Source organism: Nerophis ophidion, linkage group LG13 (genome assembly GCF_033978795.1).
Source record: "Nerophis ophidion isolate RoL-2023_Sa linkage group LG13, RoL_Noph_v1.0, whole genome shotgun sequence".
NCBI lineage: Eukaryota > Metazoa > Chordata > Actinopteri > Syngnathiformes > Syngnathidae > Nerophis > Nerophis ophidion.
In genome coordinates, this window is record NC_084623.1 from 60037982 (window position 1) to 60094737 (window position 56756).

Below are 56756 nucleotides of genomic sequence, written 5' to 3' on the forward strand. Positions count from 1 at the left end.
CACGTCTGTGAGTGGTTGGCAATCATTAGGACTGACAGTTTTCACAAATTGAAAATCAAGACACACAGCTGTCCCTTGTTGGCAATCAGGAGACACATCTGTAAGTGGTTGGCAATCAGGAGACACGTCTGTGAGTGGTTGGCAATCATTAGGACTGACAGTTTTCCCAAATTGAAAATCAAGACACATAGCTGTCCCTTGTTGGCAATCAGGAGACACCTGTCCATGGTGTGCATAGGTAGCATTGCAGTCATTTTGTTTTGTGCTGCTCAGTTTCAAGGTGAACGTGTGACTCGCCTCGTTTTGGTCACAGCTGCTGTCCTGGACACCTTTCTACATGTTTTACCTGCACTTTGTCCCTCGTGTCTGCATCCTGGGGACAGGCCGAAAAGCAAGGCTGACCTCTAATGGATATTTGCATCCAGTAAACAAATATTATTATTATTATTACTTGCTGTGGTTGACTATTTTAGGAAGGTTGACAGCAACACTTGTACAATAATCTTTTTTTTTTACAAAAGTGAAAGTGAAAGTCAGACAAGCACAACAAAAAGATCACAAAAATAATGAAGTTAAATAATAAAGTCGTCCAAGAGAGCAGAAAGGGCTATCTAAGTGTACTTAAGATATTTAAGTGTACTTATTGAAGTGTACTTGTTGAAGTGTACTTGTTGAAGTGTACTTGTTGAAGTGTACTTGTTGAAGTGTACTTGCTGGCTGTGTCACCTCCCTCTTTGCTCTCAGGCACCAATCGTGTTGCAGGCAGAAAACAGGAAGTGCCCAAATAAGGAGTTAGTCAGGCTGCAGAGTAGATTAAGTCCTCCTTTGTCCGTGACAGGAAGTGATGTAGTATTATTTACACACCCCTTTTTTTTTTAAATAGTGATGATTAAAAAAAAACTTAAGGTTTTTTTAAGTCAACAAGAAGCATAAAAAAATCCAAGTTTAAAAAGTCATTAAGACAATTAAATTTGATTAAAAAAAAAGAAAAAAAGTCAACAAGACGATTACACGATAAAATAGTAAAATAAGAAAAAAACTAATCCTATGACTTGATTAAATGATTTAATACTATTTTCAAACGAAAAAATGATAATAAAAACTAAGTCGACAGGACCATTAAAAAAGTTAAAGAAGATTAAAAGTAAAAATTCTGATTAAAAAAAGCAAAGTCATAAACATGATTAATATAAAAAGTCAACAATAGCAGTAAATACAAATAATTAAAAAAGCAAAAAGGTAAAAAAGATTAAATACAAACATTTGAAAGTCATTAAAAAAAATCAATTGATTTGACCTTCAGCAGCAGAAAGTCACTCTGGGCCAAGGTCGTGTGCTGAAGCTGAAGGTCGTGCTGCAGTCATGTCAAAATAAGATGAAAACTTCACATTTCCTCAAATAATAATTGCACTGATAAAATAAAAGATGAAAAAGTGGATTTGAAGAAAACTTACAAAGAAATAATTGCACTAATTATCCTTGCAGTTCATTAACTTGACTTGATTAGATTTACAAATGAGCAGCATTTGTAAGATGGACTGAAGTATTTTATTCTGAAAACAACTTTTATTCAAGGAAATATTCTTGGATCAAGGATCTTTAAAGAAGATTTCTGTGTGTGTGTGTGTGTGTGTGTGTGTGTGTGTGTGTGTGCGTGCGTGCGTGTGTGTGTGCGTGTATGCGCGTGCGTGCGCGCGCGCGTGTGTGTGTGTGTGTGTGTGTGTGTGTGTGTGTGTGTGTGTGTGTGTGTGTGTGTGTGCGTGCGTGCGTGCGTGTGTGTGTGTGTGTGTGCGTGTGTGTGTGTGTTGTAGTGACCTATTTGCTTGCAGGCATGTACTTTCAGTTACAGTGTGATGCAGTACACTTGCAGTACTTTGAAGTACACTTGCAGGGTTTGTATGTAGACCTGCTGTACTTTGAAATACACCTGGAATACTTTGAAATACACTCTCAGTATTTAAAGTACACTTGCAGTATTTGCAGTACACTTGCAGTATTTGCAATACATTTGCAGTATTTGAAGAACCCTTGCAGTATTTTAAGTACACATGCAGTACTATGCAGTACACTTGCAGTACTATGTGATACACCTTTAGTATTATGAAGTACACTTGCAGGACTATGAAGTACACTTGCAGTGTTTTGAAGTACACTTGCAGTACTACGCATTACACTTGTAGTAATACAGACTACACTTGCAGTAATATGCACTACACTTGCAATATTTGCAGTACATTCGCAGTATTTGAAGAACCCTTGCAGTATTTTAAGTACAATTGCAGTACTATGCAGTACACTTGCAGTACTATGCACTACACTTGCAATATTTGCAGTACATTCGCAGTATTTGAAGAACCCTTGCAGTATTTTAAGTACAATTGCAGTACTATGCAGTACACTTGCAGTACTATGCAGTACACTTGCAGTACTATACGGTACACCTGTAGTAATATGAAGTACACTTGCAGGACTATGAAGTACACTCACAGTGTTTTGATGTACACTTGCAGTACTACGCATTACACTTGCAGTAATATGCACAACACTTTTAGTACTTTGACATACACTTGCAGTACACTTGCAGTATTTGTAAGTACACTTGCAGTACTTTGAAATAAACCTTCAATATTTCAAAGTACACTCTATGTATTTAAAGTACCCTTGCAGTATTTTAAGTATATTTGCAGTATTTGCAGTACACTAGCAGTATTTGCCGTACATTCGCAGTATTTGAAGAACCCTTCCAGTATTTTAAGTACACTTGCAGTACTATGCAGTACACTTGCAGTACACTTGCAGTACTATGCAGTACACTTGCAGTATTTGCAGTACATGTGCAGTAGTTACAGTACATTCAAAGTAATTGCTGTACACTAGCAATACTTTCAAGTACACTTACCATGTGTATGTGTGCGCGCGCCTGTGTGTGTGTGTGTGTGTGTGTGTGTGTGTGTGTGTGTGTGTGTGTGTGTGTGTGTGTGTGTGTGTGTGTCTGCATGGCCAGTAAATCTGCACACTTCCCCAAGTGACATGCAGCATCTTTGCTTATGCATTAGACATCTATTCCCCCCCTGGTGCCCCTCCAAAATAAAAGCACCTTTGCTTATGCATTAGACATCTATTTCCCCGCCTGACACCCCTCCAATATAAAAGCGTGAGGCGGAGGTAAAATATTTCCCTCCTGACGGAAATAAAGCGGCGCACTGATCTAGTGGACATGAAGATGGCAGCTTTGGCTTCTTAGGCACACTCAGATGGATGGATGGAGATGGATGGATGAAGATGGATGGATGGATGGATGGATGGATGGATGGATGGATGAAGATGGATGGATGGATGGATGGATGGATGGATGGATGAAGATGGATGAAGATGGATGGACGCTGTTTTATCCTGCACTACAACAAAATGTTTGTTCTTATCTGTACTGTATAGTTCAAATTTGAATGACAATAAAAGGAGGTGTAAGTCTAAGATGGATAAAGATGGAGGTGGAGATGCAGATGGATGCAGAACTGGCAGAATTTACAGTAAAAACAACAGTGGTACAGATTGTAAATATACAGTAATTCACTGTAAAAATAAAAAAAAACATGCTATATTTTAAATGCCAGTTTTTAACTGTAATGTTGTTTTGTTTCATCACCAGCATGTTTTGGAAAAAACAAAAGTGGAACATTGTTCTCCACTTACAGTAATGGACTGTAAAACTACTACTGTAGATTTTGCAGTTAAAAAAAAAAAAGCAGCTCAGTCGCCAGAATTTTTGTGTAAAAAAACAACAATGGAACCGATTTTGAATTTATTATCATTTATGTACATAAAAATTTTTTTTACATTTGGTAAAAAAGTTGGTTAAAAACTGACCGAGTCATCAGAATGTTGTGATAAAAACACCAGTAATACAGTTTTTCTATTTACAGTAATTCCCTGTAAAAATAACCACTGTAGATTTTATGTTGAAAAACTGGTCGCCAGAATTTATCGGCAGTAACTTTTTAATTTAAAAATAAAAAAGTTAACAATCTCCAATTTACAGCAACTCACTGTAAAAATATTACGGAAAACTTGTGGTGACTGAGGTGCCTTTTTTTTTTTTTACTTTAAAATCTCCATTTTTTTTTCACAAATTGTACAAAATATAGGTTAAAAAATACCAACAACTGGTAAATCCATATTACTGCTAAAAATACCAATAATAACATTTTTCTATTTACAGCGACTCACCGTAAAATTATTATGGTAAAATTGTGGCGACTGAGCCACCGTTTTATTTTTTTGTTTTTTTTTTAATTTTTTACAAATTGTAAAAATGTAGGTTAAAAACTAAACCAAAAAAACTGTACACTATTACTGGTAAAAACAAAACAACAACAAAAACAGTAATCCCCTTTTTATATTTACAGCAACTCACTGTAAAAAATATTACTGTAATATTGTGGCGACGAAGTTACAATTTCCATCCATCAGCCATCCATTTTCTACTGCTTGTCCGTTTTGGGGTCACTGGAGCCTATCTCAGCTGCATTCAGGCGGAAGGCAGAGTACACCCTGGACAAGTCGCCACCTCATCACAGGGCGGAGTTACAATTTTTAAACGTAAAATCTACATTTTTTTTTTTTTTTTTTTTTTTTTTACAAATTGTAAAAAAAAGTAGGTTAAAAAGACTGGTAACATTGCCAGTAATACCATTTTTCTATTTACAGTAATTCCCTGTATAACAAGCAACTCACCGTAAAAATATTAAGGTAAAATTCCGGCGACTGAACTACCTTTTTATACTGTAAAATATTGATGTATTTTTTTTTTTACAAATGATAAAAAAGGAGGTTAAAAAAAGATTAATAGTAATTCTGTGTTACGGGTAAAAAATACCAGTAATATCGTTTTTTCTATTTATAGTAAATCCCTGTAGAAATAACCACTGTAGATTCTAGGTTGAAAAACTGATCGCCAGAATTTATCCTGAAAATAAAAAAGTTATCAATCTCCAATTTACAGCAACTCACTGTAAAAATATTACAGTAAAATCTCCATATTTTTTTCTTTTACAAATTGTACAAAAGTAGGTTAAAGAAACAACAACTGGTAACTCCATATTAATGGTGAAAAAATAGCAATAATACAGTTTTTATATTTACATCAACTCACTGTAAAATTATTACGGTAAAATTGTGGTGACTGAACTCCCACTTTTTTACTGTAAAATCTACATATAGTAGGTTGAAAATAAAACAACTAGTAACTACTACAGGTAAAAAAATATATAATAAAAAAAAAATACCAGTAATACCGTTTTTATATTTACAGCAACTGCCTGTAAATATATTACTGCAAAATTGTACCGACGGAGTTACAATTTTTTTTTAATGTAAAATCACATTTATTTTAATTTTATTTACACATTGTAAAAAAAAAGTAGCTTAAAAAACTGGTAACATTACCAGTAATGCCATTTTTCTATTTACAGTAATTCCCTGTGTAAATAACAAGCAACTCACTGTAAATATATTAAAGTAAAATTCTGGCGACTGAACTACCTTTTTTTTTGACTGTAAAATCTATATATATTTTTTTACAAATTATAAAAAGTAGGTTAAAAAAGAAATAGTAACTCAGTATTACTAGTAATAAAAATACCAGTAATACTGTTTTTTTATTTACAGTAATTCCCTGTAGAAATCACCACTGTAGATTCTAGGTTGAAATACTGGCATCCCAGTCGCCAGAATGTACCGTAAAATAATAAAAATATTACAAATAAAAGTATTATGTTTTCTTTGCAGTGTGTGTGTGTGTGTGTGTGTGTGTGTGTGTGTGTGTGTGTGTGTGTGTGTGTGTGTGTGTGTGTGTGTGCAGCAGCCAGTCCCACAAGCCCTCATGCTTGATGCTGGCGGGCTTTTATGTCCCAGCACAAAAAAGTGCTATCACAGTCGTGCAGACAGTGCCCCCCCCCCACGCCCCCCCCCCCCCCAGCATCATGATAACATCTCAAAGGGCCGCCTATCATCCTGCATCCTATTCAAATCATTAACCCTCCACAATAAAAGCATTCATTTAACACAGCTGCTCCATCAAGAAATACAATTAGACGAACATTTCACAAAATGTTGATATTACTAACACAATGAATTAAAATTATTACTACTAATAATAATTATTATTATTATTATGTCATTTTGTGTGTGGCCCACTAGGTCATTTGATACATTGATATTTTTCTAAATAAAGGGGAGCACAAAAAATTTCATTTTATTGTTAGTGTAGATGAAAAATATGTTTATTATTGTCATTTAGTCCTTAAATAAAATGTTGAACATACTAGACAACTTGTCTTTTAGTAGTAAACAAACAAAGACTCCTAATTAGTCTGCAGTAACATATTGTGTCATTTATACACCTATTATTGTACACAATGAGGGACAAACTGTTAAAAAAAATTGTATCTACTTGTTCATTTACTGTTAATATCTGCGTATTTTCTGTTTCAACATGTTCTATCTACACTTTTGTTCAAATGTAATAATCACTTTTTCTTCTCTGCTTTGATACTTGACATTAGTTTTGGATGATACCACACATTTAGGTATGGATCCGATACCAAGTAGTTACAGGATCATACATAAAAATATATTACCCAATAAACCAATAATAATATGGTTAAAAAATACTGATGTGAAGGGTAGGTGTCGCCCTGTTTTCTGTTTTAACATGTTCTTTCTACACTTCTGTTCAAATGTAATAATCACTTATTCTTCTCTTCTTTGATACAATGCATTAGTTTTGGATGATACCACACATTTAGGTATGGATCCGATACCAAGTAGTTACAGCATCAAAAATGAGTCATGTTCAAAGTCCTCATGTGTCCAGTGATTTATTTCCTGACTTTATAAACATAATATACATTTTAAAAAAGGAAAAAAGATTTTGTAATGTTAAAAAATATCGATGTAATCATAATAGTGTCGACTAGATACGCTCTTGTACTTGGTATCATTACAGTGGATGTCAGGTGTAGATCACCATGGCGTTTGTTTACATTATAGCACGCTATCTTTTGTTAGCGGTGACGTCGTGAACTATTGCATCCTCCTATGGTGTGTACTGAAGCATATCTAGCTATTCCTGGTCCTCCAGTGATAATACTACATGTAAGAAACTTTACTTTGTCACCACGGAGGCCAGGATTAGTGATTGTGAAAATGTCCTATCATCACTTCCATACAAAGTAATATATTGTGAGCATCAGTCGTGTTGAGTCAAGAATTGGAAACAAATTTAGTCTCAAAAGTATGTAAGATTTAAGTAGAACTACCATTCACAATCATCATGTAAAACAAGAACTCATGTTTTTTTTCTTTTTTTTATGCATTCTAACTGAGAAAATAGGGCAAGTAAGAGGTGGCTAACAATGCAGATAAGGGAAGTATACAATCCCGCACAACAATACTCCATTTACATGTCGTGACCTGAATATTAACAAGTATTACTGATATTTTTACTATAAACCGAGCTAACTAGCTTATGCTGCTATATTGACATATTAAGCTGCTGCATGGCTTCTGAGTTGGTGAAAGTTAATTCTAGATGATACATCATGTCTCTCACCTGGATAGTAGAAGGTTTTGGACATAAACTTGTCATGTCTGTGTGATTATGTTTTGTCTTTTCGACACTCAGTTCCTGTTTTTGCACTTCCTGGTTTGTTTTGTTACCATAGCAACTCATTAGTTTTCACTTGTCTCACATTTTGCACTCGCACACCTGTTTTCATTTATCATGGCACTGCTATTTAAGCCTGTCTGTTTCTGTTGTTCGTCCTGGCAACATCACCTCCTTGTCACTGTCTACCACCTTCTATGCCTTCCATGCCAATGATCCATGCCCCTTGTCTTTGTCCAAGTAAGTTTTTTGTTATTCATGCTATTGTGCAAGTGTTTTGTTTTATGTTCATAGTTTTATTTCATAGCCAAGTTTTTGTATCGCCATTGTGCGCACCTTTTGTTTGTTCCTGTTTTTTTGGTTATAGTGTCAAATAAAAAGATGTCTCTACCTTCACGCCGTTTCCACTCCATTAGCTTTGCACCTCGGTAAAACAATTTTTGCTCAAGTCCCAGTCCTGACAAAACCCACAAGTTGCTCAACTTTGACATCCAACTTAGACCCGGAGATGGCCAGAAAGACAATTTTTTTTAACCCTTTGTGAGGATGATGATTAATTGTTGATGTAAAGGGGAAGATACAATCATCCCATCAGTCGTTATCCCAGTGAGAGCAGACATCGTACAGTAAGTGAGTGTTTTATTATGTTTGTATATCTTGTTCAGCAATACTCCAACATGATGCTTAGTGTTTGACTAAAACTGCATTTGTTTAGCTTCTAAAACTTGTCGATCACCCTCTTTCTATTCAGGCTGAAAAATAGAAGTTTATGTTCATCATTTGTCCCAAAGTAGTCTTTGTTGTCTCTCATCAAGACTGTCAGGATTATAGTCTTGTCGTTGAAGGGAAAGTGGACAATGCGATGCGTCTGGGATATAACTACTTAAAATGATAGACATATGCAAATATTACATGTTATTATGAATGTTAATAGATATTACATATATGCGTAGGTGTGTATATAAAATATAAAATATGACATACTAATAGTACTAGTCCTACTAATGGTCTTAAATCAGTTTTTTTTAAATGGATTCAATAAAAAGTCTGCTGGATTTCCAGCTGCTGGCCTACATCTTGTTTGTTGTTTATGTTTTTGTTTGTGGACATGAATCTACAGACCTCCATCTTGTTTATTATTTATGTTTGTTGTTCATGTTTGTGGACATGAATCTACAGACCTCCATCTTGTTTATTATTTATGTTTGTCGTTCTTGTTTGTGGACATGAATATAGTGACCTCCATCTTGTTTGTTGTTTATGTTTGTTGTTTATATCTGTGGACATGAATATACGATGTCCTCCATCCTACATCTTGTTTGTTGTTTATGTTTGTGGACATGAATCTACTGACTTCCATCTTGTTTTGTTTTTTTATGTTTGTTGTTTATGTTTGTCGTTAATGTTCGTGGACATGAATATACAGACCTCCATCTTGTTTGTTGTTTACATTTGTGGACATGAATCTACTGACCTCCATCTTTTTTCTTTTTTTTATGTTTGTTGTTTATGTTTGTGGACATGAATATACAGACCTCCATCTTGTTTGTTGTTTATGTTTGTGGACATGAATATACAGACCTCCATCTTGTTTGTTGTTTATGTTTGTGGACATAAATCTACTGGCCTCCATCTTGTTTGTTGTTTATTTTTGTTGTTTATGTTTGTGTAATATTAGTACATGTAGTAGTACTAATACATGTGTATGAGTATATAGTACATGTGTATGAGTACTTATGTGTGTATGAGTATATAATATATTATGAATGTTACTACATTACATATATACATATACACTATATATATGTATATATATATATATATGGTGTGTATATTAAATGTGTAAATATTACATGTAATTATGAATGTTACTACATTACATGTATACTTACAGTGTGTATATAAAATATGTAAACAATAAATGTTATTATGAATGTTAAAAGATACTACATATATACTTACAGTGTGTGTATATAAAACTTTAATGGAGGTTTCTAAGATATATATTTTTAGAGCCCTTTATAGGTGGACTAGAGTGAGGCCCATTACCTCCATTGTTAGCTGACTCTTGTTGATGTTTATTTGCGATTTAGAATACATACAAAAATTAAAACAAATGTGTTCTTGTCTCACATATTGATAGTGAATGACAGACACAATTAAAACAAAAAAGAGCATTTCTTCTTTAACATCCCAACAATCAGGCATCAAACGTTTTTTAACTATTTGGCACATTTTCACAATTCCTCATATTCTACTTAAATTCCGCCTCTTTAGCATCAACACACAATTCATACAACAATTAACTTCTATTCTCAGGTAAAAACAGAGTTTTTTTGTTGAATTTGATATTTTGCGGGCCAACAAAAAGAGGTGTGGGCTGCAAACCAGCCCCAGGCTGCACTTTGGACACGTCTACCAAATTACACTGCCTTTAGACACGCTTCAAGGGTGTGTGTGTGTGTGTGTGTGTGTGTGTGAGGGGGGGGGCAGAGACAGCTGTAGGAGATGATCTATAAATCCATTGGATTTCTCTGTGCGAGGATGGTGGTGGAGCACTTGTGTGAGAAATGTTTGCCTTGGAGTTTCCTGGCGGTTGAATAATAATCCAGTCGTGTTTACGTTGTCGTACTTTTAAGTGCTGACTGACTGGACCATGCAGTGTGTGTGTGTGTGTGTGTGTGTGTGTGTGTGTGTTGGAATCACTCAGCTGTTGTGTGTGCAAATGGGGGGTGGATACATTGTAGGGGTGTCAAAAAAAATAATAATTAGATTTTCCGATTAATCACATTCTTACGATTCTTAAATGATTGAAAAAAAAAATTAAAAATTGTTTTTAAGTGTTTTTTTTTGGTTTTCAATCTGTCCTGTCCAGCCACTCAGGTAAATCATATTGTTGATGCAGATCAGGGGTCACCAAACTGCAGGCCTCAGGAAGTCCCAAGATAAAATAATAATAATAATAAAAAAAATATTATTCCTTTAAAAAAATCTGTTCTTTCCAATCCATTTTCTACCGCTTAATATTCTGTCAGATAACGTGACATCATCGCGCTCCCGCCGTAGCAAAGGGGTGCTCTTTCAGTCAATTAGTGTGACAAATATATATATATATATATATATATATATATATATATATATATATATATATATATATATATATATATATACTTACACACGCACACACACACACACACACATTAATACATGTATCCATCCATTTTCTACCATTTATTCCCTTTGGAGTCGCGGGGGGCGCTGGTGCCTAGCTCAGCTACAATTGGGCGGAAAGCGGTGTATACCCTGGACAAGTCGCCACCTCATCGCAGGGCCAACACAGATAGACAACATTCACACACTAGGGACCATTTAGTGTTGCCAATCAACCTATCCCCAGGTGCATGTCTTTGGAGGTGGGAGGGGCCTATCCCCAGGTGCATGTCTTTGGAGGTGGGAGGGGCCTATCCCCAGGTGCATGTCTTTGGAGGTGGGAGGGGCCTGGAGGGAACCCACGCAGTCACGGGGAGAACATGCAAACTCCACACAGAAAGATCCCGAGCCCGGGATTGAACCCTGGAGGACTATTCAGGACCTTCGTATTGTGAGGCAGACTCACTAACCCCTCTGCCACCGTACATACATACACATATACAAAATATATATTTTGATTCTGAAGAAATAGCTGTTGTTTGAGGACTGTAATTGATGCTGTGGTGTATTTGTTTACTCATTACTTACATTGTTTATGTGAGTAAGTGAGTCGAAAAATAAATCTAACATGGATCCACATTGATGTCTCCTCTACTTAACACTCATAAGAAGGTCAAAACCCTCCCAAATATATGACACTGTATACTGTACATACATTCATAGGAGCCAATCTACAACATTTCTGCATGTGTGTGTGTGTGTGTGTGTGTGTGTGTGTGTGTGTGTGTGTGTGTGTGCGTGTGTGTGTGTGTGTGTGTGTGTGTGAGTGTGTGTGTATTAGTGGTGTCCCGATACAGGTGTCATTTATCATTGTATTATTTGGTCTACATTATGAAGGACAAGTGGTAGAAAATTTATTATTAACCTACGTGTTCATTTATTGTTAATATCTGCTTATTTTCTGTTTCAACATGTTTGATCTACACTTCTTTTCAAAAGTAATAATCACTTATTCTTCTTTCATACCTTACATTAGTTTTTGGATGATACCACAAATGTGGCCATCAATCCGATCATATTGTTCATATTCAAAGTCCTCATGTGTCCAGGGACATTTTTACTGACTTTATAAATATATGATTTTTTTTTTAAACGAAAGAAGATTTAGTGATGAAAAAAATATCGATTTAATCATAGTAGTATCAACTAGATACGCTATTGTACGTGGTATCATCACAGTGGATGTTAGTCTGTTTATATTTGTCCTGAAAGAGTTGGTGCTGCAGGGAATTTGTTCTGTGGTGTTTATGTTGTGTTGCGGTGCAAATATTCTTCCAAAATGTGTTTTTTTGTTGTTTTTTATTGTGGTTTCACTATATGGCAAATATTTATGACAGTGTTTTAAGTGTGGTTTCACTATATGGCACATATTCATGACATTGTTTTAAGTGTGGTTTCACTATATGGCAAATATTTATGACAGTGATTTTATTGTGGTTTCACTATATGGCACATGTTTATGGCAGTGTTTTAAGTGTGGTTTCACTATATGGCACATATTCATGACATTGTTTTTATTGTGGTTTCACTATATGGCACATGTTTATGGCAGTGTTTTAAGTGTGGTTTCACTATATGGCACATATTCATGACATTGTTTTAAGTGTGGTTTCACTATATGGCGCATGTTTATGACAGTGTTTTAAGTGTGGTTTCACTATATGGCACATATTCATTACATTGTTTTTATTGTGGTTTCACTATATGGCACATGTTTATGACAGTGTTTTAAGTGTGGTTTCACTATATGGCACATGTTTATGACAGTGTTGTTTAGTGTGGTTTCACTATATGGCACATGTTTATGACAGTGTTTTAAGTGTGGTTTCACTATATGGCACATGTTTATGACAGTGTTTTAAGTGTGGTTTCACTATAAGGCACATATTCATGACATTGTTTTTATTGTGGTTTCACTATATGGCACATGTTTATGACAGTGTTTTAAGTGTGGTTTCACTATATGGCACATATTCATTACATTGTTTTTATTGTGGTTTCACTATATGGCACATGTTTATGACAGTGTTTTAAGTGTGGTTTCACTATATGGCACATGTTTATGACAGTGTTTTAAGTGTGGTTTCACTATATGGCACATGTTTATGACAGTGTTTTAAGTGTGGTTTCACTATAAGGCACATATTCATGACATTGTTTTTATTGTGGTTTCACTATATGGCACATGTTTATGACAGTGTTTTAAGTGTGGTTTCACTATATGGCACATGTTTATGACAGTGTTGTTTAGTGTGGTTTCACTATATGGCACATGTTTATGACAGTGTTTTTAGTGTGGTTTCACTATATGGCACATGTTTATGACAGTGTTTTAAGTGTGGTTTCACTATTTGGCACATATTTATGACAGTGTTTTAAGTGTGGTTTCACTATATGGCACATGTTTATGACAGTGTTTTAAGTGTGGTTTCACTATATGGCACATGTTTATGACAGTGTTTTTAGTGTGGTTTCATTATATGGCACATGTTTATGACAGTGTTTTTTATTGTGGTTTCACTATATGGCACATGTTTATGACAGTGTTTTTATTGTGGTTTCACTATATGGCACATGTTTATGACAGTGTTTTTATTGTGGTTTCACTATATGGCACATGTTTATGACAGTGTTTTTTATTGTGGTTTCACTATATGGCACATATTCATGACAGTGTTTTAAGTGTAGTTTCACTATATGGCACATGTTTATGACAGTGTTTTTATTGTGGTTTCACTATATGGCACATGTTTATGACAGTGTTTTAAGTGTGGTTTCACTATATGGCACATATTCATGACAGTGTTTTAAGTGTGGTTTCACTATATGGCACATATTCATGACAGTGTTTTAAGTGTGGTTTCACTATATGGCACATGTTTATGACAGTGTTTTCATTGTGGTTTCACTATATGGCACATATTCATGACAGTGTTTTTTTATTGTGGTTTCACTATATGGCACATATTCATGACAGTGTTTTAAGTGTGGTTTCACTATATGGCACATATTCATGACAGTGTTTTAAGTGTGGTTTCATTATATGGCACATGTTTATGACAGTGTTTTAAGTGTAGTTTCACTATATGGCACGTGTTTATGACAGTGTTTTTATTGTGGTTTCACTATATGGCACATGTTTATGACAGTGTTTTTATTGTGGTTTCACTATATGGCACATGTTTATGACAGTGTTTTTTATTGTGGTTTCACTATATGGCACATATTCATGACAGTGTTTTTATTGTGGTTTCACTATATGGCACATGTTTATGACAGTGTTTTTTATTGTGGTTTCACTATATGGCACATATTCATGACAGTGTTTTAAGTGTAGTTTCACTATATGGCACATGTTTATGACAGTGTTTTTATTGTGGTTTCACTATATGGCACATGTTTATGACAGTGTTTTAAGTGTGGTTTCACTATATGGCACATATTCATGACAGTGTTTTAAGTGTGGTTTCACTATATGGCAAATATTTATGACAGTGTTTTAAGTGTGGTTTCACTATATGGCACATGTTTATGACAGTGTTTTAAGTGTAGTTTCACTATATGGCACGTGTTTATGACAGTGTTTTTATTGTGGTTTCACTATATGGCACATGTTTATGACAGTGTTTTTATTGTGGTTTCACTATATGGCACATGTTTATGACAGTGTTTTTTATTGTGGTTTCACTATATGGCACATATTCATGACAGTGTTTTTATTGTGGTTTCACTATATGGCACATGTTTATGACAGTGTTTTTTATTGTGGTTTCACTATATGGCACATATTCATGACAGTGTTTTAAGTGTAGTTTCACTATATGGCACATGTTTATGACAGTGTTTTTATTGTGGTTTCACTATATGGCACATGTTTATGACAGTGTTTTAAGTGTGGTTTCACTATATGGCACATATTCATGACAGTGTTTTAAGTGTGGTTTCACTATATGGCAAATATTTATGACAGTGTTTTAAGTGTGGTTTCACTATATGGCACATGTTTATGACAGTGTTTTAAGTGTAGTTTCACTATATGGCACGTGTTTATGACAGTGTTTTTATTGTGGTTTCACTATATGGCAAATATTTATGACAGTGTTTTAAGTGTGGTTTCACTATATGGCACATGTTTATGACAGTGTTTTAAGTGTAGTTTCACTATATGGCACGTGTTTATGACAGTGTTTTTATTGTGGTTTCACTATATGGCACATGTTTATGACAGTGTTTTTATTGTGGTTTCATTATATGGCACATGTTTATGACAGTGTTTTAAGTGTAGTTTCACTATATGGCACGTGTTTATGACAGTGTTTTTATTGTGGTTTCACTATATGGCACATGTTTATGACAGTGTTTTTATTGTGGTTTCATTATATGGCACATGTTTATGACAGTGTTTTAAGTGTAGTTTCACTATATGGCACGTGTTTATGACAGTGTTTTTATTGTGGTTTCACTATATGGCAAATATTTATGACAGTGTTTTAAGTGTGGTTTCACTATATGGCACATGTTTATGACAGTGTTTTAAGTGTAGTTTCACTATATGGCACGTGTTTATGACAGTGTTTTTATTGTGGTTTCACTATATGGCACATGTTTATGACAGTGTTTTTATTGTGGTTTCATTATATGGCACATGTTTATGACAGTGTTTTAAGTGTAGTTTCACTATATGGCACGTGTTTATGACAGTGTTTTTATTGTGGTTTCACTATATGGCACATGTTTATGACAGTGTTTTTATTGTGGTTTCATTATATGGCACATGTTTATGACAGTGTTTTAAGTGTAGTTTCACTATATGGCACGTGTTTATGACAGTGTTTTTATTGTGGTTTCACTATATGGCACATGTTTATGACAGTGTTTTTTATTGTGGTTTCACTATATGGCACATATTCATGACAGTGTTTTTATTGTGGTTTCACTATATGGCACATGTTTATGACAGTGTTTTTTATTGTGGTTTCACTATATGGCACATATTCATGACAGTGTTTTAAGTATAGTTTCACTATATGGCACATGTTTATGACAGTGTTTTTATTGTGGTTTCATTATATGGCACATGTTTATGACAGTGTTTTAAGTGTAGTTTCACTATATGGCACGTGTTTATGACAGTGTTTTTATTGTGGTTTCACTATATGGCACATGTTTATGACAGTGTTTTAATTGTGGTTTCATTATATGGCACATGTTTATGACAGTGTTTTAAGTGTAGTTTCACTATATGGCACGTGTTTATGACAGTGTTTTTATTGTGGTTTCACTATATGGCACATGTTTATGACAGTGTTTTTTATTGTGGTTTCACTATATGGCACATATTCATGACAGTGTTTTTATTGTGGTTTCACTATATGGCACATGTTTATGACAGTGTTTTTATTGTGGTTTCACTATATGGCACATGTTTATGACAGTGTTTTAAGTGTGGTTTCACTATATGGCACATATTCATGACAGTGTTTTAAGTGTGGTTTCACTATATGGCACATGTTTATGACAGTGTTTTTATTGTGGTTTCACTATTTGGCACATATTTATGACAGTGTTGGCGTTGTTCATACTGCCCCCCTTAGTGTGACATGTATGGCCATTGACTAAGTGTGCACTTCATTCCTTCGTATTGCAGTCAAGATGATTGTCATTGTTTCAATAATCGGGAGCAATTAGGTTTTGTTAATTATCTGCTATACAATTTGTGACTTTTATGTTATGTAAAACGGACCAACCTCGCCGCGAAATGTAACAACAGTAGGATTAATTTATATAAAAAATATTTGAAAGATTAAAGGCCCCCAGGATCGGTGCATATTCATACTTTACATTACATTCATCTACGTATATTTTTAAGGCGTTTATTTTATTTTGTAGTAGTAGTGACTTCCTTGTTCATATGCAGTGACGTGGGGGTGCATGTCTAGAGGAGTCTGATAAAGATCACATTTACTGTAATCTCAACAGTCAGCTGGAAGAGATCACATTTGGGGGGAATTTCGATTTGTTCCACTGAGGCCTGCAATGTAAACTAGTCCGGGTCACTTCATTAGGCACCAAGATGTTTGAAGGGAACCAAGTAGAGTTGCGGCACCGTGACGTCACGACTCCTGCCTTTTTTTTTTAGCTTGTTGTCATATCTCCTCTCGCGCGCACACGCACGTGTGCGCACGCAGCCCCCGAAGGAGCGCGCAGACAAATAAAGGTGTCAGCGTGAGAATTAATGATTGCATGCATCTCCTGCTCTCCTTCATTATCTCAGATTAATTATCTTACTTCACTTCATAAACCTTCAATCTCCTGGGCCGTCTTACACAACAATGAGCTGGGCTTTTATGGACTCCGCGCAAATATCTTTGTGGCGCGCCGGGACGTCAAAGAATAAAAGATGCGCAACATACACATGGACTCCTTTTTGGGACCTTGTCACGTGACTTTGCGGCGGGTCGTTTTTCATCATCGGAATACTTCGTCAATGTCACGAATACTAGCGTTAAAATGCCTAAGAAAGTACAAAAATAACAATTGAGTCCATAAAAGACATGATTGCGCATCAATACGTTACTTCCGCAATTCAAAGTAAATGTAAAGAATTGTATTTATTTTTAAACATGTTTCCGGTTTCTTAAAGATCACAAACCCAAATTGGAAGCAAAAAGGAGACTTAATTAGAAGGTTCAAAACTAAGTCATTTCTGCACATAAGAGAAGATTTGATCTGGTTTTGAAGCTGCTTTTCTTTACCAATCGATGCTCGCTCAGGCGATGACGAAAGTCATCAATTGTTTCACACTTCATGTTCCGGTAAACCGGCAGCTGGACCGTCAATGCGCGCCGCCCGTGCGGGACCAGAAACCTGCTCCTTGCTTCTGTGCACGCGCTTCTAGTCCCCGCAAGCTGCAAGAAAGTAGCATCGCATGTGGGAATATTTCAATGTGTTTATTGACATGTCAACAGAACAACACACCTTATATTCAACTATAGTGCCATGCAGGACCCAATGATTCTTATTTACATTTGACGTCTTCAAGTGGATTCAATTAGATGTCCAATGCACTTTTATGACATAAAAATACTAGCATGGAATTTGTCATCCTGTAATCCTTTTATTATCATCTCTCCAGCATTCTTATAATAATAAAACACATACCAAGAGAACACATGCAGTGTGCGTGTTATGAATACACACATTCAATGATTGCGTTCCACAAGTTAAATACATGCACTCTCATTTAAATAAATGCAGTATTTAAGTATTACACATGCAATAAATACAGTATTTCAGTGTTACAATTACAATAAATGCTGTAGTTGCGTATTAAAAGTAGAACATTGCAGTATTTCAGTGTTATAATTAGAATAAAGGCAGTATTCGAGTGTGACAAATATGCATTATTTGGGTATTACAACTATAATATTAAATGCAATGTTTGACTAGTATAAAAAACAAATGCAGTATTTAAGTACTACAAATAAAATATTAAATGTAGTGTTTGAGTATCATAAATAAAATGCATGCAATATTTGAGTGGAAATAGAAAAAAATGCACTGAGTATTACATTTAAAGTAAAATAAATGCAATAATTGTCTGGTACAAGTTCAGTATAAATGCAGTATTTGAGTGAATTAAAGAAGTATTTGACTGTTATAAATAAAACACATGCAATATTTGAGTAGTAGATTATATGGATATAATAAATGCAGTATTTGACTGTTACAAATACAATTATGCAGTATTTGAGTGTTGCAAATAAAACAAACACAATATTTGAGTTATACAAATTGAACATGAATGCAGTAAAATGAAGGCAGCATTTCAGTAGTAGAATACGTGCAGTATTTGAGAGTTATAAATGCAGTATTAAGAACAAGACTACAGCATTGAGTGTTACAATTGCAGTACAGTAAAGGTAGTGTTGGAGAGTCATAAATAAAATAGAGGCCGTTTTTGAGTAGTGGAATTCATGCAGTATTTGAGAGTAATACATAAAATAAACGCAGTATTTGAGTGGTGGAATAAATGCAGTATTTCAGAGTAACAAATAAAATAAATGCATTATTACTAAAAGTGCAGCATTGAGTCACACACATGTAGTGTTTGAGTGGTGCAGGCAGTATTTGAGAGTGATAAATAAAATAAACGCGGTATTTAAGTATTGCAAAACCAATAAGATCATACAAAAATGCGGTATTTGAGAGTGATAAAATAAACGCACTGAGTACTATAAAAAAATAATGAGATCATATACAAATGTAGTATTTGATAGGTGAAGGCAGTATCGGAGAGTAACATAAAATACATGCAGTATCTGAGTGTAATACATGAATTACATGCAGTATTAGAGAGTACTACGTGCAATAAATACCGTATTAGAGAGTACTACATGAAATAAATGCAGTATTAGAGTAATGCATTAAATAAATGCAGTATCTGAGTGTGCTACATGAAAAAAATGCAGTATTAGAGTAATGCATTAAATCAATGCAGTATCTGAGAGTACTACATGAAATCCATGCAGTACTAGTGAGTACTACATGAAATAAATACAGTATTAGAGTAATGCATTAAATAAATGCAGTATTAAGAGTACTATATGAAATCAATGCAGTATCTGAGAGTACTACATGAAATCAATGCAGTATTAGAGAGTACTACATGAAATAAATGCAGTACTAGAGAGTACTACATGAAATAAATACAGTATTAGAGAGTAATGCATTAAATCAATGCAGCACCTGAGAGTACTACATGAAATCAATGCAGCACCTGAGAGTACTGCATGAAATAAATACAGTTTTAGAGAGTAATGCATTAAATAAATGAAGTACCTGAGAGTAATGCATTAAATAAATGCAGTACTAGAGAGTACTACATGAAATAAATACAGTTTTAGAGAGTAATGCATTGAATAAATGAAGTACCTGAGAGTAATGCATTAAATAAATGCAGTACCTGAGAGTAATGCATTAAATAAATGCAGTACTAGAGAGTACTACATGAAATAAATACAGTATTAGAGAGTAATGCATTGAATAAATGCAGTACTAGAGAGTACTACATGAAATCAATGCAGTATCTGAGAGTATTGCCTGAAATAAAGTCGGTATCTGGATGCTACCTGCGCGGTCTTCATCAGGTCCTGCCTCGGCAGACTCGGAGGACACTCGGCGGCTTTTCAGTCCCGACTCGCGGCGGACGTTCGGCGGACGAAGGTTGGGTTTGTTGCCTGCTGGCGCGCCGCTGATTGGTCCGGCGGGGGCGGGTGACGTCATCGGGCTGGAGCAAAAGGTATAGAGAAGAGTTTCTTCTTCCCGCCAGTGCAGACGTGACGCGTCACGGCACCGCAGGCGGACGCAATGAGCCCAACACCCCCCGGAACCGCCGGTGCGTCCAGGCGCGGATGAAGTTGGGATATTCGCTTCATCTTCTTCCATCTGAACGGATAAACAGCAAGGTCGATTCTTCCTTCATTCGGACACGCGCGGACTGACCCAGAAGGTCCGATTCGGGCTGGTGCCGCCGATGTTCGGCCGCTGCTGCTGACTGCGTCCCGCGGTACCGAGCCGGCGTCATGGTGCACTGTGCGGGCTGCGAGAGGCCCATCCTGGACCGCTTTCTGCTCAACGTGCTGGACCGAGCCTGGCACGTCAAGTGCGTGCAGTGCGCGGACTGCAAGTGCAACTTGACGGAGAAGTGCTTTTCCAGGGACGGAAGACTTTACTGCAAGAACGATTTCTTCAGGTAACACAAGTGTTCCGGTTCGTCCTCCTTCAGATGGCACCGAATATGAGATACTGTATCTTTTGTTTTAATCAAGCATTTGTGAAAAGGGTTATATGAGACGTCATATATGTATTTACACAAAACGATTTCTTCAAGTAACAGCAGTATTAGTATTCAGATTCGTCCTCCAAATTAAATATATGTTTTTTTTTTATCATGCATTTGGTATTTCTAATTTCTGGAAAATGAAATATGAGACGTTATTTATATTTAAACAAAACGATTTCTTCATGTAAAAGCAGTATAAGTATTCAGATTCATCCTCACTTATATATATATATATATATATATATATATATATAAATCAAGCCTTAGTAGAAAAGGGTATATTAGACGTTTTATACATTTAGATAAAACAATTTCTTCATTTAACAGCAGTATTATATTCCAGTTCGTCCACCTATATGATATATAATTTTTTTTAATCAAGCATTTGTGGAAAAGGGTATACGAGACGTTATATATATTAAAACAACACGATTTATTCATGTAACAGCGGTTTTAGTATTCCGATTCATCCTCACTTAAATTTTTTATATATATATATATATATATATATTTAAATCAAGCATTTGTAGAAAAGGGTATATTAGACATTATATACATTTAAATAAAACTATTTATTTATTTCTTCATGTAATAGCAGTATTATATTCCGGTTCGTCCTCCTTTAAATGAAATATATGTATTTGATTAATCAAGACTTTGGTATTTTGAATTTGTGGAATAGGATATATGAGACGTTATCCATCCATCCATTTTCTACCGCTTATTCCCTTTCGGGGTTATATAGATTTAAATGGACTTATTATTGTGAACTTTTATCGCATACTTGTACAATTACCAACACGGTGTAAATACTTATTTTAATATAAAAAAGCATCTTGATTGAAGGCCTAGTAAACATTTCTATGACTCCATAATGCATTCATAACACTAAAAGCAATCCTACAAAAATGTTTACATTTTTTAGTTCAAACCAATGAAGCGTTTAAAATGTTGAATGGGTGTAAGTTGTAACTTCAATGTAATATTGAAGCTCATTAATTATCGACATGTTTGCCAGTACAAATACTAAAACGCAACAATATATAATAGAGAAATACAAATACAAAAGTCTAACATGATCATGTTGCAATAGAAATGTCGGTAATAAGTATTTGTGGAAAAGTGCGATATGATCCAATATTAAGAGAGAAAAAGCGCATTGATGCATTTTGCACGCGCAGACTGGTTGCCAATAATCTTTGATGAGGAGGCACTAATTAAAAGCTTCTTCATTTGGATTGTTATGCGGGGTGAAAAAACGCGGGGGGAAGCGACGTTTAACGAGTGTCGGCTCGCAGCGGGGCGGAAATCACACTTGGAGCAAACAAGCAAACAAGGTCGCACTCGGGCTCGAACCCGCGGGCCGCCGCAGCGCACATTTCAATATCGGAGAGAAGATCAACAATCAGACGGCCAATACACGTTTGGAATGATCACACCTGGACTAATAGGCTTTCAATAATTCTCACCTTTTACACACGCAACATTCACTAAATATCAAATGGGTTGGCCGTAAAATATTACGTTAAAATGTGTTTTTGTGTCCTTTTGTTAAACATGGAAAACCACATTCTTGTACTCGGACTGATGTAACAATAACGTAATGATAATTATGATGATACAATAAAACACTCATTCATTACTTGATCACGGGTTCAATACGATTGCTAATGTACACACTAAATACAACGATTCTTTCACTCTTGTCATTTTGTCTTCAATAAATGAACAATACAATCATTTGTAGCAATAAAAAACATACAAAAAAGTCAAACAAAATTGTTTTATTGGCATAAAGTATTTTTTTCGTTTGAACACATTTGTAATAAAAGATAATATTCATATTAAACATGCTAGATTAATGGATTTATTGCGGCGGGTGTCCAAAGTGCAGCACGGGGCCCTTTTTGCGGCCCGCAGCTTGCTTTTGCAACACTGAGTCAAAGGAAATAAACAAGGCCTGGATTAGAACTCGACACAAAAAACTATGAAAAAATGTAACTGGCTCCAATGAAGCCAAAATGTGCCGTGAAAACAAAAATACATTTATTTCAAAAGATAATATTAATATTAAGCATGCGAGATTAACAGACCTATGGCGAGGTGTGTCTAAAGTGCGGCACGCGGGCCTTTTGTGGCCCACAGATTGTTTTTTCTTGGCCTGCGACACATTCTTAAAAAGAAATAAATACGGCCTGGATTAGAACCAGACACAAAAAAACTATGAAGAAATGTAACCAATGAACCCAGAATGTGACCTGAAAACAAAAACGTCCGACAAGCAGTGCATCTGACCGCATGTCAGTGTGAAAGAAAACAAAAATATGTACATCCATTTATGACAAATAACGTTGTTTTAGGCTGTACAGAAATGTTTTTGCCAAAAATTGGGAGAGAAAAATCCTCACAGAAACATTGTTGGAGCGACTGGAACCACCTGATACTGAAACATAATAATACATTCAATCAGGAACATCAAGTCAGTCAGACAAAATATATCAAACACTTTAACCTACAAAACATTCTGATGAGGATTAATGGCTGCAATGAGCAAGCTGATACTGATAAAGCACGTCATTGAGAAGACCTGCAGTGTATAATGTTTGATGATTTCCTTGCATCCTGTCATGGTTCTTGGAAGATAAGGTTAAGAAATATAAGATAAGAAAAGGTGCTGTTCGACGGACTAAACGTATTAGAAATAAGATGCCATGTAGTGCACGACATGACCAGAAGCTGCGTGTCCCCGCAGGAGGTTCGGCACCAAGTGTGGCGGCTGCTCGCAGGGCATCTGCCCCAGCGACCTGGTGAGGAGGGCACGCAGCAAGGTCTTCCACCTCAACTGCTTCACCTGCATGATGTGCAACAAGCAGCTCTCCACCGGCGAGGAGCTCTACATCATCGACGAGAACAAGTTTGTGTGCAAGGACGACTACGTCACCAACGCCAGCGTGAAGGACGCCAGCCTGCTCTCGGGTACGTTCACGGTGCACATCTACCTGCTAAATAGTCGCTAAATAGTAGCATGTTTTTTACTGCTCTTTTCTGACAGAGGACCTAGATTACAGATACATCATATTTGGCCAGCAGTAACTGTGGTGCGTTCAAGGACCATCGAATAAAGTATGAGATCTAATTAGGGCTGGGCCGATAAAATTATATCAATATATATATACACTGCGATAGATGCGTAATCGATATTGATAAGAAGTACATTCAATAAATATATTTTTTCTCTTCTTGGTGGGAAGGAAGCGCAAGTATGAATTGATAAGTGATCAGTGGGAGTGACACGCCAACCCAGGGACCGTAGTCAGACCAATGTGGTCTGTCCATGATGCAAGGCACTTGTCCCCACTAAGACCGCTAATACCACACCAGGTTAGCCGCGCTCACCCTTTAGAGCACAGCTGTAACCTCCTGCCACTAAACCCGCAGAAAAAAGTTCTTCTCAGGTTACTCTGTTTACATTTTCACAGTTTTTGTACACTTGATGAAGCATTTCTTACATATTCCTTCATTTTAAGAGCTTACTGTTAAGTGTGTATTCTGATTTTAAAATGTTGTTAACATTGTTTAAGTCTTTTCCATGCTTGTGTTGACAGCTCCTTTCTGCCTCGATATTTATTTATACATTTTAGATCATTTGGGGACGGCGTGGCGAAGTTGGTAGAGTGGCTGTGCCAGCAATCTGAGGGTTACTGGTTCAATCCCCACCTTCTACCATCCTAGCCACGTCCGTTGTGTCCTTGGGCAAGACACTTCACCCTTGCTCCTGATGGGTCCTGGTGAGCGCCTTGCATGGCAGCTCCCACCGTCAGTGTGTGAATGGGCGAATGTGGAAATACTGTCAAAGCGCTTAGGGCTCCTTAAAAAGGGGTAGAAAAGCACAATACAAGTACAACCCATTTACCATTAAATATATTATTATCCGGCGCCTTATTTCCCATAGGTCATAAAAAATGTCATTAATTATTGATATCGACTGATATATTAGTAACATTTAAACAATTACTGCAAAACAAAAAAATAATTTCCATACCTAAATAAGAATAACAGGGCAAATTAATGTTACACAACCGTTATTTCCTGGCACTGAACCAGCAGAAAATAATTCTTCTCAGGTTTCTCTATGTTTACATTTTCACAGCTTTCTTACATTGTAAGTATTTCTTATGTATTCCTTTTTAAAGATTATTGTTAAGTGTTCAATTAGATTTTTCTATTTTGTTGACATTGTGTGAGTGTTTTCCATGCTTGTGTTGACATTTCCTTTCTGCCTTGATAGCTAAGGGATTATAATCACAGGAAGTTACATTTTAAATAAAATATATTTTTCTCCTTTTCCGCATTTCCCATAGGTCATACAAAATGTGAATAATTATCAATATTGACCGATATGTTAATAAAATTTAGACAATTACTGCTAAACAAAAAATAATTTCTATAATTAAATAGGAATAGCAGGGCAAATTAATGTTACACAGACGTTATTTCCTGGCATTAAACCTGCAGAAAATAATTCTCAGGTTTCTCAATGTTTACATTTGCACAGTTTTCTTACACTTTATGAAGCATTTCTTCCATATTCCTTCATATTAAGAGGTTATTGTTAAGTGCTCAAAGAGATTTTACTATTTTGTTGACATTGTGTGAATGTGTTCCATGCTTGTGTTGACATTTACTTTCTGCCTTGATAGCTGGGGGGAATATAATCACAGGAAAGCACATTTCAAACAAAATATATTTTTCTCAAGATCCTTATTTTCCATAAGCCATAAAAAATAGCAATCATTATTGATATCAACCGAAACAAAACACTTATATTGTGATACGGTTGTCAGCCGTACGGCCCTGCCTTGCGTCTGACCCTATGACGAAAAACATTGGCTATAAAACAAAAGTAACACATTGAGGGCTCCTTTTGTCGTTGGTTTCATTTACTGTTGACATGTTCTATAAAACTACATTAACGGTACACTCTCATCACTTATTGTATACAGACCTCGGTTTTAAGGTCACCTTTTGGTTCATTTTGTACATGAAAGATGCTAAAAGCAATATGATGTATGCTAACGAGTGTAATATTTTTTTATCAATAGTCACTATGTATTATTTTTTAGAATAAGCTGAAGTTGCGAGCTGAAAATGGCGGCACACGGCTTTCAGGTGATCCACTTGTCTTTGTTTACATATTTCCAAGTGTTCTCAAACAGAAGACTTTACCCACAAAGGAGCATATTTAATTAAGCCTTAATTCTCCTTGGCACCGTCGCTAATGGCTGCTAGCCAAAGACTGGAACGTAGTTGTTTATAAACACTTTGTGTAAATATTACAATATCAATCAGTATCGTTGCATCCCAAAAACGGACCAAGAGTGTACTGTAAGAAATACAATTTTAAATGTCGATGCTAATTTTAAAATGACAGGACCCCGGGAAAATTAATGCTTTACATTTAACAACGCAAGGTGTTACTCAAAATGAGATTATGTTGCCCAATTTGACTTACAAATCATTTAAATAACAAGCATACAGAATGAACTATTTTCGACTCTGTAAAGGACGTGCATAGACTGCATGACAACTCAAACATCCATACCGCCATCTTGGGAGTTAATCTTTTTGAATACACATCAGGGGGGTTGCCTATTGCCACAACGGTTAATGTTTTACGATGCGACGCTAATTATGTTGCATATTAAATAGTCCAGGGTGTACCCCGCCTTCCGCCTGAATGCAGCTGAGATAGGCTCCAGCACCCCCCGCGACACCGAAAAGCACAAGCGGTAGAAAATGGATGGATGGATCAAATAGGCAAACTATTCATCCCAAAATGCAGAGTATAGGACATATGTATCCAATTTCGTTTAATTACTTTACATATATTTATTAGAATTCATTTCACCAACCAGCTGTGTAACAACATTTTAAAATTCCTAATACAGCTTCTGTCATCTTATGGAGTTAAATAAAACAGATATATATTTAGAGGTTGCCTATAGCCACAACAGTGAAAAAAATCCCCCAGTTTGAAGGCTTGTTAGAAAAGGACATATGGGAAATATATTGTGTATATTTGGACGATGATGTTAAGAAATGTGTATTATCAGAGTATTAATTTTCAACCCTACACAGTGAATGAGATACAGGAAGTGTGTACGTAATTTGTTTGCATATCAGATGTGATTATAATCTCCATTTAAAACATTCTCATTTCCAGTAACGGCGTGCAGTGACCCCAGTTTATCACCGGACTCCCAAGACCCCCTGCAGGACGACGTGGTCCTGAAGGACACGGAGATGGCCGCTCTCTCGGATAAGGAAACTGTAAATAACGAAAACGACGACCAGAACCTGGGCGGCAAGCGGCGCGGGCCGCGGACGACCATCAAGGCCAAGCAGCTGGAGACGCTGAAGGCAGCGTTTGCCGCAACCCCCAAACCCACCAGACACATCAGGGAACAACTGGCCCAGGAGACCGGCCTCAACATGAGGGTCATCCAGGTCAGCGTCACGCTCGCACTAACATGACAGTAAACGTACAAGACAAAAATGACTTGAGTGACTCAAAACCTAAACTGCTGCTGTCTGTTGAATATGTATAATTATAGTACACATTAAGTACAGTATATGTAAAAGTGTTGCTAATAAATCCCAACAGTCAGTAACAACTTTATAATAATTTGACTTTTATTCAATACATATAATCAAATAATTAATAATAATCAAAAAAAGTACAAACATAGTACAAAACAGCGCCAGGGGGATGTAGACTCAATAAACTAAAATAGAATGCATTATATATATATATATATATATATATATATACACACATACATACATATACATATATATACATATATATATATATATATATATATATATACACATATATATCCTGACGATTGAGGGAACCGCTCATGAACAGTTCTGTAGAGATGAAGTAGTCTTGTGATTTTTCCAACACATACATATTGCGCTCTACCATGGTATCGAGCACTAATCTCTGGATAATCCAATCAAGATATATACATATATACATGTATATATATATATATATATATATATATATATATTTGTGTGTGTTCTGACAATGCTGACTTAATGGGGACATCGCTCTGTTTCCACAGTCACCTTTAGGGGACCTCTGACGGTATAGGGTCAAAAAAATCAGGGAAACCGTTTTAAATGATAGTCAGATAGTAGAAAGTATGTTCCTTACAAGTGATGATCAAAAACTTGGTCCCCATTCCAAATGATAACCAGTATGCGTGCGTGCGTGCGTGCGTGTGTGTGTGTGTGTCCATAGGCTTACACATTCCGTGAATAATTTAGATTTGGAGCACAGCATCATAGTTTTAACAGCTTTTTGGTTGTTGAAAGTAAAAATGTTTCAAAGTAAAATTAAAGTTATTTTTAAAGGCAGAAAAAAACTGATCGGGTATTGAGAAACTTACATTTATGAATATAAAACTTAGCCAATAGTATAATGGGGTTGCAAAGGTCAAATTCCTTTACATTTTTTTTAATACTGTGTAAATCTAAATAGCACATGTTAATAATTGGACTTTACCTCACAAAATAGTGACGCCGTCGAAGTCATTTTGCCGCCATGGTCGCCGGGCCGTCACTTCCTGTTTATCTTGGCGCCTCCCACAGAGAACCAATCATATTGCTGCCTCTTCTTCTTCTACGTTGTTGCTGAGCAGACGACATGGCAGTACTCCGTGCAGCCATTGGCTGCCGTCATAAAAAAGAAACGTTACGCGCGTGTCTAATGTAAGTATATCGCAGTCAAAGTATCAAATGTATTCTTTAATAGAACACTTTATTGTTTTTAAACGCAAGAGCACGACGAGTATTGTTCATAGTAAAAATGCCTCGAACAAATACAAACGCACGGTACAGTAATGATGTTGTTACGCTTACGTACAGTACACGTAAAAGTATTGCTAATAAATCCCAACAGTAAGTACCAACTTTATAATAATTAGACTTTAACTCACAAAAAAGTGACGTCGACGTCGAAGTCATTTTGCCGCCATGGTCGCCCGGCCGTCACTTCCTGATTATATTGGCGCCTCCCACAGAGAACCAATCATCTTCCTTCTTCTTCTACGTTGTTGACGACATCGCAGTACTTCGTGCAGCTATTGGCTGCTGTGATAATAAGAAATATAACGCGCTGTTAAAAAAAAATTGTATTAGGTCTTTTAATATTCTGTGAAACTTAAAATAAGGTCATGTTCCAGTGAGTCAAGCGTTTATTAAAAGTCCAAGAAGAGCAGAAGACCATCACGCGTCATTAAATAATGTCCATCACAGTCTTGTGTTAGGAATCCTCATTGTGTTGAAAAAGCGGATATAAAGACTCCGTGCCGTCTGCCTGAGACTCTGGCTAACATGTCAATGAAATACTTTAGACGTGGCACAAGGTTCCAGGACTCCTACAGAAACGTCTACAAACATATCAACATACATTAAAGCTGATTCATGTGTTTTCATATGCCGACACCAGAACCGGAAGTAGCATTTTTAAAAAATGTGTATTAATACATTTCGACATTAAAAAAACAGAAGAGAAACAATAATCAAAATAGTTCAACAACGGTATAAAACATTACAAAACATTATAAAAACAGTACAAAACAGCGTTTATAAACAGCCTTTATAATTAACACAAACGTCAAATCACTTTAACATCAAGGAAAGAAAACAAACGCAAATACAGATAGAGTAATAATACAAAATAATGGGGGGGGAAAAATAATAATAATTTTTAAAAAAAAGACAAAAAGTGCTACCTAATATCAATCCAAGGGCTTTTGCACTCTTAATCATCCTCCCAGATTTGATTGATAATTATAAACCATTAAAAGCCAATTACAAAATGTAGGCATTACTTTCATTAATCGACAATATTTGTAGAAAACAAAAAGCCTGGAGCATAACAATGTTGACAAACATTTCTATTAGGGCTGCAAATCTTTGGGTGTCCCACGATTCGATTCAATATTGATTCTTGGGCTCACGATTCGATTCAAAATCAATTTTTTATTTTTTTTTTCATTTCAACACGGTTCTTGATTCAAAAACGATTTTTTTCCCGATTTAAAAGGATTCTCCATTCATTCAATACCTAGATTTCAGCAGGATCTACCCCAGTCTGCTAACATGCTAGCAGATTAGTATATTTTTGTAAAAAGCTTTTATAATTGTAAAGGACAATATTTTATGATTGCAATAATGTAAATTTGTTTTAACTATTAAACGACCCAAAAATATGACTTTGGGAAAACATTGGACACAGTGTGTTGTCAAGCTTATGAGATGCCATGCAAGTGTAAGCCACTGTGACACTATTGTTCTTTATTATTCTTTTTATAAATATCTAATGATAATGTCAATGAGGGATTTTTAATCACTGCTAGGCTGAAATTATAACTTATATTGATACTGTTGTTGATAATATTCATTTTTGTTTCACTACTTTTAGTTTATTCTGTGTCCTGTTTGTGTCTCCTCTCAATTGCTCTGTTTATTGCAGTTCTGAGTGTTGCTGGGTCACGTTTGGTTTTGGAATTGGATTGCATTGTTATGGTATTGCTGTGTAATGTTTTGCTGGATTGAAAAAACAAAACAAAAAAACGATTAAAAAAAAAAAGAGAATCGATTCTGAATCACACAACATGAGAATCGCGATTCATATTCGAATAGATTTTTTCCCACACCTCTAATTTCTATGTTACAGTCCTTTATAAAAATACCAAATGTGATCTCTTTCTATAGAGAATGGGGACATCTCCACACCCTTGTCTCTCAGCTCATGTCTCATCTCCTCCCAACACACATGTGCACTCTCACACACACACACTTACACACACACATTCCACACACAGATGATTGACATCCTCTACATCACCACAGATATAACAGCCATCAACCCCCATGTTACATTTAAGTCTCAAAAAATCCTTTGAAGGGTCTATTGCATAAATTATTTTAAATTGTATTTCTTAAATTTTCAGACAAATTAGGGTATGTAATATATCTTGTCCTCATTTTCCTTAGCTCAACTTTTGCGTCCTAGTTTTAGTCTATCGGAGTAAAAGTATCAAATGTATTCTTAAACAGAACGCTTTATTATTATCAAACACGCGAACATGACACAAAGAAAGTATGTTTAAATAGTAAAAATGCTGAGAACAAATGAAAAAGGTAAAGTAATTATGTAGGCAAGGCATTTTTATTTATATAGCACGTTTACAACACTTTTTAAATTGTACCAAAGTGCTTTACAGGTTAAAAAGCATAGAGCAAAAAACAAACACAAACAATGCATAAGCTAAACAAGATAGTGCAAAGAAATACAGTGAAAGGGTTCGGATAAAAAGTAAAATTGCAAGATAAAAATAATGAAATAATAAAAGTGCGACAAATTGAAAAAAAAAAAAAAAACGTTTCCGTACTGTCAATAATGATGTACCTGAGAAAATGTATACCTTTGCTGCGCTCAATTTACCGATAATAATTTTTTTGTTTCCTTAGTTGACTTAGAACATGAACATACTTACAGTATAATACATCAAACAATTTGACATTATTTCACTTGACATCATGTCGGAAAAGGAGTAGCAAGAAGCAAAGCTAATCCAACCCTCCCCCTCCCCCACTTCAGAGCGTTTACAAATACATACGTTCATTTTCTGACTTCTTTTTGTTGCTCAATGACATCCGTGATTGATTCACACAGCCGTTCCTGTAATAGATCATCAAGTCAGTCGTGATAAACATACTGAGAGGAAGAGAATGTTGTCGGTGTTTATCAGAATTCGTCTGCTGTGTACTTTGTAAGCACGTTCTAACGTTCTACTTGTTACTTTTAGTTTTGTGCCGGCAGCCAACGGCTGCCAGAAATACTTTGGCGCTTAGCACCAATCAATCTAACGCGCGTCCCAATAAGAAGGCGTGTGATTGGTTGTTTCCGTGAGGCGTCCAATGTAAACAGGAAGTAGTAGCTTTTCCCAGCTACATGCTCGCAAGACCATACGTACAAACTTCATGGCTTTTTCTGTTTGACCAGGACAACGTTGGTTAGAGTACAATGAATATCATACATAGTCGCAATTTAATCAATAATAATAATAATGATAATACATTTTATTTGTGAAAGCAATTTACAATAAGCAAAAAATCTCAAAGTTTAAAAACATAAATACATATATCTAAAAAAGGCTTTTTTTAAATAAAAATTTAAAGAAGAGTTTTTAAGCCTTTTTTTAAAGCATCCACAGTCTGTGGTACCCTCAGGTGATCAGGGAGAGTGTTCCACAGAATGGGAGCGGCGGAGCAGAAAGTCGCGTCTCCCATAGTTCAGAGCTTTGTCCTCGGAGGTGTGATGTGGTCGTATTTCCAGACTCTCATCAGGCTCCTAGCAGCACTATTTTGTAGGTACTGCAGCTTCTGGATGTTCTTGCTGGGTATCCCGACAAGAAGTGAGTTGCAGTAGTCTAGTACTCGTAATCAAGTTCAAACATCGGCAGTATGTTTTATACGGGGGTGAGTAGTCCGTTGTTATATGCCGTACTAGCATGCTAACATAAGTATGTGCTTCTACGTCAGGATTGTTCAACTTTTTTTTTCATTGAAAAAATGTGGAGGCACACCACCAGCAGAAAACTTTAAAAAACGAAACTCTTTAGCTGATATGGACAATAGAAAGTTGTTCAGGCAAGTGTTGGATAAAAATTCAAACCAAAACTTGGCATGCATGAAACAGCTCTTGTCTCAAAGTACTCTCACCTCACCTCCTGACTTAGTTGGAGGTATTTCCTGTGTGTAGTCTTTTAGTTTTTGTCTTGCGCTCCTATTTTGGTGGCTATTCCTGTTTTGTTGGTATTTTCCTGTAGCAGTCTCATGTCTTCCATGAGCGCTATTCCCCCGCAACCCTTTTGTTTTGCTAAAACAAAAGAGTTGCGGGGGAATAGCGCTCAAGGCTATTTCAGATGTAGCGGTCCTTTGCGGGGACATTGTTGATTATCATGTCATGTTCGGATGTACTTTGTGGACGCCGTCTGCTGCTCCACACGCTGTAAGTCTTTGCTGTAGTCCAGCATTTTGTTTTTGTTTACTTTGCAGCCAGTTCACTGTTGGGTTGGTTCTGCTTAGCCTTCCCTAAGCCTTAATGCCTATTCTTAGCGGCATTGGCCTTATGTTTATTTTTGGTTTAACCTTTTTACCTGTACGCTATTGTGATCGCCACAAACCATGTTCCCCACATCCACAAAGCAATTAGCTACCTGCTGCCACCTACTGATATGAAAGAGTATTACATGGTTATTCTGCTCAGCAACAACAACAATATTTTTTTTGACATCATCTCCCACGGCAAACCAGAGTGTGTGGTTGAAAACCCCTCTCCTACGTAGCACACGTAGAGCTCTGCTTCTTCCGGTGGCCATGCATCTTTGCCGACACGATGCGCTCATTAAAAGGTGTCATGTGACAGCTTATATTTGATGGCGAGGTGTCAACACAAGCTGCCAGACTGGCGAGGCCCGTGCAGGCTCCATTCTCTCACATTCGTCACCCCAATTTACAAGCAGCCTCCTCCGCTGGAATTGAACATGGATTTCATTTACAAGGGGAAAAAAATAGTTGGCCGACTGGTGAGGTTGATTGGGAAATGGGTAATTTATATGCCTTCTTTTAAAAAAAAAAAAAAATTCCTGGCGCACTCGGCGAGGCAAAGTCGCCAACTGGCTGCTGGGAGTTTTGGCACAGCTGAGGATTGTGCGATCGTATTTAGCCAAGATTAGCATTTGAAGCCAAGATGATGAGCTTCAGACCTTTTTCATGGCTCTTCTTCCCATTGTCTCCTCTGACACTCTCAATGGAGAACTCACACACGTCACAACATTATGCAAAACGCCATAATATGTCCACTTTAAACAAAACACCACGACTTGCATATATTCAACAATTATGTCTTAAAAGTTTTCCAAACATTTAAATTATATAGCAAAATATTCAACAACAACATCCATCCATTTTCTACCGCTTATTCCCTTTTGGGGTCACGGGGGGCGCTGGCGCCTATCTCAGCTACAATCGGGCGGAAGGCGGCGTACACCCTGGACAAGTCGCCACCTCATCGCAGGGCCAACACAGATAGACAGACAACATTCAACAACAACAATCAATTGGAAAAACTAAAATATGCATGGCTATATATTATAAAAAATATACATCAAAATATGATATAGCGACAATTAACATCCATACAAAAACAATTAACATGTTCATATAATGTTATTTTGAAAACAATATTTATAATTTTAATTCAACATATCATTTCTTATTTTTAAATATTTTTTATTTTATAATAAATATTCAACAATGTTTTTAATGTGTTTCGGAAAAATGAATCTTTTTTTGCATAATGATTGCACATTATGTGTACATTACAAACCCAGACTTAAGGAATATATTTGATATACTTGCATTAAATTTAATGATTTCACATATGTCATTAATGTCACTCGTGACTTTATTATTAACATATAGTTATAAATTATAACAAATAAATATTTGGCTATTAGCAATGATCATTAGAAAAAACAAAATATGCAAATATTCGATAATTGTTATTATTTACATAGACTATATATTTACATGATATAGTAAAAACATCATTGGGGTGAAACTCAAGGCCCGTGGACCACATCTGGCCCGCCACGTCTAATTCTTCATGTACATCATGCAGTTGCATATCTTTTCAATATTAATATTGTCTGATACGGCAACTACAATATTAGCTTACATTCTACAAAATATCATAAGATTTGAATAAATATTTAAATATCTACTTGACTTATATTATTCATTAAATTGTACATTATAACAACAAGAATAGATTGTACAGTAAAAAAAAACAAAAAAAAACTGACAGCTCAGTTGCCAGAATTTTACTGTAAAATACAGTGATTGTGGAAAAAACAAAACAAAAAAAAAACAAGTTATATTTTATGGAATAATTGTGGCAAGTACTACAAATATTTGTATTTACAGTGCAGCTCAAAAATTATATATAATAATAAAATGGTTGATATTATAATAAGGCGACTCCTTGTACATTTACATTCTAATAATATTGAGCCATAACTGCAACACACCTGTTCTACAGGATTTAGCAATAATAAAAAATAATAAAAAAACTAAAATGTGCATGAATATATTGTACAATTTACGTTAAATACATAACATATTTGAATTACATATAAAACAATGATGTAGCGACAATTAAAATCCATACAAAATTAAAATGCTTTCATTATAGTTTTATATTAAATTAATATAAAAAAATTGGGATTTAATATGTACTTTTTTCTTTATAATGAATTATATCATTTTTACTTTGAATGTTCAACATTATTTTTAATGTATTTAAGAAAATGACAGCTGTTTTGTGCAGTGATTGCACATTATGTGTACATTACAAACCCAGACTTAAGGAATATATTTGATATACTTGCATTAGATTTAATGATTTCACTTATGTCATTAATGTCTCTCGTGACTTTAATGTTATTAACAAAAATTATTATAAATTATAACAAATGAGTGTACTTGACTATTAGCAACGATCATTAGAAAAACAAAATATGCAAATATTCGATAATTGTTATACTGCGACCCAAAAAGGGAATAAGCGGTAGAAAATGGATGGATGGATGTATTATTTACATATACTATATATTTACATGATACAGCAAAAACATCATGGGTGTGAAACTCAAGGCCCGTGGACCACATCTGGCCCGCCACGTGATTTTATGTGGCCTGTTAAAAGCCTGCAAATAATATGCATCAATAAAGTACTTCATCTATTTATTCATGTACATCATGCAGTTGCATATCGTTTCAACATTAATATTGTCTGATACGGCAACTAAAATATTAGCTTACATTCCACAAAATATCATAAGATTTGAATAAATATTTAAATATCTACTTGACTTATATTATTCATTAAATTTTACATTACAACAACAACAATAGATTGTACGGTAAAAAACAAAACAAAAAACTGGCAGCTCAGTTGCCGGAATTTTACTGTAAAATACAGTGATGCTGGAAAATAAAAAACAAGGTAAATTTTATGGAATAATTGTGGAAAATACTACCAATATTTTTATTTACAGTTAAAAATGATATATGATAATAAAATGGTTTGCAATTATAATAATGTGACTCCTTGTACATTTACATTCTGATAATATTCAGCCATAACTGCTGCACACCTGTTCTGCAGGATGTAGCAATAATAAACTAAAATATGAATGAATGTATTGTACAAAAAACGGAATGGAATTTAATTTTTTTTTTCCCCCCTGAATGAGACAACCAGAATGCAGGCATTTACAATGTTATCTATGAACGATAAAACACTGAATATTGATATCATAGGGTCTTCTAAAGATCCCCAAAACTCGTTTTAAACCCCATGTAGGTCTGGCATTCCAGGCTAGAGGTCCCAGACTCTGGAACAATTTGCAGCAGTCCTTCTGTGATCTTGACTGTGTTGAAACTTTCATTTGAAAACTTCTCTTTTTAGTAAAGCTTTTAGTTATTGCACCTTTTGACTATCATTTTTAATCCACTTTGTATCCTTTTTATGATGTTGCCCCTGTTGTTTTACATTTAATTGTTGTTTTACTTGACTTATGTTTTGTGATTGTATCTGTGAAAAGCGCTTTATAAATAACATTTACCTACTTACAACTTACTTACTAAAACAAAATCCCTGCTGTGACGTAGATTACCATAGTAACCAACTAGAGTACCATAGTAACTATTCAGATCACCATAGTAACTAGTACATCATGCACAAGCACAGATTCCAGCCATTGAAATAAAGTGTATACTGTAGTTGAAGACTTACTTACGGTCATTTCAAAACATCACTGCACATCATAATGGCAGCTACACATTTGTTCTTAAAGATCGAAACAAATTATTTGGGAATGTCCGGTGGGCCAGATTGAAAAGCCTAGCGGGCCGCTTGTGGCCCCCGGGCCTTCATTCGCCCACGTCTGTTCTAGAAGAAAACAAAGAAGTGTCATGGGGGCACTTTTATGCCTAGTAAGACGTTTATCACGGCTCAACGTCTGAGATGACTTGTATGTGATTGGTAATAGAGACCTGGTGTGTTTCAGGTGTGGTTCCAGAACCGCCGTTCCAAAGAGAGACGCATGAAGCAGTTGAGTGCTCTGGGGGCCCGAAGGCATGCCTTCTTCAGGAGCCCCAGGCGGATGAGGACCCTGGTGGACCGCTTGGAACCAGGAGAACTTATCCCAAATGGACCTTTCTCTTACTACGGAGGTGGGTTTTCTTCTTCAACTGCCTGACAAGCAACTTTGCAAATGTCCTCAAAGACGTCCCGTAAAGTTTTGTACTTGACTTCTACTCTTTTAGTGACGTCTGGCAACCATTTAGGAGACAACTAGCAGTGTGTCCTGTCAATTACTACTAAAGCTCATTTTAAATCTACAGTCGTCATGTTTTAATACAATATTATAGTTTAACAGAGAACAAGCTAAGAAAATATCCCAATCAGGCTTTTCACCTTCGAAAGTCTGACTATTGGGACAAAAACCTCACAACAGCAAATAAGACACTCAATACATTTCTTTTCAATGTTTTTCAATGTATATCTTCTTTGTTCATTTCGTGGTAATAAGCACAAGTTGTTTTCAAGTAAGGATTTAAAAAGAACAAAAATATATTCTAAAGTAAAAGGCTCATAAAGTTGTATATGATTGTCAACAAAAAGTGTACAATCTTTATAAGCACATTCTATAACATCAACTTAACATGAAGCACACGCTTGCTTTGTACGAATCACAACGTCTTTTCATGCACACATCCTTACATCTACTTTATACACTTATCAACATTATTTTAATTTCATGCACACATCCTTACATGTACTTTATACACTTATCAACATTATTTTAATTTCATGCACACATCCTTACATCTACTTTATACACGTATCAACATTATTTTAATTTCATGCACACATCCTTACATATATTATATACGTATCAACATTATTTTAATTTCATGCACATATCCTTACATCTTGTTTATAAACTTATCAACATTATTTTAATTTCATGCACACATCCTTACATATACTTTATACACGTATCAACATTATTTTAATTTCATGCACACATCCTTACATCTTGTTTATAAACTTATCAACACTATTTTAATTTCATGCACACATGCTTACATCTATTTTACATATATGTTACATATATTTTACACATATCTTACATATGTCTTACATATATCTTACATATATCTTACATCGATCTTGCATGTATTTTACATATACTGTTTCTTACATAAATTACATCTATTTTACAACAATCTGACATACATCTTACTTACAATGTATAATTTTTTATATCTTACATCTATTTTACATATATCTTACATCAATCCGACATACATCTTACTTACAATTTATATTTTTTATATCTTACATCTAACTGACATATATCTTACATCAATCCTACATCGATCTTACATATATCTTGCATAGATCTTGCATAGAGCTTACATATATCTTACATAAATCGTATACAAATCTGACATATATCTTACATATCTCTTACATCGATTTTACATCTATTTTACATATAACTTACATCAATCATAGATCGACCTTGCATCTATTTTACATATTTCTTACATCGATCTTACATCGATTTTACATCTATTTTACATATATCTTACATCAATCATAGATCGATCTTGCATCTATTTTACATATATCTTACATATACTACACTTGTTATACATCGATCTTACATCCATTTTACATATATCTTACATAAACTACACTTGTTATACATCGATCTTACATCTATTTTACATATATGTTACACATCTCTTACATCTATTTTACATATATGTTACACATCTCTTACATCTATTTTACATCGATCTTACATCTATTTTACATAAATGTTACACATCTCTTACATCTATTTTACATCGATCTTACATTGATTTTACATCTATTTTACATTAATCTGATGTACATCTTACATACATTGTATATTGATTTATATCTTACATCAATCTAACATGGACCTAACATCGATCTTCTGTGGATCTTACATAGACCTGACATGGACCTGACCACGGTCCTATGCTGATCTTATGTGGATCTTACATCAACCTAACATCGATCTTACTCCAATCTTATGTGGATCTTATATCGACCTGACATGGACCTAGCATTGATCTTACACTAATTTTATGTCGACATGACAAAGATCTGACATGGACCTGACCACGGTCCTATGCTGATCTTATGTGGATCTTACATCAACCTAACATCGATCTTACGCCAATCTTATGTGGATCTTACATAGACCTGACATGGACCTGACCACGGTCCTATGCTGATCTTATGTGGATCTTACATCAACCTAACATCGATCTTACGCCAATCTTATGTGGATCTTACATAGACCTGACATGGACCTGACCACGGTCCTATGCTGATCTTATGTGGATCTTACATCAACCTAACATCGATCTTACTCCAATCTTATGTGGATCTTATATCGACCTGACATGGACCTAGCATCGATCTTAAACTAATCTTATGTCGACATGACAAAGATCTGACATGGACCTGACCACGGTCCTATGCTGATCTTATGTGGATCTTACATCAACCTAACATCGATCTTACTCCAATCTTATGTGGATCTTATATCGACATGACATGGACCTAGCATTGATCTTAAACTAATCTTATGTCGACATGACAAAGATCTGACATGGACCTGACCGTGATCCTATGCTGATCTTATGTGGATCTTACATCAACCTAACATTGATCTTACTCCAATCTTATGTGGATCTTACATCGACCTGACATGGACCTAATATCGATCTTACGTTGATCCTATGTCGATCTTACCTGGACTTCAAATAGACCTGACATGGACCTGACCTCGATCCTGTGCTTATATTACATCGATCTGACATCAATCTTACGCTGATCATATGTCGATCTTACATCGACTTGACATCTATCTGAGATGGATTTGACATGGACCTAAAAGCGATCTTACGCTAATCTTATGTCCACATGACAAAGATCTGACATGGACCTGACATCAATCTTACTCTGATCAAATGTCGACTTGACATTGATCTGAGATGGACTTGACATGGACCTAACATCGATCTTACTCTAATCTTATGTCAATCTAACATGGACCTGACCATGATCCTATGCTGATTTTATGTGGATCTTGAATCGACCTAACTTTGATCTTACTCTAATCTTATGTGGATCTTATATCGACTCGACATGGATGGACCTAGCATCGATCTTACGTTGATCATATGTGGATCTTACATCGCCTTCCCATAAACCTGACATGGACCTGACCACGATCCTATGCTGATCTTATGTGGATCTTACATCGACCTGACATGGACCTAGCATCGATCTTACGTTGATCATATGTGGATCTTACATCATCTTTCAATAGACCTGACATGGACTTGACCACGATCCTATGCTGATCTTATGTCGATTTTACATGGACCTGACATCGATCTTACTCTGATCCTATTTTGCAATGACAATTGGACCTGACATCGATCTGACCTGGACTTGACATAGACCTAACATCGATCTTACTCTGATCCTATTTTGCTATGACAATTGGACCTGACATCGATCTGACAGGGACTTGACATAGACCTAACATCGATCTTACGCTGATCTTATGTCAAGCTGACATGGATCTGACATGGACCCGACATTGATCTTACTCTGATCTTATGTAGAACTTACGACGACCTGACCTGGATCCTATACGAGCGGTGTAGTCCACAACATCACAAGCTGATGTCAGGTGTTGCAGGTGTATGTGTCGTCCTAGCGAGCGTTAGCATAGTAGTTTGTTTGCAGACTTAGTCGGTGTTTCACGTAGCGGTCTCCACATTGTGTAGCTCGGGTGGGAGTTCTGGGAAGGAATGATTTCACCGGACAAATGCTCACAAAGACAGTTTCCCACTTCTTATCTCCCTGATATTCAACACTAGATTCCGTTTTTTGTAGTCCAGTCTGCGAGTCACACGCCAATGACACAGATTAGTAACACCAAGGAAAGCAACACACTTAACCGTGTCAGGTCAACCCAGCGTAAACCTTGAGTTGGTAGTATTTTCTACAAACATGATATCCGTGAACATCTTCACTTTGTTTCTGAAGATAGTTGTCAGCTTTCGAGCTCGGTGTCCAAAGTTATCCTTTGTGGGTTTCAAACCAGTCAAATATTTGAGATTTTACGCATGGAGTGAATTGCTTTTGTCGAATTGCCGAGGAAATGGACCGACTTTTAATTAATTCTGCAGCCTGGATGTGTTCTAGCCACCCAAGTGCAGCCGAGAATGAATTAAGAGCAAGCGGCTCTGTGACTAATGTCGCCCACATGACTATTCAAACATGTCTTCTTCAATGTTATTCCTCTTCTCCCCGCTCATCCATCTTCATTTTGTCAATCTGCAGATTATCAAAGCGAGTATTACGGTCCAGGAGGGAACTATGACTTCTTTCCTCAGGGCCCACCTTCGTCGCAAGCCCAGACCCCAGTTGATCTGCCCTTTGTGCCCTCTTCAGGCCCCACGGGCACACCCCTGGGAGGTATGGACCACCCACTACCGGGCCACCATCCATCCAGCGAAGTGCAGCGCTTTTCCGATATCATGTCCCACCACCCCGGGGACTCTCCGAGCCCCGAGCCCGGCATGCCGGGGACCCTGCACAGTATGTCCTCCGAGGTGTTTGGGCCCAGCCCGCCCTTCACCTCTCTGTCTCTCAACACCAACGGGTACAGCAACCACTTGTCACACCCGCCCACGGAAATGAACGAAGCCACTGTGTGGTAGCTCTTTGCCAGGCTGGACGCTAACCGGGGTCTTGGATTCAAACATGGATACCAACAGGGTTTGGTCGATACCACAGGAGTATTTTTTTGTATCATTTCTTATTTATTATTTATTGGTACGAACCAGATTGGACACGACAGCCTTCATCTCCCTGACACTGTCGCTTTTCTACTCATCATTTCCTGTTTCATGCCTTCTTTCTTCCCGAGATGACGAATTTGTCAACGGTGGGCGGGGCTACGAGGCGAACGTGGCTTTTTTAGCACTGGGAGAGGCTGTATCGTTCTGAGGTGCAGGTTAGGACGGCTTTGCGGGAAACGACGCTCAAAGTGTGACAACGTCCGTAAAATACCGACATTTTAACCGAAGGAAATAGCAGAATAGAAGAACTTATTGAAGAATAGTTCAAGGTAATTTAGAAAAACAATAAACGAGAAAGAGCGGATCCTTTCAAAGAACCGTTCAAATGACCGGATCCTTGTTCTGGTTCTTCTAAGAATTTGTTTACCTGTTTATACGATAACGAGAAGCAGTTATAAGAAAAGATGCGTATATTAATAATTCAAGTTTTTGGATTCTCTTTGTGGGAAATATTGATTCCAATTTATTCTGGGTTGTTTTGATTGTAAACGCTCCACAATGTGCTAGCTTATCCCCAGTGAGGACCGTGAGATTATTACTTAGAGTTTTCTTTCACCCCAGAAATGTTGTGGAACCATTTATACTACAGAGGCTTCAAATAACCTAAACCTAAATAGTAAATCAATAAGACTACAGCAGAAATGAGCACAACATAGTGTATAAATGTCAATGCAACATTGTACTACCCCACCTTTGGATGTGCACACCTAAACTTGTCTGGTTGCCCTCACACTGCGGGGTTTTATGACAAATTCCAATATTGGGGTAACTAAATCGATGTTTTATTGTAGTGGTTCACATTAGCAAAAACATATGACTTCAATGTGAACTGAGGGTGATGCGCAGGAAACGTGACATTGTACCAAATAAAGGTGGCGTAAGCTACTAAACGCACCAGAAAAGTATTTCCAAATGTTGCTTCTTTTTCTTTGACTCCGGCTCGTTTTTGTATTTTATTTCAGTCGGTTTAGTCAGGTGGTTTCAAGTGGCTCCTTAACGAATGGCCGCCGACTGCTAATCGGTTCTCGTCGTTGGCTTAAAAGAGCCGTTCAAAAGACTTGACTCGCTTGCGAGAATTGCGAGTGGAAACAGGAAATAGCAAACATGAATTGATTAACGTTGACCCTGACTTAAACGAGTTGAAAAACTTATTGTGGTGTTACCATTTAGTGGTCAATTGTACAGAATATGTACTGTACTGTGCAATCTACTAATAAAACTTTCAATCAACAATAAAACAAGAAATGCGAGTGGAAACAGGAAATAGCAACCATGAATTGATTAACGTGGACCCCGACTTAAACAAGTTGAAAAACTTATTGGGGTGTTACCATTTAGTGGTCAATTGTACAGAATATGTACTGTACTGTGCAATCTACTAATAAAACTTTCAATCAATCAATCAACAATAAAACAAGAAATGCGAGTGGAAACAGGAAATAGCAAACATGAATTGATTAACGTTGACCCTGACTTAAACGAGTTGAAAAACTTATTGTGGTGTTACCATTTAGTGGTCAATTGTACAGAATATGTACTGTACTGTGCAATCTACTAATAAAACTTTCAATCAACAATAAAACAAGAAATGCGAGTGGAAACAGGAAATAGCAACCATGAATTGATTAACGTTGACCCTGACTTAAACGAGTTGAAAAACTTATTGGGGTGTTACCATTTAGTGGTCAATTGTATGGAATATGTACTGTACTGTGCAATCTACTAATAAAACTTTCAATCAATCAATCAACAATAAAACAAGAAATGCGAGTGGAAACAGGAAATCGCACCGATAAAACAAAAATTGCAAGCGGAAACAGGAAATGATAACGGTATGGCGATGGTGTCATGCTAGGGACTGGGCTTAGTGATCAAACACGGAAAAAGACGTTTCCACATCCCATAAATGTTCGGACCATGAACGACATCCCTAGCTTCTGTCAAAGACTTGAATAGCTTTACGCACAGACTCTGTATTTTATTGTATTTATTCCCTACGCCTCGGACTCTGTAGGTCTGCCATATTGACCGTCCTACCGTCCTTTTGTCCTTCTTCTTCTTTTGCTGTCAAAATGTCCACCAAGTCCTGGGAACGCCGCCTTCAAAAGGCCAAGACCCGAGCCCTCAACGGATTGCCAACCCTTTATTTCAACTTGAAGTCCAGCTTCTAAAACACCTGGACTTGGAACAGTCGAGTGTTTACGTGGTCTACATGAACCATTCAGGAGTCCAGAGGTCTGTGTTTTAGAACGCCGTCCACGTAAAAAAAAAAAACCTTGCGAGCAACCAACCAAACTTTTGTATTGATTTCCTTTCTTTTGTACGAAGAAACGACACTCGCCGGGGTTTTGCTTCACTGTGCTAGTTTGTACGAAATGTTGTTTACAAAAGAAAACATGCATCCAGCGGAGTAGTTGCCAAATAAAAGAATAGCACAAATATTATTCTCGGATCCAGGAGTTGCTAAAAGTCCTCAAGTAAACAATTTGCATATCAAAGCTGCTACTTGTCATCCAATTAGAGACTTCTTGAAGACGCCACTAAAACATTACAAATCTTCATCTTGCTGGATATACTTTCAGTTTCACATTTACCTCGGCAAGGGTCAGCTGACCACCAGCCTTCAGGTGTTGGTCATTCCGCCCAATCAGTGCCATATTTGTCAGCTTGATTTATGTACAAAGTTGCTAAAATGCAGATGGATCATTCTGGTAAGAGGAGTCAGAAAGTTCAACTCCACCAAATATGAATTGCAGCGACACAGCATTTATGCTAACATCATATGTCGTGTTGGAAATAAACAACATTTATGTTGGCAATTTTACATTTGATGGACTAAACTTAATTGTTTCCTGCGCACCATGTGACTTGTGGAATTAAATAATAAATGACAAGATTATATTCCACATGATCTACATTTAAACTGCATTATTTGCTGTTTTTGTTTTTTTTTGGAGAACATAAACATAACGTTTGTTTTAATGGAAAAAAATGCAACATTTCTTAACCATTTATTATATTTCACGGCCAATTTTGATTTTGTCAACTCGTGCTATTTTTGGTGTTGAAGGGAGTTGACATGAATATTCCAATGCTATTTATTAAATATGCAATCATATCCATGTGGTCAATAAATCATGCATTTGACTTTTTTTTTCATTTCCTTGGAAGCAAATGGCACTGATTGTGTGGAACTCTCTTTATTTGACTTATGATTATGATATGAATACATCTGTTTGTCTGTCAATTAATGTGACCATTCTTGTTACTTTCATTGTCTTTATGTTTATTATCGTTATGTTTATTATCGTTCCTGCAGCCTGGGAGAGACTTTTCATTCTGTACCGGAAATGTAGCTATAACAATAATAACAATCATGATAATAATAACACTGATAGTAATGATGCTAATAATAATAACGATGATGATAATTATAATAATGATATAGCAATAACAATAATGGTTATAATAATAATTGATGATGATGATAATAACAATAATATTGACAATGATAACAACATTAAAGATGATAATAATAATGATGATTACAACAATAATAATAATTATAATGATGATAATGATGATCATGATAACAATAATAATGATAACAATAATGGTGATGATAATTATGCTGATAGTAATAACAAAATTAAAATGATTATAATAATACTGATGATAATAATTATGATGATGAAAATGATAATAATAATACAAATGACTACAATAAAAAAATATGATAATAACAATAATAATGATTATCACAATGATAATAACAATAATAAAAGATGATATGAATACAAATTATGATAATTGCAATAACTATGATAATAAAACAAATGATGATGATAATACCAATAATAATAATGACGATAATAACACAAAATTATGATAATAACCACAATCATAATAATAAAGATGGTGCTAATTATAATGAAAATGATGATAATTACAATAGTAATGATGATAATAACAAAAAATTATAACAATAATTATAATAAAGATGATGATAATAATAATGAAAACGATGATAAATATAATAATGATGATGACAATAATAACAATACAAATATAACAATAATAATAAAAATATATTGATAACAATACAAATGATGACAATGAAAATATTTTTTATCATGATAATAACAATAATGATAAAAATATTAGAGATGATAATAATAACAATAATAATGACGATGACAATAAAAATGATGATGATGATAACAATAAAGAGGATAATGGAGAAAGCCAAGCAGCAGAATGTGATGTCACAGGAGGATCAACATGTTATGAGAGGAGGAAAACACCTTTTTCATGTGAACATAGTTACTCACTCATTCATCCACTACAACTTAATCACTCATTCATCCATAAGAAGAAGAAATCATATTTGGTGAGTCCTGCTCACATAGCAATAACTGAAATATGAACATTACACGACAATATATAACAAACCACTAGATGAATATTACACAGCAACATATAAGTAAGCAGTAGATGACTATTATAGTACAATACATAAGTACGCAGTAGATGAATATTATAGTACAACATATAAGTAACCAGTAAATGAATATTATACTACAATACATAAGTACACAGTAGATGAATATTATAGTACAACATATGAGTAAGCAGTTGATGAATATTATAGTACAACACATGAGTAAGCAGTAGATGAATATTATAGTACAACACATGAGTAAGCAGTAGATGACTATCATAGTACAACACATGAGTAAGCAGTAGATGACTATTATAGTACAACATATAAGTAAGCAGTAGATGAATATTATAGTACAACACATGAGTAAGCAGTAGATGACTATTATAGTACAACATATAAGTAAGCAGTAGATGAATATTATAGTACAACATATGAGTAAGCAGTAGATGAATATTATAGTACAACATATAAGTAAGCAGTAGATGAATATTATAGTACAACATATGAGTAAGCAGTAGATGACTATTATAGTACGACATATAAGTAAGCAGTAGATGACTATTATAGTACAACACATGAGTAAGCAGTAGATGACTATTATAGTACAACATATAAGTAAGCAGTAGATGACTATTATAGTACAACACATGAGTAAGCAGTAGATGACTATTATAGTACAACATATAAGTAAGCAGTAGATGACTATTATAGTACAACACATGAGTAAGCAGTAGATGACTATTATAGTACAACATATAAGTAAGCAGTAGATGACTATTATAGTACAACACATGAGTAAGCAGTAGATGACTATTATAGTACAACATATAAGTAAGCAGTAGATGACTATCATAGTACAACACATGAGTAAGCAGTAGATGACTATTATAGTACAACACATGAGTAAGCAGTAGATAGTTAAGCAGGCTTCACATCTCTTGTGAAATATGAAATATCCTCTGACAGGATTTTTAATCTTCTAGTTTTTATGCATCAGACTTTTTACATAAGATGAAACTCACCCTGCTGTACTCAATAACAAACATGAAGGGGTGAACACTCACTCCTTCACATCAAATAAAATATTACCACTGAGTTGGAGTAACCACACTGTGATGTGGTTGGTATGAATGAATGAACTGACATATTGATGAATGGATGAATAAATGAACAAACGGGTTGACAAATGGACAAGTGAATGAATGAATGACTAAATACATGAAGGCATGCGGTTTTGTACTGATAATGCAATGTAGTTTGAATGAATCAAGAAAGGAAAGAATGAATTAAAGATTGAACAAATGAACAGATGAATTTAATAACAAATGAATGAATGAACAAATAAACAGATCAAATGAATGAATAAATCAAAAGAATAATGAATGAATAAATGGATGAATGAATGAATGAATGATGGAATGAATGACCACATGGCTGGTTGAATGAATAAACAGATGATTAATGATTGAATGAATGAATTAACAGAAAAATTAACAAATGTAGCATGTTCATGTTCATTCATACAATATTAGCATTCATGTACAATATTAGCATTCATGTACAATATTAGCATTCATGTACAATATTAGCATTCATGTACAATATTATAATGAATGAATGTACAATCTTTACATATCAACATTCTCATCATTTACAAACTATGACAGCATTTTAGTTTCAGTTTGGTGCAGGGAGATGAAATGAGAGAGTGATATGAAATATGATGAATACATGAAGCATGAGAAGGTTGGAGAAGAGGTTTTGTAATCACTGCCGACAGAAAAGAGGATTTCTTCCTCCCTGACAATTAAATGTTCTGTGTTCCGTCTTCTGGGGACTTCAATTACAAACTCTGCCACGCTCATTTGCATATTTATTACATGGGGGGGGGGGGGGGGGGGTGATTGATGTGGGGCTCCTGTCCTGCATCACAAATACAACATAACACACATGCAGACAGACAGGCAGAGAGGCAGGCAGTCAGACATGCAGACAAACATGTAGACAGACAGACAGGCAGACATGCGTACAGACATGCAGAGATACATGAAAACAGACAGACAGGCAGACATGCATTTAGACAGACATGCAGACGGACAGACAGATATGCATATAGACAGACAGACATGCAGACAGACAGACAGACATGCATATAGACAGACAGACATGCAGACGGACAGACAGATATGCATATAGACAGACAGACATGCAGACGGACAGACAGACATGCATATAGACAGACAGACATGCAGACGGACAGACAGACATGCATATAGACAGACAGACATGCAGACAGACAGACAGATATGCATATAGACAGACAGACATGCAGACGGACAGACAGACATGCAGACAGACAGACAGACATGCATATAGACAGACAGACATGTAGACGGACAGACAGATATGCATATAGACAGACAGACATGCAGACAGACAGACAGACATGCATATAGACAGACAGACATGCAGACGGACAGACAGACATGCATATAGACAGACAGACATGCAGACAGACAGACAGACATGCATATAGACAGACAGACATGCAGACGGACAGACAGATATGCATATAGACAGACAGACATGCAGACGGACAGACAGATATGCATATAGACAGACAGACATGCAGACGGACAGACAGACATGCAGACAGACATGCAGACAGACAGACATGCAGACAGACAGACATGTAGACAGACAGACAGACAGACAGACAGACGTCTGGGGTCCGTCCCTTGAGGGGCGGGTCTAAGCTCAGCACTCCCAGTGAGACCACCTCAGACGCCGACAGCCCAGCCACCTGCTGCTCCAGCTCTGGCATGGCCGTCATTACATGGCCTGGACTGTTGGTGGGGCTCTTCAGTTTAGCCACCCTCCGCCGTTCTACCCTCCACCCTCCACCCTCCAGCCTCCACCCTCCGCCGTTCTACCCTCCACCCTCCAGTGACTTTTGTAACTTGCTTTTTTGGGGGGATGTCTGGAATCCGTCCCTAAAAGGGGGGTGTTGTGACGATCTGTCACATTCAAGTCTGGTTGTGTTTCCTGGTTCCTGGTTCCTGGTTCATGTTTCCCTTGTATGTGAACTTAGCAGTTGCACTATTTGTGTATGTGAATTATCAAGACTGAAACTGTTCTGCAAGCACTAATTTGTGTCCCTGAGAAGTAGGTGCCAACTGACACACCGCCACCTGAGTGACAGACCTGTCGGCCAATCAGAATTGTCCAGCCTCACGTATGTTTGTCCCTCAAACAGGAAGAAGGAGGTCTCCCTCTGTGAGGATGCTGATGGTGATTCTTCATCTAAACACAATTCATGTATGTGAGCCACTTACTGCTGGAGTGGAAATGTTGGAGTCTATTCAAGTGAACATAAGTTGAAAAGGATTTGCATTTAGCATGAAGACAAGGTAACAACTTCACTGCTTTTCTACTCAGCACAAAATGAATCACAAACGTGGAGAATAAAACAAATGACAAGTTGTTTTATTTTCAACATCAACATGAGAGAAGATCACTTGTCAGCAGCTTTCATCTTCACCTCCCACTTTTCTTGCCTTCTTGCTGCACAAGTGAGGACAATCATGCAAATACTGTATGTCACATCTGGAAATACTGTATGTCACATCTGGAAATACTGTATGTCACCTCTGGAAATACTGTACGTCACATCTGGAAATACTGTATGTCACATCTGGAAATACTGTATGTCACATCTGGAAATACTGTACATCACATCTGGAAATACTGTATGTCACATCTGGAAATACTGTATGTCACATCTGGAAATACTGTACGTCACATCTGGAAATACTGTACGTCACATCTGGAAATACTGTATGTCATGTCTGGAAATACTGTATGTCACATCTGGAAATACTGTATGTCACATCTGGAAATACTGTATGTCACGTCTGGAAATACTGTATGTCACATCTGGAAATACTGTATGTCACATCTGCAAATACTGTATGTCACATCTGGAAATACTGTACGTCACATCTGGAAATACTGTATGTCACATCTGCAAATACTGTATGTCACATCTGGAAATACTGTACGTCACATCTGGAAATACTGTACGTCACATCTGGAAATACTGTATGTCACATCTGGAAATACTGTACATCACATCTGGAAATACTGTATGTCACATCTGGAAATACTGTACGTCACATCTGGAAATACTGTATGTCACATCTGGAAATACTGTATGTCACATCTGGAAATACTGTATGTCACATCTGCAAATACTGTATGTCACATCTGGAAATACTGTACGTCACATCTGGAAATACTGTATGTCACATCTGCAAATACTGTATGTCACATCTGGAAATACTGTACGTCACATCTGGAAATACTGTACGTCACATCTGGAAATACTGTATGTCACATCTGGAAATACTGTACATCACATCTGGAAATACTGTATGTCACATCTGGAAATACTGTACGTCACATCTGGAAATACTGTATGTCACATCTGGAAATACTGTATGTCACATCTGGAAATACTGTACATCACATCTGGAAATACTGTATGTCACATCTGGAAATACTGTATGTCACATCTGGAAATACTGTATGTCACATCTGGAAATACTGTACGTCACATCTGGAAATACTGTACGTCACATCTGGAAATACTGTATGTCACATCTGGAAATACTGTACGTCACATCTGGAAATACTGTATGTCACATCTGGAAATACTGTATGTCACATCTGGAAATACTGTACGTCACATCTGGAAATACTGTATGTCACCTCTGGAAATACTGTACGTCACATCTGGAAATACTGTATGTCACATCTGGAAATACTGTATGTCACATCTGGAAATACTGTACGTCACATCTGGAAATACTGTATGTCACATCTGGAAATACTGTATGTCACATCTGGAAATACTGTATGTCACCTCTGGAAATACTGTACGTCACATCTGGAAATACTGTATGTCACATCTGGAAATACTGTATGTCACATCTGGAAATACTGTACGTCACATCTGGAAATACTGTATGTCACATCTGGAAATACTGTATGTCACATCTGGAAATACTGTACGTCACATCTGGAAATACTGTATGTCACATCTGGAAATACTGTATGTCACATCTGCAAATACTGTATGTCACATCTGGAAATACTGTATGTCACATCTGGAAATACTGTACGTCACATCTGGAAATACTGTATGTCACATCTGGAAATACTGTATGTCACATCTGCAAATACTGTATGTCACATCTGGAAATACTGTATGTCACATCTGGAAATACTGTACGTCACATCTGGAAATACTGTATGTCACATCTGGAAATACTGTATGTCACATCTGGAAATACTGTACGTCACATCTGGAAATACTGTATGTCACATCTGGAAATACTGTATGTCACATCTGCAAATACTGTATGTCACATCTGGAAATACTGTATGTCACCTCTGGAAATACTGTATGTCACATCTGGAAATACTGTATGTCACCTCTGGAAATACTGTATGTCACCTCTGGAAATACTGTATGTCACATCTGGAAATACTGTATGTCACATCTGGAAATACTGTATGTCACCTCTGGAAATACTGTACGTCACATCTGGAAATACTGTATGTCACATCTGGAAATACTGTACGTCACCTCAAGTGAGGACAACCATGCCCTCCTACTGCCATGTCTCTCCTCCTCTAAGTCGGCTTTACACTGTGTGTGTGTGTGTGTGTGTGTGTGTGTGTGTGTGTGTGTGTGTGTGTGTGTGTGGGGGGGGGGGGGGGGGGGGGGGGTGAAATGTTCCTTCCTAATCCTGACGTGAAAGTCCATCTCTACTTACATATTTATACTTTCTACATGGGGATTACAGTGTGGGCGGGGCCTACGTCAGCCTTGACTTGTACAGAGTGGGCGGGGCCTAAATCAGCCTTGATTGTGCAGAATTCAATCAGTCTGCACTGAAGATGTTCCTCTGATCCCCACATCATCCATCCTTCTCTCATCCATCCTTCTCTCATCCATCTTTTTACACTTCATTCTTCCATTCTTCATTTTTCAATCATTCATCCTTTTCTCATCCATCCTTCCATCTTCATCCTTCTGTCATCCACCCTTCTATCATTCCTGAGTTGTCTCATCCATCACTGCAACCTCATCCTTCTTTCCTCCATCCTTCAATCATCCATCCTTCTCTCATCCATCCTTTTGTCCTCCATCCTTCTGTCTTCCATCCTTCTGTCATCCATCCTTCTGTCCTCCAACATTCTGTCATCCATCCTTCTGTCCTCCATCCTTTTGTCCTCCATCCTTCCTTCCTTTCACTTTTCATCGTTCTGTCATCCATCCTTCTGTCCTCCATTCTTTTGTCCTCCATCCTTCCTTCCTTTCACTTTTCATCGTTCTGTCATCCATCCTTGTCTCATCTATCCTTCCGACCTCATCCTTTTGTCCTCCATCCTTCAATCATCCATCCTTCTCTCATCCATCCTTCTTTCCTCCATTGTTCTGTCATCCATCTTTGTCTCATCTATCCTTCTGACCTCATCCTTCTCTCATCCATCCTTCAATCATCCATCTTTCTCTCATCCATCCTTCTGTCCTCTGCCCTTTTGTCCTCCATCCTTCTGTCAGCCATCCTTATTTCCTCCATCCTTCTCTCACCCATCCTTTTGTCCTCCATCCTTCTGTCTTCCATCCTTCTCTCATCCATCCTTCTGTCCTCCATTGTTCTGTCATCCATCTTTGTCTCATCTATCCTTCTGACCTCATCCTTCTCTCATCCATCCTTCAATCATCCATCTTTCTATCATCCATCCTTCTGTCCTCCATTGTTCTGTCATCCATCTTTGTCTCATCTATCCTTCTGACCTCATCCTTCTCTCATCCATCCTTCAATCATCCATCTTTCTCTCATCCATCCTTCTGTCCTCTGCCCTTTTGTCCTCCATCCTTCTGTCAGCCATCCTTATTTCCTCCATCCTTCTCTCACCCATCCTTTTGTCCTCCATCCTTCTGTCTTCCATCCTTCTCTCATCCATCCTTCTCTCACCCATCCTTCTGTCCTCCATCCTTCTGTCTTCCATCCTTCTCTCATCCATCCTTCTCTCACCCATCCTTCTGTCCCCCATCCTTCTGTCTTCCATCCTTCTCTCATCCATCCTTCTGTCCTCCATCCTTCTGTGCTCCAACATTCTGTCATCCATCCTTCTGTCCTCCATCCTTTTGTCCTCCATCCTTCCTTCCTTTCACTCTTCATCCTTCTATCATCCATCCTTCTTTCCTCCATTGTTCTGTCATGCATCTTTGTCTCATCTATCCTTCTGACCTCATCCTTCTCTCATCCATCCTTCAATCATCCATCTTTCTCTCATCCATCCTTCTGTCCTCTGCCCTTTTGTCCTCCATCCTTCTGTCAGCCATCCTTATTTCCTCCATCCTTCTCTCACCCATCCTTTTGTCCTCCATCCTTCTGTCTTCCATCCTTCTCTCATCCATCCTTCTCTCACCCATCCTTCTGTCCTCCATCCTTCTGTCTTCCATCCTTCTCTCATCCATCCTTCTCTCATCCATCCTTCTGTCCCCCATCCTTCTGTCTTCCATCCTTCTCTCATCCATCCTTCTGTCCTCCATCCTTCTGTGCTCCAACATTCTGTCATCCATCCTTCTGTCCTCCATCCTTTTGTCCTCCATCCTTCCTTCCTTTCACTCTTCATCCTTCTATCATCCATCCTTCTTTCCTCCATTGTTCTGTCATGCATCTTTGTCTCATCTATCATTCTGACCTCATCCTTCTTTCCTCCATCCTTCAATCATCTATCCTTCTCTCATCCATCCTTCTGTCCTCCATCCTTCCTTCCTTTCACTCTTCATCCTTCTATCATCCATCCTTCTTTCCTCCATTGTTCTGTCATGCATCTTTGTCTCATCTATCATTCTGACCTCATCCTTCTTTCCTCCATCCTTCAATCATCTATCCTTCTCTCATCCATCCTTCTGTCCTCCATCCTTTTGTCCTCCATCCTTCCTTCCTTTCACTCTCCATCCTTCCATCCTTCTGTCATCCATCCTTCTTTCCTCCATTGTTCTGTCATCCATCTTTGTCTCATCTATCCTTCTGACCTCATCCTTCTTTCCTCCATCCTTCAGTCATCCATCTTTCTCTCATCCATCCTTCTCTCACCCATCCTTCTGTCCTCCATCCTTCAGTCATCCATCCTTCTGTCCTCCATCCTTTTGTCCTCCATCCTTCCTTCCTTTCACTCTCCATCCTTCCATCCTTCTCTCACCCATCCTTCTGTCCTCCATCCTTCAGTCATCCATCCTTCTCTCATCCATCCTTCTGTCCTCCATCCTTCTGTGCTCCAACATTCTGTCATCCATCCTTCTGTCCTCCATCCTTTTGTCCTCCATCCTTCCTTCCTTTCACTCTTCATCCTTCTATCATCCATCCTTCTTTCCTCCATTGTTCTGTCATGCATCTTTGTCTCATCTATCATTCTGACCTCATCCTTCTTTCCTCCATCCTTCAATCATCTATCCTTCTCTCATCCATCCTTCTGTCCTCCATCCTTTTGTCCTCCATCCTTCCTTCCTTTCACTCTCCATCCTTCCATCCTTCTGTCATCCATCCTTCTTTCCTCCATTGTTCTGTCATGCATCTTTGTCTCATCTATCATTCTGACCTCATCCTTCTTTCCTCCATCCTTCAATCATCTATCCTTCTCTCATCCATCCTTCTGTCCTCCATCCTTTTGTCCTCCATCCTTCCTTCCTTTCACTCTCCATCCTTCCATCCTTCTATCATCCATCCTTCTTTCCTCCATTGTTCTGTCATGCATCTTTGTCTCATCTATCATTCTGACCTCATCCTTCTTTCCTCCATCCTTCAATCATCTATCCTTCTCTCATCCATCCTTCTGTCCTCCATCCTTTTGTCCTCCATCCTTCCTTCCTTTCACTCTCCATCCTTCCATCCTTCTGTCCTCCATCCTTCCTTCCTTTCACTCTCCGTCCTTCCATCCTTCTGTCCTCCATCCTTCCTTCCTTTCACTCTCCGTCCTTCCATCCTTCTGTCATCCATCCTTCCCTCCCCCAGCCGGTCCATGGCATCCAACCCTGTGATGGATGTAGACAAGGTGTGAACCTACAAAAGGGGAGGTCCTCACCATCCACTTGAAACCAGAGAAGTTGACAACCAAAGTGAGAACTGAAGAAGGAAAACTAAACTAAAATACACTAAATGTTCAATCAATCCCAAATTGTTGGCCAGAATGTGGATTTTGCTGCTATGCTTGAGATTTCTCATACCTGTGGTGGACTGACTTGTGTAGTGACAGGCTGGGACGGTCCACCATGTATTAAGACATCACTCAACCTCGCCACCATGGTAAATGGTAAATGGGTTTACTTCTATAGCGCTTTTCTACCACTTTTTAAGGAGCCCAAAGCGCTTTGACAGTATTTCCACATTCACCCATTCACACACACATTCACCCATTCACACACACATTCACACACCGACGGGGGGCGGTCACCAGAGGGCGGTCCCAGCTCCAACCGGTCAGAGGCTAGAGAGGGTGTGGCCTAGTGAGGGCGTGGCCTAGTGAGGGCGTGGCCAACTGGGTTTCAGAGTTGGTTTACTGCAGCTGGTTATTGATCATAATTCCTTAATAACTTTTGAAAGGTGCAAACAAGTCTTCTTACTGCAACTTATTGTTGGGTTAAAAAAATAAAGCGATTTTAACCCAACAGAAAAGGACAAACCCCTTATTTGGGTTATTTCACGCAACATTTTGGGTTAATCTTTTCAACCCAACTTTTGGGTTGAATTTTTTTTACTAAAAAGTTGAGTTATGATAACTCATAGTTGGGTTATCCCCAACCAAACTATTGAGATGAATTATTGAACCCCAAAGTTGAGTTCTGCTAACTAGAGGTTGGTTTATTCCAAAGCCAACGATTGGGTTGCTAACTTAGTGCTCCTTAACCCAATAGTTGGCTAGTAGCTGTGCTGCTCAGGTCCTGTTCAAGTCCTGCTCAGGTCCTGTTCAGGTCCTGTTCAGGTCCTGTTCAAGTCCTGCTCAGGTCCTGTTCAAGGCCTGTTCAAGTCCTGCTCAGGTCCTGTTCAGTTCCTGCTCAGGTCCTGTTCAGGTCCTGCTCAGGTCCTGTTCAAGTCCTGCTCAGGTCCTGTTCAAGGCCTGTTCAAGTCCTGCTCAGGTCCTGTTCAGGTCCTGCTCAGGTCCTGTTCAAGTCCTGCTCAGGTCCTGTTCAAGTCTTGCTCAGGTCCTGTTCAAGGCCTGTTCAAGTCCTGTTCAAGGCCTGTTCAAGTCCTGTTCAGGTCCTGCTCAGGTCCTGTTCAAGGCCTGTTCAAGTCCTGTTCAAGTCCTGTTCAGGTCCTGCTCAGGTCCTGTTCAAGTCCTGCTCAGGTCCTGTTCAAGTCTTGCTCAGGTCC

General features: G+C 37.0%; 1 protein-coding gene and 1 long non-coding RNA gene across 3 annotated transcripts; one reads left to right on the forward strand and one right to left on the reverse strand.

Moving 5' to 3' along the window:
• The first annotated feature begins 20217 nt into the window (after nt 1–20217).
• On the forward strand, nt 20218–44305 carry lhx1a (LIM homeobox 1a). Of its 2 annotated transcripts, none has more exons than XM_061919325.1 (5): nt 20218–20630; nt 23473–23696; nt 26944–27227; nt 36941–37106; nt 41341–44305. In XM_061919325.1, exons 1-5 carry the CDS (start codon nt 20461–20463, stop codon nt 41718–41720), a joined length of 1224 nt encoding a protein of 407 aa, XP_061775309.1. In that variant the 5' UTR covers nt 20218–20460; the 3' UTR covers nt 41721–44305. The 2 variants fall into 2 exon arrangements, with proteins under 2 accessions (XP_061775309.1, XP_061775310.1); XM_061919326.1 differs by having other exon boundaries at nt 41452–44305.
• LOC133564818 (uncharacterized) lies at nt 22490–29178 on the reverse strand. Its single transcript, XR_009809343.1, has 3 exons — nt 28730–29178; nt 28297–28463; nt 22490–23163 (listed from the first exon to the last, which is right to left on the reverse strand). It is a non-coding gene; the product is annotated as an uncharacterized LOC133564818 (long non-coding RNA).
• Nucleotides 44306–56756: the final 12451 nt, after the last annotated feature.

What these genes read in the sequence shown, in the direction of transcription:
- lhx1a (XM_061919325.1), top strand. Translation starts at nt 20,461, where the DNA reads ATGGTGCACTGTGCGGGCTGCGAGAGGCCCATCCTGGACCGCTTTCTG. An exon ending in TGCAAGAACGATTTCTTCAG is followed by an intron (nt 20,631 to 23,472) that starts GTAACACAAGTG and finishes GTGTCCCCGCAG; the next exon opens with GAGGTTCGGCACCAAGTGTG. An exon ending in GGACGCCAGCCTGCTCTCGG is followed by an intron (nt 23,697 to 26,943) that starts GTACGTTCACGG and finishes TCTCATTTCCAG; the next exon opens with TAACGGCGTGCAGTGACCCC.